The sequence below is a fragment of the Protomyctophum bolini genome, assembly GCF_963924005.1.
Source record: "Protomyctophum bolini genome assembly, chromosome: 20".
Classification (NCBI taxonomy): domain Eukaryota; kingdom Metazoa; phylum Chordata; class Actinopteri; order Myctophiformes; family Myctophidae; genus Protomyctophum; species Protomyctophum bolini.
Window position 1 is genome coordinate 21307278 of NC_137881.1, and position 60948 is coordinate 21368225.

Sequence of the window (60948 nt, forward strand, 5' to 3'; positions counted from 1 at the left end):
GGTCTAAGGAGTTTTCATCATTTTTTATACGGTGAGCGAGTCTTTTTCTGTCAAGTTTTCCTCTATGTTTTTGAGACCACCGCTCCTGTAGTCAAGTTTGAAAAAAAGGACGAAGAAAGGCGCAACGGTTTTCTCAGTGCTTCAATACTCATACCAGGAAAGGAAATGCAGTTCTCCACACATTTACCGGTATGAGGAAGTGTCACAACTCACAACCAAACACATCACTGCTCCGTTATCTGCAATGCATTATTCATGGTGTTCTGGTTTGAAATGGCTACTGAAAAACATTAACCACTTTAACGCTGGTATGTCATAAGTTGGCATGAAAAATATCCAAACAAATATAAACAAAATGTCAAAACATTTCAAGTATAGTGAAAATATCAGATCTACAGGCTCGTACTGCGGATCATATTATGAAAATAGTGGCTAACCATCACATTGTAGACTGGACAGAGTTTGACTGCCACTTTCTTTAGCTGAAAGTAAAACGTTGATACTTTTTTCCCTTCAGGACCACAGATTTGGGGCTCACTTCAGCCTCCTTTCGCAGTGCCAGCGCTTACGCAACCACCTTAAACTGCTTTGTGTGTGTGTTGCATAGATTGACTGACTGGGCGAGTGATTGATTTGTTGATTCATAGCCGGGGTCCAATATCTCAATCACCTTTCCCCGTCTCTCGCACCCTGAGTCATCAGACAAAGTGCACTTACGCAGAGTATAAAATCCCTTCCAGCGATGAAAAGTGTGGCGGGAGGGCAACGTTTGTGTGTGTGTGCGTGTGTGCGTGTGTGTGTGTGTGTGTGTGTGTGCGTCCGTGCGTGTGGCTGAAACTGGAATTTGCAGTGTATGAGTGTATGGATGGAGAGTATGTGATGGAAGTGACAGGAGGTTATCGTAACACAGGAGAGCTGACTGGTTGTGTGTGTGTGTGTGTGTGTGTGTGTGTGTGTGTATGTGTGTGTGTGTGTGTGTGTGTGTGTGTGTGTGTATGCGTGTGTGTGTGTGTGTGTGTGTGTGTGTGTGTGTGTGTGCGTGCGTGCGTGCGTGTGTGTGTGTGTGTGTGTGTGCGCGTGCATGTGTGCAATCCGTGCATGCGCCTGCTTGCATCTCTACGTGTGTGCACACACACAACAGAGTTTTTTTGCAAGATTCGCTACATCACTAAGATGCCCATCTTACCAAAATACTTCCTTAATGTCAACAAAGTCCACGATAACAACACCAGAGGGAGTTCAACAAACCACCTTCAACCCAGATTCGGCTCAAACAAGGGGTTAAATAAATGTTGCTCCTATGCCACTAAAATGTGGAACACACTACCAACAGCCGTAGAAACGTGAATCCCCTCACTGTTCATGACAGAGACTTTTTCGACAGTTAGTATTGCGTGCACTCTCTCTGTCTCTCTTTTTTTTGATTGATTGATTGAAATATTTATTAACAGTTTGCAGAATTACAGTACATTTCAAGCACAAACTCAATACAAAGACTGTTAACTGTGAGTGGACGACCCAATTAAGCATTACACTTGAGGGTCCACCATGTTCAATTCATCAAAACATTTAGAGACGTACAAATAGACACTTCTATATAGACAAAGAACAGAACAGGAATTCATCATACAGGAGGTAAAAAGGGAAAAGAAACCTATACAGTGAGGGGAGATATATACAGAGAGCGGTTTTGAAGGAGTCAAGGGATTCGCATGTCTTAATGACTGTTGGTAGGGCGTTCCACATTTTGGTGACATAGGAGCGAAAATAATTTAGTCCCTTGTTTGTGCCAAATCTGGGCTCTCTACTGCCAAATGTCTCTCTCTACTGATTGATGCCAACACACCAACACTTTCCCTTCTGATTATGCCCCTTTCAACTCGTTATTCCATCTGCGCTGCCGAGTCCAAACGAGAAGCCAATAGATTAGAGACGGTCAGCTTGCCCCCAGGGACTCAGCCACATGCTCTCATGTGATTTCTGATTGGATGCTGCTGGGTGTTTTATTTTGGTTTCCTTCTTCCCGTGACCCCCCTGCTGTGAGCAACGCACGCGAACAAGGGGTCCAACGTGGATCATCTCTGAAGTGTCATCGCCCTGGGCGAGGCAGCAGCATGGTGTTCCTCGCTTGGCGGGGTCTTACAGTCATCTGGCATGTGATGTCCCCTCCCCCTAGTCAAGGGAAAGCTGCAAAAGTGTGCGTGTGTGTGTGTGTGTGTGTGTGTGGGGGAAGAGTTACTATGTGTGACGAACGGATCAGCTGGCCTTCTTTCGTCGGCACATTTTCCAAGCGATGCTCTGCCCTCATTTCTCTCCCTTCGCACGCACGCACGCACACACGCACACACACACACACACACACACACACACACAAACGTGCCTGATTGTGCACATTGTGGAAGCGCGCTGGTAATTGGCCCTGATGAGTTGCGGCGCTGATGAATTGGCCGTCACTCGCAGGCACAGATGTGTGCCGGAGCGGCGGGGGGGAAAGGAAGCGAGGTTTTTCCGCCCGCGAGGCCATATTATACACAATATGTAGCTGGAGATAATGGACGGATGAAAAGGCTTCCGGTCCAATTGTGCGCCGTGCCTATAATTACCAGGCCGACGGGATGAGTGTGCATGCGCTCACTGCTGACTAAGATTATTGGAGGAGATTACAGATGGTTATCGGGGCTTTGATCAGCTTGATAGTGATTGCAGATTGTGACGCTGATGACTAAGCGCCGCGTTATGTGCCAGTTCGACGGAATGGTGTGAGCTTGTAGGTCGGCTTGCATATCCAATATTAAATTAGGCTTAAAAGGGCCATGGGACAAGAAACACTTTCCTGGGGTTCTTACGTGGGCAATGTGTGTTTTTAGATATTTCAGTATTTCAAAGTGTCCATGCGGGCTCCATGATGTCATGGACACTGAGCTCACTTACTTCCTGGACTACATGTTGTCTCAGTAAAACAGCCCTCCCTCTATCCACAAGGAGGATCATTGAACCAAAGCATTATGGGAATTGTAGTCCAGGAAGGACAACTATGCAATGTATTTTTTTGTTACAGTGTGGCCCTCTGGAGTGAGTGTGGAAATATAGTGGCCCTCTCCATCGTCAAAGTTGCCCACCCCTGCGTTATATGATCAGCCATTTGAAAATAGCCACACACACACACACACACACGGTCGTGGGCTTTCATGTCTTCACCGTTTGTCTCTCTACCATATTGCCAAATTGTTTGTAAACCGCTCTGGCTTAACCAACGTTAAGCCAGAGCAGCTATTTTGGCAGAAGAATCCGGGCAAAGACAATAGGCCCTTCGGGCTTGGTCCCTTAATAATCAATAGGTGTAGCCCTACCTATCAAGTTTCTTCTAAGGATAAGGTGAATAGACTTCTTTTCTGCCCTTTCTCTTGTGTTCCCCCCCCCCCCCCTAAACCCCCACACGCACCCTTTAGGGTCTGGTGGGAGAGAAGTACGGCAGCATCCGCGTGCCAGGGGAGGTGGAGTCGGCAGAGTTCGAGATGATCCTGGACGCAGCGGTGGAGGCGGGTCTGGACACGCACATCCTGGAGGAGTGGTACTGCAGGGATGAGAACTCTGTGCCGCCTGCATACTATCTCAAACCCAAAGAACAGATGCTCAAGAACTACCAGAACTCCAACAACCAGGTCAGGGCTTATAAGATTCTACTAAATGAAAAGTTCAAAAATAGCAAATGTACAAGCTTGCAGTCGCAGCACGGCACAAAGTGAGAAAAAGACGAACGTAGCGAATCAGGCTAGATTCCAGGCTAGGGTACGGTATGCAAAGGACAACTTTCACATTTTGTGCAAATATACAGTGACAAAAACAAATACCCTAAAGTATGGGGAAAGAATATAGTATTATTATTTATTAAATAGGCCAACTTGGACAAGTATACTCATTGGGTTGTGTTCTGGATCTGATCTGTACAAACACATACAGGTACATATAGGCTACATACACAAGGCAAACCAAAACATGCTTTGCTTGTAGTTTGTGTGGAGCTTTATCCCGTCAGCGACAGCTACAGTATTGCACCTACATTGCTGTCTTCACGCCAAGAACATGTTTAATGCACTTGTAAACTATCTAGTAAATGTCACACTTGGTCTGTCTGCACAGTACTTTTTTTGGTATCTAAGTGCTGTGTATGTCTAGAAGCACTTTCTTTTCCTGTCAGGGTTTATGGAGCAGATAAAAAGCATGCAACCCCCTGCTTTGTCCTGTGAAAGCTACATGGCAATCCCGCTGTGCAGTTCCACTTGAGTTGCATGGGCAGCGTGTCATTATAGCTGTCAGCGAAGTCTCCACACAGCTAGCCCTTCAACCAGTGGTGGAAAGTAACTAAGTACATTTAACTTAAGTACTGTACTTAATTCTTTCTATGCCTTGTATACATGTATACACGTCTTTAGATTAAAAAAAAGAAAGAAAATTGGTTAGCCTCTCCTTCTGCAGTGTACTCCTTGCGGTTTCGCGCATGCTTACTGCCGTTCACTTCATCCAAAAGAATGGCTCGCAAATCCTAATCTAGGGAACTCTCTATGGTTTTGACCAAAAGGACAATGTTCCATCTTCATTTCTGACTTCAGCATGCATCTCGTTTGGAATATTAACGCTTCTATAGAGACTTTAGCGTGACCAGCGTGAGGTAAGAATGAAAGAAAGATTATGCCTCCCGGTTTTGGGGGAGAACGGAAGGGAGGGGCTTTTCAGAGTAAAAACTACCATATGGCCTGGGCCGTGGCTCAGCGGTCCATACTCATCATAATACAGCGTCACACAATAGCATTATGCGGCACGTTTCGAGCTTGTACTTTTCTATTTTTGAATTTAAATCCTGAAAAGTAAGTGCACCCCCCAGAGACGATTTTAATATAATAACATAACATACAATATCATATTTGAGAAAACCACAACAATTCACTCCGGTACAGTACAGTTCCATTTGTACAGCATTATTATCGTGTACAGTCTAGCTGGTGGTGACACAGTGCAGTTATAAAAGCCAGGCTGTGCCGTCGTCTGTACTCCACAGATGGAGTCAAGCAGTGCAGCCAAGACCAAGAGCGACAAGGCCTGGAGGAACGTGTCGGAGGAGATCAAGAGGATTTTGCGTACGGCCGTGCTGCAGCTCCAAGAGAAAGGCACCATGCAGAGCCCTCAGGCCAAGAAGTTCCTTTGCTCTGGTTTGTTCCAAGGCTATGGCCCAGCTACACAGTACACACCACCTTTCAGTTCATTCCTTTGCTCTGGTTTGTTCCAAGGCTATGGCCGAGCTACACACCACCTCTCAGTTCATTCCTTTGCTGCTGCTTGCCTCCTTCCACCATGTTCCTCTTGTATTTCAAAGTTTTATTACGTTTTTGCAATTTCTGTTCAGTTGGTGTTCATTTTAAAAAATGTGTTCACTAGCTCAGTTAGGCTTAGCCTACATCAGAGTTTTGGTTTGGTTTTGTGTTCGTATTAGATGTGTTAATTGTAATCGATTAGTTGTGGTGAGATTCAGCAAGGTCAGAAAATAGCAAAAATAGCAGATCTACAAGCTCACCATGCGTGGTACATTATGAGCTTGTAGATCTGCTATTTTTTAAAGATGTTTGACAGATTAAAACCAATGTCATTTTTACAGTTTGTTATTTATTTTTCATAAAGCCTCGTTTTCAGTCAGCTAAAATGTTTTTCCAATTCCAGTTGTAGTCATTTTATTTTCGCTTTGGTTAACTATAATAACAGTGGTAGCTTTGTCATAGACACACTAATCATGCTTTGTTCTATTGGGTGGACAATGCTTGACTTTTCAATATCTTCAATTATTCCACTGTGATTTCACACGATGTATTGCTACATGAATCATTTACACGCCTATTTATCATTCGGATTATTCAGAAATACTGCAGTACATGTGCACGAATGGTATCACAATTACATTAATTATGCAATTATATAGCTTCATTTGAACGCCTGTTTTCCCCCTCTATTCATCATCATCACTCTTTAATATCACACTCATCATTATGCAGTAGAGCTATTGACAGATGGAAGCAGTTTAATGAGCCACACCAGGGTTATAAAGAACACTAGAAAAATGCTAATTAGCTTTCCTCAAAGTTGTGCATTTGAGTCGTGAAAAATGTGTTGAAAAGTACTTCAAAGTGTTAATTCTAATTCTTCATTTTTCTTCATTTTTTCCCCAAACGTTTTGAGAAACAAAATAAATAAAGCATAATTATACCTTGCTTAAAGATGGGTGCTTGGGGCACAAGCAGGCATGATTAAGACCCAAGGCACAGACATTCAAAAACAAATTATCTAAAAAGAAACACGCCAGCTTATGAATTATGCAACAATTCTAAGGATATTTAGAACATTTAAATGTAATTGTTATTTTTCTTCAAAGAACACTGTAAGACAATATGGGGTCCCCCTGGCTATACTCAATCCCATCCCACCCCCACCCCCCCCCCCCCCCCCTAAATATCCAATCTATGACCCAGGGTTCATGTGGATAACTTGATTGATTGATTATTTTATTAGACAAAAGAAAAATGCAAACAGCACAAGGTACAGTCAGGCATTTTGGTCCAAAAGGATTTCCGAAGGAAGGCCTTGCGCTCTTGTTTCCATTCGGGTCCCATGCACTCTCACATAATAGTCATGAACAAGAATCTAACTGAGTCTTGAACTTGATGAAAGCCCGGCAATGCCGGCATATGTGATTTTATCAAACGTGTTTGTGCTTAAACAAGTCTCAAGAGGATCTAATCTATCTAATTACGGGCTAAAGACGTACAGTACAGACACAGTTTAATCTACACTCTACAGTATATGTGAGAGATGGCTTTGGAAGCAGTGCATCATCACCACCCCATCAAGCTGCTTACAGCAGTAGTTCTCAAAGTTTTCCATGTCAAGGAACCCCAAATGATATGTATTTGGCCGCGAAGCCATAAGATTATTATAAAATAAATTGTGTGTGCGTGTGTGTCAGGTCTCCTGACCCCACGACAAGGTGGTTTTTGTGTGAAACTTTACGCAGTTTTAATTTCGTGTTTTCAGCCCTGGAGGACGAACTCGACTTCGCCCTGGGCAAACAGACCCCTGCCTTCCTCAAGAAGTGCGTGTGCTACATCCGAAAGATCTCCAACTTCGACCGCTTCGCCAAGCTCCCCGAGATGGCCCGCTACATGGACATTGTGGTCAGCGATGTTGCGATCCTGCGCAACCAGGAGGCCTACGAGCGCCTCCTGAAGGTGCGCGACGAGTTCATCCCCACCGTCGTGGCCGCGTCCAACCTGCGCGTCTACTCCTCGGTCACGCACTGCGACATGAAGCTGGGCTACTCCCAGGTAAGGGATGGAGAATCACTTTGAGAACCACCCACGTACAGTATACAGTACAGTACAGTACGTGCATGTATATTCCCGTTAACGCCCTCCGTCCCCTGCATGCTCCATCCCACGCAGGAGGTGGAGAGCCACTACGTGGAGGGCCTGTGCAAGCAGTTCTACGAGGACATGGTGGACATCATCCAGGCCACCGTGCAGCAGAACTTCGACACGGAGACGGACCCGCTGTATGACGAGGTGGTGCAGCACCTGTCGCTGTGCAAGACCTTCGCCGCGTCCTACACCTACGCCAGCGACACGCTCGACCACGTCCGCGACTACCTGCTGCTGCCCTCCGCCAAGGGGAGCCCCCGCATGAGCCCCCTGGTGGTGTTCGGCGGGCCCTGCACCGGGAAGACGCTGCTGCTGGCCGAGGTGGCCAAACAGGTGATGATTGCTTTTTTAATGTAGATCGCTCCATTTACGCAGCTGTGTGTCTGTCCCTTTGTATGCATACAGTACGTGTCCCTATGTCTGTCTGTCTGTCTGTCTGTCCGAGCACAGAAAGTGCTGTTCTCGTCTCTTGGCCATTCAAGAGACGAACGTCTTTCGTTTTTCTTACTGCTTACTGTAAATCGCTCTGGATTAAGAGCGTCTGCTAAATGCCTAAATTTTAATAAACAAATATTGCTCACTTTAGTAAGTGCTTTCCAATATAAATCTTATAGCATTCTTCACTCTACTATGCATAATATAATAATGTAATATCATTATGATGACTCTAGCCTCAGGGAAGACCAACAGAAGGGGAGAGCTGCTGTGTGACAACTGTTAGCACTCCATGCACAAACATGTGTAATTGGTTTAGTGCACAGTTAGGCTATTCATGATGGCTGCCATCCTCATCAGCTGTTAAGCACTCGAACCCCAGCAGCTATATTCTGGGGAGAACATTAGCTAAAACAAATGAGCAGATCCACAAGCTCACAACGTGTTGCGACACGTGAGCTTGTAGATTGGATATACTTAGCAAAGAGATTTGGTGTAGTACAGACTAGAGAAGTCTTGAGGGTTTTAGTGGTTAATTAGAGATAAATATTGAGGATAGGGCATAGGGCTTTTGCACTTAACTTAACACTTAACTTAATGGTTTGGACGATAATGCATTAGAATCACATTTATAATGCATTCATATAATGTTTATGAGCATAATATGACAACTTATAAGTGTCTTTGTTATACGTTGGTATGCATAACAACTTAAGTTGATATAATGCCTTTATAAGTGCATTATCAATGTGGTTTATTACAAGGCATTATAGACCCAACCTTAATATAAAGTCTCACCGGCCTGTGCCTGATTTCTTAATTTCTCTGTGACCTCATGAGTTTCCCAGATTCAGAGCTTGTAGCGATTGTTGACCTTTTCAGGAGCCAAAAACATATTTTTTAAATAAAGTGGACTGAGAATATTGGCAACCACTCTGCTGGGTACTAGTATATTGGATTTGTAAATGGGTTAGTAGTAGATGTCTCTATGGATAAGATCATGGCCAGACCCCGAGTCTCATGGCCCCACGAACGATAAACACATTCCGGCACAACAGCCAGAGCCAACGCACATCCAATGTGTACACAATCTATACACAACCGTAGGAGATAGCGGCTCTTAAAAAACACTGATCATTTTGAAAATGTTCATCATTTTGTTTTGCCTTCCAGTTTCCCTTCGAAGCAGAGCATTATTTCAATGGCAAGTTGAAAGGGTCTGTGTTTGTTTGTGATACGGGCAAGGAATAGACTGTGGTTGACCTTGCTTTCTCACTGCAGCTCATGAGAGTGCACGATGAGTTCTGAGAGCTGGTGTTTCACGAGGAACGCACGTCAGTGCACAATCAGTGCAAAATGCAACTTGTCGCTGTACGGTGGAAACCAAAACTGTTACAGAAATTTTAAAATATGTTCAAATGGAAAAATAGTTATTATTCAGTCACAACTCACAAGCTCTTGCTAATATTTCTCATTAGTTCTATAAAACCTAGCGGAGAAACGTATTTTCTTCCACCCGGAAAAGAAAATTTGGAAACACGATCATTGGTTCGTTTAATATAGATTTTGACCAAAAACGCAATCTGGGAAAATAATCTGAGATAGATTTATTTTTCAAGATGGAGGCGGACTCAGTAAAGCATTTTCACTTCCGGTTAATTTCCAGTTGTAGCCTATCTGTCTCCTAGCAACTTGGCATCATTAATACGTTGGTGAAGAGCGACATTTATCGTAAAGCACTGAAAAGACCATATCGTTGCAGTGTGTAACCACCTAAAGGTGGTTACACACTGGACAGGACCTTAACTCATAAATCGGTGCTATTGAACACCCTTTACGTCAGTGTGTTGGTTAAAGAAATATTGAACTAATGAAAAGTAGTAAAAAGCTCTTCAGACAAAACCTCTTAACCACTTTCATTTAAAAACATGGCAAAAAAAATTGCCCGTCTAGTACGTCTACAATCTCACAAGTCCTTTCTCTGTGAATTTGTAGATCTGCTATATTTGCTACCGTTTTGGTGACCGAGATTAGCCACACAGACAGACAGACCCACAAGCACATACAGCTTCAAATGCAACAAGACCCCCAGTCCCGGCTTTCAGCCTAGCAGAGAAAATGAAATAATATGTGTTCTAACATCATCTGTCACTCTTGCTCAATCTCTGACTCTCTCTCTCTCTCTCTGAGCAAGATTCATCAAGGCTGCCCTAAAAATGTCAAATAGCGTTTAACACCTCCCAAACTCTCAGCAGGGGCCATCATGAATTCATGAATGAAATTACAAATGTAATGACGCCAGAAGAAATATGAATTTAGACTCATTCATGAATTATTTTACATGATACGAAAAGATATTAATATATACAATGACATATAAATATTAATGCTATTGAGAATGTTATTTTACCGATTACAAAGTTGTATTAATTAGTCATTGGTATATCTTAAGAGTTGACTTTGGCCATCTTGTTTGATTGAAGTAGTCTAGATTGAAGTAGTCTACGGCATTTTAAACTCTCCTCAGTGTTTTTTTTCCCTCTGGAAAAATGTTGTGTTGTGTTGTGTTCTACTGACTTAACCAAACCATCTCTCTGTGTTTTGCTTTCCAGGCCTACTCATGGCTCCAGAAAGAGATGGGCCCAGAGACGGATCCAGTGGTCATTGTCCGTTTCATCGGCTCCACCCAGCACTCCAGTGACCTTCGCACTCTCTTGCAGAGCATCTGCGAACAGATTGCCATCAACTACCGCTGCCTAATCCACTTTCTGCCTACCAAGATCGAGGAGATGAGGGAGCTCCTGATCAACTTGCTCGGGGAGTCGTCCTTCCACAGGCCCCTTGTCATCGTCCTCGATTCCCTAGAGCAACTCTCAGAGGCGGACGAAGCTCGCAAGCTGTGGTGGCTCCCTGGCCACCTGCCTCGGACAGTACGCATTGTGGTGTCAACCCTGCCCAATAAACATGGAATCCTCCAGAAACTAAGAAACCTCATCCACGATGAGGGACGCTACGTGGAACTAATACAGAGGGACCGCAAGATCTGCAGTCAGACTCTCAAGCAACAGCTGTTGAGCGTGAAGAGGAAAGTCACCTCTGGACAGCAGATCTATGTCAACGAGGCACTAGCCAAATGTACGCTGCCCATGTTCATCAACCTCATCTACAGAGAGGTGGTGCACTGGAGGTCCCACAAGGACGTGGACGACAGGTCCCTCTGCTCCACGGTGCACGAAAGCATCGAGCAGCTCTTCTACTCAGTGGAAAACAAACTGGGCCAAAGATTTGTCGTCAGGGCGCTGGGCTACGTCACCATGGCCAAGGCCGGCTTAACGGAAGTGGAGCTGGAGGACATTCTGTCCCTGGACAACATTGTCCTCGGTGACGTCATCGTGGCCTCGTACCTTAAAAACCCGTTGAGGATCTCTTACGACTTGGTCGCCAGGCTTAAAGAGGAGCTGGAGGGTTATCTGGTGGAGCGGCAGGTCCATAACATCACCTTGATGGTCTGGGCCAACAGGCACCTGCACCTCATTGCCCAGAAGTTGTATCTCAGCAACGAGGAGGACGTCCACCAGATGCACAGCCTCCTGGCCGAGTACTTTCTTGGTGCCTGGTCGGGAGGCAGGAAGAAGATCTTCACCTACGACAACAACCACTTCACTTCCCTCAACATATCGCACCATAAAAACCCCCACCAGCAGCAGTCCCACGAAAAAACATCCTCTGACAAGTACTCCTATGACAGGCAAACTCCCGAGCAGCCATGGGTGTTCCAGTGCAACCTTCTGGAGCCTGACATTTTCTTTGTCAACCACAGGAAGATGACAGAGCTGGTGTACCACCTGACGAGGAGTGGCCGCACCGATGACCTCATGTTCGGGGTCATCATGAACTTTAGCTGGCTCTATACTATGATCAAGATTGGGCAGTTTGATAAGGCCCTGACGGACATTGACCTCGCCTACAGCTATTCCCAAGAAAAGGAGCTGAAGTTTCTGGCCACTACTCTTCGCAGCATCAAGATGAAGGTGATGAAGAACCCAGCGTCGTTGTCAGCAGAACTGCAGCAGAGGCTGCTGCCGGTTGTCATCTCCCTCCCCAAGCTCAGGCACCTCCTCCTGGAGTGTGACAAGGACGGCCCAAAGTACTGCTCCATCGTGCCTCTCCACTCCTCCATGGACGTCACCTACAGTCCAGAAAGGCTTCCTCTCTGCTCAAGCTATATGCAGATTGTGGAGATCCTGCCGACACTCGCACCAAACATCGTCATAGTAGCCCTAGAAGATGGATCCGTCAGCACCTGGGATGTAGAGGGCAGACAACTCCTAAGACAGATTGACACAGCCAGGTCTGTTGTGCTGGGCATTAGGCTAACTTCTGATGAGAAGTATCTGGTAGTGGCCACGACCAAAAACACACTGCTCATCTATGATAACCACAAGTCCTGCTTGCTGTCCGAGGTTGAAATCAAGGGGTCCAAGCATGGTAGCATTGCCGGAGGAGTGGCATTCATCAATGGTTTTACCTTGTCCAGTCACCATGCTTTGGCTTGGCTTGAGGCCAGTAAAGACGTCAATGTCATCGATCTCCTCTACGGTTGGCCTCTCTACCAGTTCCACTGCTGGTACGAGGTGACTTGTGTGCAATGCTCTCCTGATGGAATGTACGCATTCTGTGGCCAGTACCTTAACACTGCAACCATCTTTCATCTAGGAAACGGGGATAAGTTGGCCACAGTAACATCTGAGTTTTCTGGGGGCTTTGTCAAGTCCATCCTTGTCCTTGACACCATTAACCAAATGGTGATGGTTGATAATGAAGGCAGTTTGTCAGTGTGGAACACCAAAGAAATCACCAACCCAAAGCTGATGGAGGATTACGATTGTCGAGGTGATGACAGCGAAGTGGTTGGTATTGAGTTATCCGAAGACCAGCGCTCCATCCTCATTTGCAAAGCCACGAGTATTGAGGTCCTGGACACCAAAGTGTGGAAGATGGTGGAGAAATTTAAAGCCAAACGCGCCGAGCGATTTGTGGCTGCTGTCCTCTCCAAGAATGGGCAAAGCATCGTGGCGTCCATGGAGAACACCTCCTCCATTTTTGTCTGGAGGAGGGACAGCGGACAATGCATGGCCAGCCTGATTGAGATCTCAGGCGCTATTGTGAAACTCATCAAGTCCACCCACCACAATCTGCTCCTGTCCGTGGCCAGTAGTGGAGTGCTGTCTGTGTGGGACATTGACATCATCACTGCCATGTCCAACATCGATAAAACAGGCAAGAAGATCCAGACCTTACTGTTGTCTGGACGAGAGGACTATCTTTTCACAATGGACGGTTCAGAGTCTATCCACAAGTGGAACTTCAGCACTGGCTTTATTGAGACCATCTTCAAACACGAGGGCTTGGTAGAGAACTGTGTTCTTACCTCCTCTGGTGATATCATGGTAACGTCAGATGACAAGTGTAGTCAGTACATATGGCAGACTAGCACTGGGGAAAATATCTTCCGCATCAACGGCCAGAAAATATCACAGCTCCTGATCACACACAACGATCAGTTTGTAGTGTCCCTCTGTGAGCAGAATGCCTCGAGAGTCTGGAGGCTTAACACTGGGCACAAAGTGTGCAACATTCTGGTCACCCTGCAGAATGCCCTGATCACAACCGCAAACACCTTCCTTGTTGGCGTCTCCAAAAACAAACTCCTCGCCGTTAGCCTATGGTCAGGCAGCGTGTCCAAGAAGTTTGTTTGCGATGAGGGCATTAGCATTGTCAACTTTAAACTCATTCCTGACTGCCCAGACTGTGCCGCGTTTATCACATCCACGGAGACGGTTTTCATCTGGAGTGTGGCAGATGAGTCCGTCTGTAGGCGAGTGCAGCTGCCAGACAACTTCCTCAAAAACATGGATGACTTCCAGATCTCGCCCAATGGGAAGCTAGGAATTGTCTCTAAGGGCGATGAAAACATTAATGTCCTGGACCTCCACAGTGGGAAGCTAAGGCTCGTCCATGCCGCCGGTATCATTTGGCGGCAGAAATTGTCAAGGGATGGCCGTTACCTGGTGTACATCTGCTTCGGGAACTGTGATGAAGATGATGAGGCTGGCGTCGTGTCCAATCTGATTGTGATGCGCCTGGCAGACGGAAAGAGCATCGGCACATGCTCACTCTACAAGACACCCACTTTCCTCTGCCTTTGTCAGCGAGCACTGAACATCATCATCGGCTTTGAAGACGGCAGCATTGGCACCTACACTGTGGTGGACCGCGTGGATGCTGCCCTCAAGATTAAGATTGCCACCTCGAATAGTCGACAGATTGTCAACAACGCCTCGCAGAAGGTACGGCCTAAGTGCGGAAACCATTCCTTTAAGTCCATCGCCGACTGCGTGTGGAGGGAGTCGACCGAAGTCTTCTCCAGGGATAGCCCAATCAACGTCTCTGATTCTGGAGAAGCTGAGACCACCACCCCGACAAAAAAGAGCGAACTGCTGCAATGAAACTGCATGGGTGACGTGGATGGAATGGCGGGGATAAGCAGGGGCAGTTGATTCGTGTTTACAGCCACCTGATTCAGCTGCGGACATCGGCCCACCGGAGTCGTTTATGGGCCGACCACTACAACGCTGCACTCAAGTCATGTGTTACTTACTTCCAACCTATTGTTTCTGTATTACACAGGGAGACTGTTATACAACAGGCTAGTTTTTTATCCTCGAAGACAAAAATAAAGTGGGAGATACATTGTATTAGAGGTAATAGTTTGCCATTATGTGTCCTTCTGCATTTGAAGAACGGTTATTATTCAAGTGTCTATGTTGAACTTTTCCAAAGCCATTCCAGTGAGCTTAACCACTCTTACTTGTAGATTATATTTATTTACATTGTGCACATCAAGCCATATTGTTATTATTATTTTTTTAAACATATATATATATATATATATATATATATATATATATATATATATATATATATATATATATATGTATATATTTGTTTGTATTTCATCAATTGGTACTGTACAGAAAGGAAGAACTATGAATATGTGTACATATCTTTTTGGCTGCTGCAATTTGTGCAACTCCTTAAAAATGTTTCCGTTGTGCTTAATGCAATCAAAATGAGTGCCTGGAATTTAAGATGTTCTTTAATGTGCAGATTACAAGATTTATGAAGATGCAGGGAATTTGTAAAAACACAATAATACGTACAGTATAGTTACACAATACTTGCATTCATGTCAAAATCTTAATGATCAATGAAGGCCAGTCAAAAACACGAGTGACAAATGACATTGTTCATTGTTACTTTACAATAAGTTGAAAAATAGTTTATATCATTGAACTGTTTGAATACACTTGATGTTAATTTACCTGCAGTTCCATGAATCTCTGTCATGTTTTGTGGGGGTTTGGGGAAGTGCCACTATGGAGCATACAGTGTAGCATATTATCATTATACGCATTCACGCCTTAAACTGTGTTGTTGCTTTAGGTTGAGTGGAGTTGAATTTGTTCTGTTTAGACGTTACAATAGAAAAGGACAGGGTGATTAGTCCGTTTTTCCATTGAAACAACTTGGCCGTGTGGGTAGATAGCAGTTTAAACTGTAAGTGGAAGCACTTTATGAGTGATTTGTGAGGAGGATTCCTTCATACAGTAAAGCATATAAACAAATTGCCATACTTGTTTTAATTGTTATAGTGTATACGCTTAACATGGGTGTTGTTTTAGCCTATGGATACACACAGGATTTCCAGGTGCATGCTGGGTACTGCTCATTCACTGGCAAATTGGCAATGCAAGCAGACAGTCTCGTTTGTCTATTAGCATTACAAAGTTACTGTCTATTGGCAGCTGAAGTACAGTATGGTTGACATGGCAGCCTTGGCAGGCCAGCATCATCGACAGGCCAACAAAAACACAAAATTAATTTGACGCTTAGCTGTGGTTCACTGACAATCTAAAAAAAATTGTGATTGACAATAGTGTATTCTTTCTATTATATTTTTTGGTTTATTTGCGCTTAGCCCCTGCCTCTCTGTGTGTATCTATGTTTTTTTTATTAATATATATTTTTTATCCCACGATTTTTGTAACCCATTTTTCACCCCTGTGTCAATCATCTAATGTGATCCTGGGCTCTACACACCCTCCACCAACCTAGTCCCCATATATGGGGGACAAGGGGAGAGCAACGGACTTGAACTCATGCTTCCTTCATGCCCGAGTGTCCAAGTTGCTCCTTTACACCTGACAGGGGGGGGGGGTGTTTCCCTGGTTGGACGTAGCGCGTGGAAGGAACACGTTATTCCAACCAGTTCCTAACCAGTGTGTATCTATGGTTAACCTCAACTCCCAGTTGAATTGTAGATTTTTAAGTTGTGATGGACAAATCATTTGTGAGGATTGATACCCACACACTTACAGTACACACATTCTCTTTGACGTATACTTTTTAAGGGCTATACTCTTGTCTACTTGTATGTTTACTTTGTTTTTAGCTGTTTGAGATGATGGCCCTCAGATAATTTCAGACCAGTAGCTGCATTAAGCTTTAAATTGTTTAATTTCCCCCCAACTTAAAGCGTTTCTGCATATTGAGAAATATCCCCACCATGTAATTGCCAAAGTTCCAATCTTAGTTTGGTGTTATGTTAAACATTGATTTGTTTTTTTAGGCTTGTATTGTAATGACATTGTTACCAAATTTCTTCAGTGTTATACCGTGATTATGTTTTAACATGATAGAGAAGATGTACTATCTTTACCAAGACATTTAAATGAGTCCACTTATGATATATTGGAATGCCAGTTCAAGAGTATATTTGAATGTGTCATTATGGAAAGCCAGTACATGGTATTATTATATGTTATGTAACTTGAATGACTTTTAATAACTTACACGTTTGCAACTTATAGTTGACATACTGGTAATGAATGTTTCTATGGTAGTCTTTGTATGGTCAGGACTTACTTACCTGTTTAGAGATTTATATTTTCATAAATGTTGTACTTACATTTTGTTACAGAGTTGTTTAACTGGAATTCTAACAGAAAAAAAAATGTCTGAAGCAATATGAAGTAGTGTGTATGCATTGTTTGTATGAAACATTTTAATGTAATAAAATGGTTCGCTTTTTGCCTCCACGGTATGCCTCGGGTACGTCATTCGTGTCTGCAAGTCACAACTCTGACAACGAGACACTGCTATTTTGTTTTTCCGCTTTTAGACGTGGTATTTACTGTACTGTTTTTGGCTTCTACCTGAGTGAGTGACTCATGAGAGCATGTATACCAGAGGTAGGGAGGAATGTAAGTAAGCATCTCTTATGCAGTTCAGTGGTGAGAAAAGTTAAAAATCAACTGCAGTGTAGATATAGAGAGGGTATGCGAGTGACATCATCGTCAAACCAGGAAGTTATGCAGGAATGCCTACTGAGTGGCTAAAAACTACTTTCTGGCCTTGACAGCCCATTATATACAAACAGAAAAGTCATCTAATTGCATTAAACGACATTAAACAATGTTAAACTCACTTTGCCACTCGATTTGCCATTCACTTTATGCATGTGCATACCCTCTATACTATTTTACAAGTAAAAGTCAGGTAATCAAAATTTATTTGAATAAAAGTGCAAGAGTATTGGCATGCAAATGTAGTTAAAGTAATAACAGTATTCATTATTATGCAGAAGGTCCCATTTCACAAGTAGGCTACAGTATACATGTACTGTATGTGCGTACGTGCGTCAGTTGAATGGTGTTACTTCCCTTACAGGTGTTATGATAACCCTCAAATGACTTAAATGTATTGCTCAAATTAGTGTCATTACAGTCATTCCAGTGAGTTAACCCGGCTATTTTCAAGGAATAAAATAAAAAGAAGAAAGTAAGAAACGCAAATGTTCTACCATGACGTGAGCCATTATCCACCTGGGATGCAAACTGGATGTTTGACAGCTCATGAACAAACATTATTATTTTAAAGATTGATCGCAACCTTTGCCAGAGGAAATATCAGTTGAGGAAAATAAAAGAAGACATTATACTTGTTTTCTGAACTAGTGTTTTTCGGTGTGCAGTGTGCACACTATATAATTTGATCGAGGTATCCACGCAGCACAGAGAAAGTTTCTGACTGGAGTATCGGCTATCATCGTGGGAATTGGTTGACAGGCTGTCAATAATTGACAATGACAGTGTATACTTAGTGCACAGTCAGAAATGTATGCTATGCTTTTAAGATACCCCATTAAAATTATATAGGGTGTAAAACAAGACAATAGGAATTTATGGTATGTTTTCTTTTGTTTTCCTGCACCAATATTTTACACAGGTCCCAATCATTAAAAAAGTGTTTATTAATGAATTGAATTGCATTTTTATAGCGCTTTTCCGAGTGCTCAAAGCGCTTTACAATGGTTCATTCATTCATACAGTCGACGCCTCACTTCGCACATTCACACACCAATGGTGGCGAGCTCACACCGACCGACTCATTGGAGGCAATGTAGGGTTCAGTGTCTTGCCCAAGGACACTTTCGACATGTGGACATGAGGAGCCGGGATTTGAACCGCCGACCCACGGATCATTGGACGACCTGCTCTACCTCCTGAGCCTCAGCCGCCCTTATGCGTTTCATTTTGTCTGCCAGTTGGAATAGGCTCTATGCACAGCATCCATATTGGAAATTGGCCTCTTCCTTACTTCCTTCAAAGGCGTTACCGATGATACTAATGCAGACTGCATTTAAAGCGTTTTAATTTCAAGGACAAATGGAACCAAATTGACATGTTCCATTTTAAACTCTCAGGGCAGATTCACACTGAGTCCGATTGATTCAAACTGTTCCCGAATACGATTGCCTGCATGGTCCCCTCTGGCCATGATTAGCCTTTTAGTACGGATGGCTTTCACATTGCACCGATCCATATCCTAGTACACTTCAATCAGTGCCGAGATTACCTCCCCATGTGGTCCCTGTGAACGGTACGCAGCATTCACACGATCACAACATACATCTGCCGTGTGATTCTGCCCTCAGAGTTACACCTCAGAGTGGAACCCCCTCAAGGAACCATGATGGTCCATAGCTGGACTGCAATTTGAGACCCATTGGTGTAGCAGAGTCTTTCTAGTGAGCCAGCATGCACAATATCAGCACACTGACTCGGCTGTTTGACCAGAATGGAACAGCACCTTCATTAGTATCATTGTGTGTTTCAAATAGATGTAGATAACCTCTGTTGACCTCGGGTACATACATACATACACACACACACACACACACACCTCTCCATTTAACCGAAAACACAGATGTAAAAATGATTGGACGGGCCGGTAATTGCTCTTTCTGTGCCTGACACTGAACCAGACAAGCGTGCCAAATATTTTCCCTACACCGGCTGACTTTGTCATTATAATTAGGCAAGGCGTGCACAGAACACCTGGATTGTCAAACTGTCACTTGCACTGCACACATACACGTTCACACACACACACACACACACACACTAGGGCGCATCATGCCAGGTATAATACCCATCTGGGAAGGGAGGCAGCAGTGATTGGCCAATCAAGCCCTGTTGCTTCGGGAAACCCTTTTTAATTTCCCTATGGATTCTGTCCAAGCTCTTGCGTGCAGTGTGCGTGCGTGTGCATGTGTGTGTGTGTGTGTGTGTGTGTGTGTGTGTGTGTGTGTGTGTGTGTGTGTGTTGTCTCCAAGGCAACCGCAGCAGTTCCAGAGTGGTTAGCAGGCATAGCCACGCCCTTCATTGTAACGATGGTGAGCTCATGTCTGTTGGCTGGTAACGCTGCCTCGGTCCTTGTGACAACAAAGGCCATGCAGCCCAGCACACATTCCTCCTGCAGCCCCAGCCAGCACGCAGCAGCCATGGCCATTACTGCACCACATGAATATACTGTCCCTATAAACCGGGGGGCAAAACATGGGGGCAAACCCTATATAACACGCAGGGTTCGTGTATCGTTTTATTTGTATTATAATAATCCCCATAGGGGGATCTTAGATCGTAGACGTAGATCATAATAGAGGAACTGTGTTTGAGAAATAAACTAATCATCCTGGCGGTTTCTCTCATAATCATAGTCATAATACTTAGAATTATGGATATATGAAGAATCAAGAAAACGCTAATGTTACTGCTGACAAATAGTTACACTTTCTCTAGAAACATACTGTATCAAATATGAGTGACGAAGCGTGACCATATAGAGACATGTCACAAGGCGTGACCATATATGGAGGCGTGGGTGACTAACTAACAGACGGACGGGAGATCCAGGTTTTCATAGTAAATGCGACCTACAGACGCAATTAATCACAGCCTATTGTTACTATACTGGCACCGGTTGTGGAAAAAGTATAGGTTACTCAAACGTTTTACTTAAGTAAAAGTATCAATACTGCAATGTAGAAATACTCTGTTACAAGTAAAAGTCCGGAATTCAAAATGTACTTGAGTAAAAGTACTACATGTATTGGCGTCAAAATAGCCGATCTAGACGATCTACAAGCTCACAATGCGTTGCATTGCGATGCAGTGTGAACTTGTATCTCGGCTATTTTCAAATGGTCAAACAAGTGGTTAATGTATGTTTTGTAATAATAGTCACTACAAAGTAACTAAAGTTTTCAAATAAATATAGTGGAGTAAAAGTACAATATGTTCCTCTGAGATGTAGTGGAGTAGAAGTAAAAGTATTGGAAATTGGAAACACTCAAGTACCAATACCAAAATTGTACTTAAGTACAGTACTTGTATGAAAATGTGCTTAGTTACTTTCCATAACAGCTGGGGGCGGACGTTGTGAGCCATTTTCCATGAAGAAGTAGTAGTTTTTTTTTTTACTACTTTGAAAAATATTTTTGAATAGTAATAGCCTACTAGCTGATCTACATCGACACATTGTGAGCTTGTAGACTAGCAAAGTAGTTTAGGGATAAGGGGTTTAGCAATGGACGAAAATAGAGCCATAATTATGTGTACAGTGAAAATAGGAGGGGGCCTATAGTATGGTAGTACAGTATGGCCTACATTAAAGTGGTAAACAGTAGGACTCGTTTGACTAATGTGTGTGTAGCCTGCCCTGCACACACACATTGTACAGTATAATGACATCTTCTTTCTTTGCCTCTTATTTGCTCATAACTTAAAATAACCACTTACCTCATTGTTATCTCTATGCATTTTACAACCTGTATTATCAGCAGCAGGATAGGCTTTGAGTCTGTCTGTCTGTCTGTCTGTCTGTCTGTCTGTCTGTCCGTCCCCTCTCCTCCGTCCCCCCCCTCTCTCTCTCTGGCCAGATTAAGGCAAACACATTAATCTTGCAGGCAGGTGAAGTTTTAATGGAAGCACTGCCCTATACCTATCTCTCCACCTGAGAAAGTAATGCAATCCCCCCCCCCACACATCGTTGTTGATACCAGCAGTTGATACCAACTGTCTCACAAACACCTGCATTTTTTACAATGTGCACGCACACACACACGCACACACACACGCACACACACACACCCCTTGCCTTTGTTTGATTATGTAAAAGCCCTGACGGAACGTGGAATGTTTACAAAGGGCATTGACACCAATTCTGAGCTCCACCAAGACAAAGCTAACATTCTTACAAGCTGATCTACTCCCAGGCATGTGACGACTGCCTGCCTGTGAAGAATTGGGGAGACATCAAGTTGCCAGTTAGTACAAGCGTACAAATCTATAGCGCTGTGTCGAGGCTGTGCTGTGCATGCAGTCTGTAAAACGCAAACATTTGGGATAATTAGCACAGGCCATTTGGACGGCATGCAGTGTCGTTCCTCTCCACAGGTCGCCAGCTGCCCCATGCAGAACATAGGCCCAGTTGGGAGACATATACTGTAGCTTGCTTCAGGCCTCGCCTCGGCCTAATTCACCCCAAAGGCGTGCGGCGTGTGTGTGTGCGTGCGTGCGTGTGCGTATATGTCTAGCCTAAGCCATCTGTGGATCTATTGCTCTATCTATGTTGATGTGGAGTGAGCTGTATGGAAATGTAGAAGCGTGTGTTCAAAGAGATTACAGCCACCACTGTGCTCTGCTGCCTTGACACGTCTGGGGCTCTGGCACTCGCGGCACTCCAGCCAAATGGGCAGCGCGAATGGGGCCAAGAACACGATGGGGGGATTAGAATCTACAGTATATATATAGTGACAGAAACGTGTTACAGGAGAATGGAAGATGTTTCTTCCAAGGTGCCATATCTGCTGTCATTATGGGTGAAGAATGAAGATTTTCAGACTTTGCAAAAACAAATGCAGCCTATCACTGCTGGCTATTTTGTTCAAGTTGAATACAAGAGCTAATGAATTTCATCACTTTTTTGGGGTGCTATGATATCAAAACATTATAATTATAGAACATTCACACTCCAATATAGCCCATCATGAATGAAAAAAAGAAAGAGGGATTGTTGTTTTCCAATACTATACCACACTATACTAACAGTAGATTTACTGTATAATGTTTTGGAAGAGTAATTCATTATATAATTCCCAAACCCATCTACCGGGTAGCTACGTGTACAGTAAGATCTGGGGCGTTAAGTTAACACTTAACAGCCAGACAAAGTGAATATAAAGCATTTGCTTCTCAAAGACTCTACATTTGTGGAACCTTTATTGCTTTCACGGAACTGACGGCCTTTTAAAAAATATATATTATTCCCGTTCCGAACCATTTTTTAGGGTTCTGAACCAATTCATTTCCAGTGGAAATTGCACACTCTGAACTGGTTCAATATAAACCCATTTAGACTTGAGGACGATTCTACAAATGTCTTCTAAATCCTGATAGTTTTCTGAAAAACCTATATTTCCATGTCAGTGGTTCTGAAAGTTGTCAAGGACCCCAAAAATTATATGTAATTGGCCGGGGCCCCCCATCTGAAAATATATTGTTCCAGGGACCTCCCAGAAGCAAAGATTTATATTCTGAAAGAATATATTAAAAGATTTGCGCCATATTTTCACGATTTAAAAAATAATAGCAGATCTACAAGCTTGTAGCGCGAGATCTCTTCCACTCTCCTGCCACCGTCTCAGAGTTTTACCCCTTGAGCCCTATTTCACACTTTGTGGTACAATGGTGTCACAACTTATAGCCAATCTACACGCTTACAATGGCACCGTGGAGTGTTGTGAGCTTTTTTCTTTTTTTTGCTATTAAAAAAATGAAATATTTTGCTATTATTTATTATTATATTATTTATTATGTATTATAAGAGCCTTTTACAGGAGGAGGAGGCAGCTGAGGTGCCAACGGTGGCAGACTCTTTGAAGGCGCCTGGAAGGAAGGGGCCTGTTTAGCATCTCACGTGTCTCATTGTTGATGCCTTGTGTCTGCATGTGCCAAGTGGATGACCGCCATCCCTGTACGAACCGCAGCTGAGTGGAAAAAACATCTCGGGTGTCATGAGAAGAAAATCTGATATTCTTGTTTCTGTCGTTCCACACACACACACACACACACACACACACACACTGTCTGAACACACACGACTATATCAGCGCACAGTATTATACCAACAGTAACACATGGGCACAGTTCCAGACACAAAAACACCCCCTTCTTATGAATATGAGAATAATGCGCACGCAAGCACGCACGCACGCACGTTACAATAATAAGTAATACAGTCCAGGGCAGTCCAAGACCGCAGATGAACCAAAAGAAATGTGGTGATGTCATCAAAAGGCATAACTGTAATACATTTTGAATCGTCTGTCTGAGTGACAGTCTGAGCACAGTCTTCTAATCTGTTGACAAACAGATTAGTAAATATTTATTCTATATTAGGCCCGTAGCATTTTCGGTTTATTCCTATATTCCTATTCCTTATAGTTGTTCTCTCTGCTCTCATAAATATGTATCTGCCCTGTCTCAGTCTGTGTTGTTGTTGTTGATAGTTTTCATGCCTATTGTGTTAGCTATGCTATGACACCTGAATTTCCCATGCAGATCAAAAACATGTATTATTGATTCAAATGTATTCTGTGTGAATTCATGTCAACTGAGCAACTTTCCTTCATTCTTGCCCTGATGAAGACCCGTTAGGTCGAAACATGTTGGCAGTTGCCTTTTAATTCAATAAAGGCGTTCCTCATTTTTTTACTTTGTGTGCCCGGATCCTTTTTATCCTTTTTTATCATGTATTGATCCCGTTTTTGATCCGTGTGAGCACCTTTTTATCATTATCATATCCTGCTACCTCCATTGAGCACCTGGTTAGTTCCTCTTTTTTCTCTTGAGCCACTTTCCTTGTTTATTTTCCTTGTTCATATCCTGCTGACGTCACAGTCTCAGGTCAGGTGTCAGATCATTGGTTCTGCCTTCAGAAGAGAACATGGCGACATTTCGGCATGCTGTGACTATTATTGACTAATGGGTGTACCTTTAAACTGAACACTGATACCGAGTCTAATACTGTCCTACAGTAAGTTTACAGAGTAGTAATTGAATAAAACAAGCTTGAAGTGCATCCTCCATTCATTTCAGTCCTAAGCACAGTACTAGATCGAAACAAATTTGATATACTGTAGGTGAATAACAGTTTAAGGATACAAAACAAACTGGTTGGTTGTGTAAACAGTAGCCTACAACAACTTGCCACAGACTGTCATCTCTTCCGTAGTCATTTGTCTATCTGATCGTGCCTGACTGCAACCATACAAAAAAGTTCCCTTTACATCTCGCCTATGTAAATATAGGAACCGTGTCATTTTATTTTTTATTTGTGTGTGTGTGTGTGTGTGTGTGTGTGTGTGTGTGTGTGTGTGTGTGTGTGTGTGTGTGTGTGTGTGTGTGTGTGTGTGTGTGTGTGTGTGTGTGTGTGTGTGTGTGTGTGTGTGTGTGTGTGTGTACAGTATACACACACACACACACACACCCAAAGTCTGACGTCACTTTCAGTAGAGGGTGCCAGTACACAGGTTTTTTATTTGCATTGAAATCCCTATTTTAGGTCGCTTTGCATAATAAGAACTGTGTTTGAAAAATAAACCGATCATCCCTGCCTTTCTGTCAGGGGGGTGGCTGTGCGTCGTTAATGATGTCCATTCTGATACAGACAGTTTGAACAGCTATACATATGAAAGCAATGTCGCTGCTAATAATACGTCACACCAGGCTGTCAACCCATTGCATTCCTGAGATTCCTCGTTGACGTAAGCTCAGCTGGCGGTGACTCGACTGGTACTAACCACGAAACATTAAATATCAATACAAAATAAATAAATAATTAACATGTTATGTTGTGCGACGGGCAGCTTCAGCCACCCTGCCTACCCGGAAATGTAGTCTCTGGGTTGTTTGACTCGTTTCTAGCGCTTATTGTGTTACTCTTTAGATATATTTGTACATTTCCACCTTCAGTCGATGCTTCATATCCATATGAGTGAAAAGGCCAGGATGATCGGTTTATTTTTCAAACTCAATTCTTATATGAAGAGATCTAAAATCAAAAAAAAAGTACACGAACTTGTGGACTGGCGCCTCTACTGATAGTGACGTCAGGACTTCGGAGCTCTATTTAGCATTTACATTTTAGCTATAGATCTATTTTTAGCTATAGCTATAGAGAGAGAGAGGAGCGATGGGGGGGCGGGGGAGTTGCACCACTCAGTTCACACAGGGGTGATTTTTTACATATACCTTTGGTTTTTAAAGCCAAGGTCAAGGTCAAAGTAAACGTTATTGTCCTCAGCCCCTGCTGCAGCCACAAGCCACTAAAAAAACACAATAGAAATACACAACAGAGGGGAGAGACAACATTACACAAGTACACACAATAGTATGGTTGATCTAACCTCTCAGCCCTCAGAGCCTAGTTCAACCTTCTAGTTGATGCCGGTAGGCCTATACAAACTATTTTTTTAAACCTGATGTACTTCCACTTTGGTTGTAGGCCTATACCAGAGGGCAGAATACAAACTCATCATGTAAAACATGGGTAACACTGTACTAACTATTTATTTTAGCCTGTCTTAGTGTAGGCTGCTCATAAATAAACTGCAGAGAGGGGAGTTGTCTTATACTGCACCAATCTAAACAATTTGGACCTCAGTTGAGTCAGTTGGCACTTTCCAAGACCGCTCGGTAGAACACTAAATCCAAAACTTGCACTTAACCAAGGCGCTTTACATTGTGCGTTACATTCACCCATTCATACACCGATGGGCGGAGGAAACCATGCATTCAGTCTATCTTGCTCAAGGACACTTTGACACTAAAACTCTGTCTCTGAGGGAGCCAGGGATCAAACTGTGAACCTCACAGTTTTCCCATCCGGCCACTCTACCCCCTGAGACTCTGCGGATCAGGGGGAATTCATTGATGATAATAATAATGATCATAGGCCTACATCACACAAAAACATTAAAAAAACAGATCCTGCTTTCAATTTATCGATCTGCTACTTTTGCCATATTGGATTTGAAGACTCAAGATAACAGTTTTGGACATATTGAGGTTATTACTTATTATGAGGTTGTAGAGATGTTGGGACAAAAAAATAAAAAAAATAAAAAATAAATAAAAATGCAAAGCAAGTGTAAGCAATCAATATAACAATAGATCAATTGTAAACAATAAAAAAACCAATGCAAAGCAAGAGTAAACAATCAATAGATCAATAGTAAACAATCAACTCACTCTGTATCACTGTCGGCAGGCCAACTAAAACTATGTTTACAAAGGTTGTCTTAATCCCATAGTCTGGCGTGACAGTCACACATCATTGGCTGATCTGCACACAGTCCACTCCTAATCTAATTTGTTCACTTTAATAATTCAGGGAGGGGCTATTTGCGCCCACAGATCGCTTTAATTCTGGGAGGGGCCATTTACTATGGAATCTTGCATTTCCTGTCAGTGTGTCACACCCTAACGTTACTCTAAGCAGGTCACACCAGGCAAGCCCCCAGGTCATCGTGACATCAGACACCATATATGGCGCTCAGGTCATCATGACATCACGTACATCAGCCCCCATATATGGTGCCCGCCCAGATAATCGTGACATCACGTGACATCACGTGACATCATCATGGATGGATATCTCTGATGTCATAGTAAATGTGCCCTGCTGTCGCAGTTAAGCTCATATATGGAGAACCCTGATGTCATCAATATTGGCCGGCAACTCTACATCTGACCTCAGACCTCCATATATGGATATATGTCAGAACCTGTTCTGACAGTATATGTACTGTATGTATATACATATATATATATATATATATATATATATATATATATATATATATATATATATATATATATATATATATATATATATATATATATAAATTGCAATTAAAATACAGAGAGAGAGGGTGTGTGTGTGTGTGTGTGTGTGTGTGTGTGTGTGTGTGTGTGTGTGTGTGTGTGTGTGTGTGAGAGAGAGACAGTGCGTGGGTGCGTACGTGCGTGCAACCAGAGTTGACTTTCAGCGCGACACCGGCCCGTCTCTCCGGGCTATGGGATGTTGTTGTGGAGGTAGCCCGTGCATCATCCATCAGACGGTCGGCTCTTGGGACTCAGTCCGCAGTGAGTGAGTCACGGGGGGGGGGAACTATAGTGGAACTACTAGTCTACTACTACGGCTCAGCCAACTACACACACAGCAACATGACGGCTGCTTCGCTGTGCAGGAGCACAGACTCTGGTTTCTGTTAACTATAACTTCAAACGGGACTATTCACGAAAACAACTTTATAAATGACAACTGACGTTATCCGTGAATTTCTGATACCTCGGGCAAAGTGCCACACCTTTGCTTAGAAGCGCAACAGGTAAGTTGAAACAACAAAACATCCCCCTATTGTGTCTGCTGCTGCTGCTGTTCCTCTCTCTCCACTTTCTCTCGTTGAGCCAGCTAATTCATTCTGAGAGTGCTGTGCTATATAGTTAGTGTTGTGTGTTATACAGTCGTTGATAATAGACTAATAATTCTTATAATTGTGTGATTAACACAGCAACTGTAGAAAGTTTAGGCTACGTACGTGTGCAGTCTTATGTCGGGGGTGCACTAGGCTCTGCATGGGGACACCTGTTCCACATGGAAGCATAGTTGTTATGATGATGACTATCACTGAAGTAGACAGAAACATGGTGTAGGCTATTATTGCTATTATAATTATATATTATAATTATTATATTATAATTATTAGTCTCTCTCTCTCTCTCTCTCTCTCTCTCTCTCTCTCTCTCTCTCTCTCTCTCTCTCTCTCTCTCTGTATTCATGCTTAATGGAAAACTACAGCAAAAACAACAAACAAAATAAATGAACATACAGAATATACAGGATAACTTGTTGGCCAACACAGTGCAGTATGTTTTCCTCTGTGTGATATCCAAGCTACCAGAGAGAGAGAGAGAGAGAGAGAGAGAGAGCGTTTTCTTCTATATGGCATATGGCAGCCATGTGCAGAATGTTTGTCTATCACCATATGCCTCCAACAGATTGCAAATAGGTAGGTAGGTGCAGTTAATAGGAGAATGGATTGACTGGTCAGTCAGTTCAGTGTGTGTGTGTGTGTGTGTGTGTGTGTGTGTGTGTGTGTGTGTGTGTGTGTGTGTGTGTGTGTGTGTGTGTGTGTACCTGTGTACATGGCCTTGGGCTGTGTTTGTATTTCCAACCAGAGAACCTGGGTCGATGCTGTTCTGTTGCCGTTTGACTGCAGCATGCGCACATGCACCGGTGCTCCTCAAACCTTTTCAGGTCAAGGGCCCCCAAACAAACCGATATGTATTTGTGATGCTATGCTATGCCAATTACTTTTGCTGAGGACCCCCTGGGGGTCTGGACCGTCTGGACCCCACTTTGAGAATCACTGACTGGCAAAACTTGACAACCAATCATTTAATAAAAAGAATGGTCAATCCGTGCTTTAAAAAAATCCTTAAAAAGTTCAGGAGCTACAAGTTATACAGGCTTAGGCCGATTTTATAACTATTTTGCATGGAGTGCCCCCTTATTCTAAAAGTACAAACTTTTGTGTATGTTCACATGACCTGATCAAATAGATCGAAACGTTGTCAGATGTCTCAATAAAGAAAGTATTTTTGTACCTGTGGTGCTCCATCCATCATCTATCTATAGCCTTATATATTACAGTTCTCACCTAGCTTCATAGAAGGTGTTTTAATAACTTATAAAAATAATTCAAGGACTACTAGACTAGTAGTATCGATCCTAGTATCACTCCTCCTTGTGTTTACTGTAGCAGCTTAATACTAATATTCAACTAAATCTTCCCTGCGGATTCAGTGGTATAACTAAGGGCATTTACTCAAATACTGTATACTTAAGTGCAGTTTTGAGGGGTTTTTTCTTTTACTTTACTGCAGTGTTTCCAGTACTTTTCCTTCTACTCCACTACATCTCAGAAGAAAATATACTTTTACTTGACTACAATTATTTGAAAACTTTAGTTGTTAGTAATTTTCTATATTTGTATTATTATTACTACATTATTATAATTATTACAAATTCACAATTCAACGCATTTTGAGCTTGTATTTGCACTTTATATTTCTTTGAAAACTTGTGAGATGAGACATTCTGCATAAAGAGTACTTTTACTTTTGGTACATTTTAATGCCAATACTTACTTTACTACATTTACTGTGCACTTTAGTAGTATTTCTAGTATTGATACTTTTAGTAAAATACATTTGAGTACTTTATCCTACTGTACCACTGTTCAGATTTGAACATACAGATCTGTACAGACTACAAAAAGCCTATATTATATATATATATATATATATATATATATATATATATAGCCTATATTTAATTTACCATAATAGTTTTCAATTCAATGACGATGTCACTGGCTAAAGTAGACTTTTGAGTTCTGGGGTCCACTCCAAACACAGCGGCTGATCGAAAACGTGTGTGTGTGTGTGTGTGTGTGTGTGTGTGTGTGTGTGTGTGTGTGTGTGTGTGTGTGAGTGAGAGAGAGACTGTGTTGGGTAGTATCGACTAGGGTAGTGGTTGTTTTGATCCAAATACATATTATTGCCCTCTCTCTCTCCCTCCCTCTCTCTCTCTGTCTCTGTCTGTCTCTGGACAGCATTCCTGATAAGAACGATAGATCATTATAGCCTATATAACTTGTCCAATGTAAGACTGGCTTCATAATATAACCCATTCAGACCGGGAACCCCTACCTACTATCCCTTTCAATCCGGGAACCCCTTTTAGGCTTGTTGTTGTTGTTGCACTTGCCCTAGCCTAGCCCTTTAGATAGCACTTTATGTAAACTCAGATAGTAGACTTAGGTTAGCGTTAGACTTATAGCTCCTTACATAGACACTTTAGACAGCACTAGAATAGCATTTTATGTAGTCATAGCACTTTATAGTACACATGTATATTGTATAATATATAATATAGTATAGTATGTATAGTTGACATAGATACTCCACTGTTACGTTCTTAGTTTATACATGATTCATGATAACTACTTTTGATATATGTGATGTATGTCATGCTTTTTGTTATTGCTTAAATGTATGCCATGCTTTTGTTTTTGCTTAAATGTAAATCGCTCTGGATCAAGAGCGTCTGCTAAATGCCTGAATTGAAATTGAAATTGTTGTTGATGTAGGCTACAGTAGGTAATAGGTATATAGCGATATTTTCAGAAAACTTAGGTCATGATTTATAAGGCGTTTTTAGAATTCGGCCTCGAGCCTAAATGGGATAATCACTGCGATAAATCATACTGTATATTTTGCAAAACTGAAAAATGAAGGTCTTCTTCTGCCATGGTCAGCTTTGTAGTGTACTTTCCCTGCACAACTTCATGTAGCTCCCCCCCCCCCCCGTCCCTCTGTCCAACTGTAGTCATCATTTGTTTGAATTATGGCATAATTATATGTATGGCATGATTTGTCATTTCAAAGATTTTAAAAAGAGACTCCGCTGATACATGGGGTTCAAATTATAGTTATTTACCTCGCTGGTAACACTTGTAATGCTAGTATGCACCCCATGTCTATGATGTATTATAAACATGCACAATAAGCTAGCTAATTATTAAATTGCATTCTAATGGCCTCTAATTGCATTACAATTGCAGTATCCATCTCTATTCTTTTCCAAAGATAGACAGGAATATGCAGCGAATATTAGAGCCTGTATAACCAACCCCCCAATGTCACAGCACAATAGACAAGGTGCAAGCTGCACAGTGCTCTGTAATTGCATTAAAATGACAAAATGGCAATAGAGGAGCTACGCAAAGTAGTGTAGAGATGAGTCGTTCGCGGTCAAGTTAGACTACTACTATATTATCCTCCTTTTGTGAGTATATGTGATTTCTCCAGAGACAGCCCCCCTTGATGAAAATGGATTTGTATGCCACATGGTCACCATGACAGCCCGTGGTCTCCGTGGATACGGTCACCCATGCAGGCAAAGCCCCACCTGGCTGCACCTGGTTTATTCAAATGATTGATCCTGTTAAGGCTCCAGAGCTCTGAGTAGCTCAAGGAGCACGGCGGTCAATTACAAACTGGATTCCAAACCAAGACAGATGAGAGGTCTTCCATACTGACTCACCTCATATAACTCCATATAGGCCCAGGCCAGAAATGTTCACTAATCGGGGACACTCGATTAGTGTATATTTATATATCCCCAATACCCTTCCCAAGTGGTACAGTAGCTTAGTTGCAGTTATCAGCCTTCAATGACACCAACCATAGTTCCACAGAGTGAAAAAAACGTAAAAATGAAGAATTATCTCTCTTTCACTCACTTTAATCAATGAACATAATCATCACCATCATATCAATATCCATTCTTCAGTATTCATTATCGTCCTCATAATCACTTTACCTATTTAAATCAAATCAACCCTAGCATGCCTATTATAGCATTCAGCAAAGAACATGTCAGACAGACAGACAGACAGACAGACAGACAGACAGACAGACAGACAGACAGACAGACAGACAGACAGACAGACAGACAGACAGACAGACAGACAGACAGACAGACAGACAGACAGACAGACAGACAGACAGACAGACAGACAGACAGACAGACAGACAGACAGACAGACAGACAGACAGACAGACAGACAGACAGACAGACAGACAGACAGACAGACAGACAGACAGACAGACAGACAGACAGACAGACAGACAGACAGACAGACAGACAGACAGACAGACAGACAGACAGACAGACAGACAGACAGACAGACAGACAGACAGACAGACAGACAGACAGACAGACAGACAGACAGACAGACAGACAGACAGACAGACAGACAGACAGACAGACAGACAGACAGACAGACAGACAGACAGACAGACAGACAGACAGACAGACAGACAGACAGACAGACAGACAGACAGACAGACAGACAGACAGACAGACAGACAGACAGACAGACAGACAGACAGACAGACAGACAGACAGACAGACAGACAGACAGACAGACAGACAGACAGACAGACAGACAGACAGACAGACAGACAGACAGACAGACAGACAGACAGACAGACAGACAGACAGACAGACAGACAGACAGACAGACAGACAGACAGACAGACAGACAGACAGACAGACAGACAGACAGACAGACAGACAGACAGACAGACAGACAGACAGACAGACAGACAGACAGACAGACAGACAGACAGACAGACAGACAGACAGACAGACAGACAGACAGACAGACAGACACACACACACACAGACTTACACTGTTAAGATCCTTCTCAAACCATATGTATGAATTAATAGCAATTCATGGGTTTCTACCTAATTACATTTAATAATGTATGCAAATAGGATAACACAAAAAGGGTACTTGTTTCCATTGTGGTCAATTCATCAACATAGCATAAAAAAGAAAGTTAAACAACACAATAATACATGATCATGTGTTATTGTTTTTGACATGTCATCAACATGTCAAAAACAATGCATCGCAAGTTCGCAACGCAACATGTTGTGAGCTTGTAAATTGGCTTTCGCTGCTGAATGTTTTCACCCCAAATAAGGATGCTAGGGTTCATGTGGGTTAACCTTTACTTATAGTAGCTTAGTAGTAGCTATAGTGTCAAGCCATAGGCTAGGATTACATACAAAGGCTGGCTTATCAAAGCTTTGATACATTTACAGTGTTGGTTTCAATTCATAGTTGTTGATCTTAATAGTACAGTAAAGTGGTATCTGGCTGGTTAGATTGCCATCTCTATGGAGGTTGTAATTAAGAGCTGGACAAGAAAACGCGTGGGAAAAAAATATTATTTTGCCACTTTGCCATGAGTGATATTGTAACAATGTATTGACCTTTCAGATACATTCATAAAAGCTGCAAAGTTGATAAGGCGTCTAAATTGAACGCCTTATCAGATGTGGCTGTTTCTTTTTCAACAGGGGAATGCCTGATGGGGTTATATAGTAAAGAGCTAACAACTTCCTTGAGTTCCTTGAATAATGGCTTTGTTTCCACTCGTTATTGAACCGAAAACCCAAACCTCAATCCCCCAAATAATCCCCCAAATAAAGTATGTAAGTAGGAGTATTTAACATGATGGAATGGGCTGCTCATGAGACTTGGCCTGCTGCATTATTGTGTGGTTTTTTACTTCTTTTACAGTGTAAAACGGGACCCATCCAAACGGAAACAAGACTATAGTGTTACGTAACTTGTAGGTGATATATATTAATGGATAAAGTACAATGTGCACATGAGCTGCTCGTTAATTGGAAATAAAACCCTGATAGGGGGTCCTGCTTATAGTGAAGTAGATTCATTTTCCAATAATGACCTGTACTGTACATTATGCTGCTTGCTACTGTAAAATCAATGAGTTGACAGGAAATAGTGATATTAAAAGGCTTTCATTAGCATCCAGGCTTCCGCCTCCCATGGTTAAACAGAAAAACATAAAATAAATGGTTGGTTGCTATCGGAAAATAACAGAACGATTGTATATTGACCAATTGGAATTCAGTATTTAACCAAAGCCATGTAATAAGCACATACTGCAAAGCACTGAAAGCAGTATGTAGTTCAGGTACTAGTCCAAGGCTATCAGGGTTTATTTTAACTCCCCATGAAAGAGTAAAAAGTAAACTAATAACTAATAATTATTGCCAGTCACATACTGTAGGCTGAATGGAAAGTAAAACAATCACATCAGTGAAGTGAGCGGTGCCTTTGGAGTAGAGCACAGTTGTTGACTTACTAGAATGTTCGACCTCTGGGTCTAACGCAAAAATAATAAATATAATAATAATAATAATGGAAAATAAAGAAAGAATACAAAAATGACATTGGTGTTACACTAAAAACTCAACTTCCCATCATGCATCTGTAACCCCAGACCAATACTTTCAAAGGCCACAAAAACAGCGCTACTTGAGGGTAGGTCACCCAGAGGTATTGCAGCTGTCCGTACATAGACATAGAAATACATAGAGAGTAGAGACACACGGCCAGTCATTGGAGCGGTTATAGGCACTGCTCAATTATTGAGCAGTTAAAATATATGCAGTGGCTGGGAATTATCCTATAATCTTCGTTGACCGGTGTACCCCAGGGGTCTATCCGTATCCCACTCCTTTTTCTCCCTTTGCACCAAATCTCTTTCCCGAAAATAGCTGATCTCAGCCCGTCCTCACTTAAACGGGTACAGGCATAAGTTCGACACCCTACCCCAAACCCTATACCTAACCCTAACTGCAAGCACGACGCAATTCATGTCGGACCAACGCATGTCGAGAACAACGGGTGATTTACACATGTCGGACTTCTGGTGTGTCGGATAAACGCCCAGGGTCTATATCCGTGTCCCACTCCTTTTTTCCCCTTTACGCCAAATCTCTGTCCAAAAAATTGCCGATCTCAGCCCAATCTCACCCAAACAATATGCACGGATTAGCAATTCTGTACACATTACACTGAAATCCTCCCCTGCATAGACCGTGACGGAGGGGCGCCGTTTCTACCAAACTTGAGCCACGAGAGACACCACAAGCTCGCTTCCAATGTTGCAAAGTTGGGTAGAGCCGAGTCGGACCCCCGTCAGAGGGACAGGCATACAGTAAGGACGGTCCACACAGTTCTATACCAAGACAGAGAAATTAAGTGACTGACAAATAAATAATGGCCCGATGGCCCAAACAGGCCATGAAAAATGAATCAATAAAACACAATGAGAATAACAGATTTCCCCGCTATGAAAATGAATGAAAAATAAATTGCGATCAGGCGATTATGTAACCATTGTGACAGGCCTATGTGGAGCGTAGATGTAGATGCGTGTGTGCAGATGTCTGTCTGTGTGTGTGCGTGTGCGTGTGTGTGTGTGCATGCATGCATGCGTGTGTTTATTTGTTAGGATCACCATTAACTGTCCTGGGTTCCAGTCTGGCTGATGAGACGAGTGTGTGGCTAGTTAGCGGTTACAGTAGATGTACAGTAGGCTGTTCGCTGATAGAAAGGGGGATTGTTTCATTCATTTTCACTCTTCAGCATAAGAGGGAGGGAGAAGTCACCGCACACTGACTTGAGTAGTTTTATAGAATACAGAACAACGTTTCGGTCCAACTGAACGTACCTTCATCAGGTGAAGGCTGAGCAGACTGAGGTCAGCTTTGAATGGCGCATCAGGCAGGGCTCTCTAGTGTGCATGCAAGGGGGAAATCAGAAGCACAGCGAGAGAAAGGGTTAAAAGTATATATATATATATTTTTTTTTCCATTTCAGCTGTTCTTAAAATAACATAGTTGTGGATGACGGATTGGAGAAATATTCAGGGAATGTCTTCCTTGGCCTAATGCCGTGCACGCACACATGCACACGCAAAGACAGACTGCCCTTTCTCATATGTTCAGTCTCACAGGGCGCATACGGACCAAAGACCCATCTCTCATGGTCAGCATCATATAATAATATGTTAGCTACGTGTGCATCCGGGCAGTTTCTTTTCACATCCTGACCAAGTTTACATTTCATTTCATATACATTTCAATGACTTCAGATTACAAATAACACACAGACAATATAGCTGGGTTGAAACATACGGGTACACATCTCATGATTGCCAAAGCTAAACAAACACTTACTTCCCTGTTACTGGTCTGATCCTCCCAAAAGAGTAAAACATGACTCCAGGGCTCCTTTTCTGGGAGGGGAATGTAATTGGAACGTACCACTTGAGAGGGGAGTTTGCATTTTACTTGACACTGCATATTGTCCATACAAAGTGGTATTGCTAAAAACATGTAGAATACTTTGTGTATGGTGATAATTTACTTAATAATTATACTTTATACTTATGCTTGAATTAGGCATGTAAGTTTATTGTTTTCCTTTTGTTAAATTATACCTTTTTTGTGAAACACTGTTTTTGAACAGTATAGCCTACCTTCCTTGCAAGAAGGAAAAATAAATCACACACACACACACACACACACACACACACACACACACACACACACACACAAATAGCTTAACAACTTGAACGCTACATAATCCTGAAAGTACTGAACCTACCCATGCACAGACACTGTCTAATAGAAACTGCCCAAAGCTGTGTGTGTGTTCAACCCATGCATGCACCAATTTGAATTTCAACCAATACTATCATAAGTAACGTCATCCACCCATCAAGTTACCAACCTTAAACTTTTGATTGTATAGGCTAATTCCACGCGCTTGGTTATGGTGTCCCACTATATTCACTTCATCTCTGGACTTTAAAAGCCCCAAACAACACATCCACCAATCATCCATGGTGATTAATAATACCCCGGGGAATTCCTACCAACATTGGCACCATTGTTTTCCAGGCAGGGCATTTCAAAGGTCGGTGGGCACACGCGCACACACACACGCACGCACACACACACACGCACGCACACACACACAATCTACAAAGTAGTTTAAATAATTGTAGTGGAGTAAAAGTACATTTGGATCCGAGATGTAGTGGAGTAGAAGTAAACATAACGGAAATTGGATGTAAAGTACAAATGCCTAAAAAATGTAGGCTATAAGTATACGGTATACGTAAATGTACTTAGTTACTTTCCACGCTGGAGAAGCGTATGATAGGGATGTCAGACCAGTTAGTCCACTTTACCATCACCACACCCTCGCAAGTCAGCTACACGAATATGATCTCCCTTCTCACTGTCCCCACACACACACACACCCACACACACACACACGCACACGCACACACACGTGTCAGAGAAAAAGAAATGATGACTATAACGTAATGGTACACCTTGCATATAGGCTGGCCTTTCTGAAAGACCCAGCAGAGAAACCTGCTGTGACAGAGCAACAGTAGAGCGTTCTTGTCTGTTACGGTTCGGGTGTCTTTGTTCCACATGTCCGCCGCAGGAAGCACGCAAATTCATATCTGCACCTCGACCGTCATCACTCTCCAACAACGCCAGCCTTGTCTCTTTGTGTTCAATTACCGTGGACAGAAAGGACAGGGAGAAGGGAGAGATTCAGTGAATTATCAGCAAAGCCCCATGTTTCTCTTTGCGATTATCCTTAAGCTGATGTTCTAACAACATGCCGTATATGTCGTAATGCCTCTATTTTGTTTTACTCAGTCGGTATGTGCAATGTTTAGACCAGCAACTCAAGTCACCAGTTGCACGGATATGGTTTTCCTTTAGACAACAACAAGCCATCAGATATGGTAGATGCATGTTCAAACAATATTGCCAGTAACTTAGTTTTTGAGCTGACATTTATATGCGGCGGTGGACTAAATTGTTTCAGTCATAGAATAGTCTTTTGAATAGTTTTCATTTAGTTTTAGTCACATTTTAGTCACCTGGAATGTTTCGTTAGTCTAGTTTTAGTGAACTGATTCTGATTATAAGCTTATTGAGTACCCGTTATCAATAAGCTTTGAGCTTATCAAGCCTGTTATCGAGCATAGCAGCCCATGACGTCATGATCAATCAAGACAAGAGAAGATCAAGAAATAAATGTAATCATCCATGCTGGTATACAAACATGTTGGTCTTGGTCTAAAAGTGTATTGATCTGTCAACCAGCACTGTCTGGGTAAATTAAGCGTATTGAATTCGGAGTGGCAGTGACTATAGAGCAGCCGTCTTGGAATCAGCAGGTTCCCGGCTCCACCTGGCTGCATGTCAAAGTGTCCTTGAGCAAGACACCGAACTGCGATGAGCAGGTTGGTGCCTAGCATGGTTTCCTCTGCCATCGGTGTGTGGATGTGATTAGTCCTGTCTACATTGTAAAGAGCTTTGCAGAAAAGTGCTATAAAATACAGTACAGTACAGTAATTATTTAGTTTTGAAATCATTACAAACTTAATATTGAGTTTGTAATGATCATCTTTTTCTTTCTCTAATAACAACCTAAAACATGACAAAAAAACTAAAAGTTGTCCTTTTATTTAAGGTATAACCGCAAAGAAGACTTTCCCCGCCCACAGCAATTATTCAAAATGGCCTTGACTGCCATGGCTGCAGGCTTTCCCAGACTTCAATCCAATTCACATTTGGGGAAACAATCTACAGCAATCTCGCTTTTATTGCACCTCTTTTTCCAAGATGGAACGTTTCAATACCCTCCGAAGAAAGCCATGTGTGAGAGAGAGAGAGAGAGAGAGTGAGAGAGGGCAGAATACAGAGAGCCACGGTGCTACCGCTGACATTCCTCTCTGTCAGTAATCCACCACCTATCTCCCCTGCCATAAATACAGGGGCAATATAATCGGCTGGCATAAGTAAGGGGCAGATAAAAGGGCTATTATGTCCTATGAACAATGGCCAATATATCCGAATGAATGATCATCATTTGACACAGATTGAATTCTCAGCCTCATTACGACATTTGGAAACTCTCCAAAGGCCACTGCATGATTGGTCATTTGGATTGTTCCTGCAAATATGAGTCAGCTATTATTGGTTACCGTAAGGACTGTGGCTGGCCTTGGAAGCCCTTTATTGACTGGATTTGCTTTGAATCTCTGACTAATCCTGTAAGGTGTAGGCCTTTTATTCTCCTTATCTAGATTAATAGTTACATTACGTATACACACCATGAGTGTTAAGTTGCTCCATGGCACCCAGTCAAGTGTTTAATCATCAGAGCACTTACTGTTCTGTTCTGTTCTGTACTGTATGTATTGGTAAGTGCATGCATAAAACGCCCCCCCAAAAAACCGCCTGTGTCTGGTTTCAGTCTAAATAAGTCTAAATAAATCCAGTCTAAATACATACACAATTGCAGTTCCACACTAGCCTGGCGCAGCCAGACTCCAGCTGCCTTATAATGCATATGCATATTGCCCGAGGCAGTGCAGTGCGGCGGTATATTAGTATTGCAAGGCTAGTTCCACACATGTACACTTCAGCTATCTGTACTCTACAGCTTGTGTGATATAAACTCTGCGAGCTGGCCTGTAATAACACAGAAACACTACTCTGGGGGGAGGAAGTCTATTGGTTATAGTTTGTTTCCCAAGTGAAGGGTGTTGTCATGGTACTGTAGTGCTGGGGGATATAAAACTAATAATATAGAAATTGCTGGTGACTTCCCTGCTGTCATGCGGTGTAATTCACAGCCGTAGCCTGCAGGCCGAGAAAACTGCACAACGTCAACACAGTGGCAGACTGTGTCTCATTCACAGGCCCAATATTGTTGTGTGGAGAAATTACTCTTGCTTGTGTCTGTAACTACCAGTTGATGTACAGTACCCACCTGAAGATACAGACAGTACAGTACACTGTTCAGTGGTATTTTTCATAATAATAATAATAATAATATCTGGGACTTATTTGGTGCTTTTCATGACACTCAAAGACGCTTTACATGTGTCGGGGCCAGGGGGGGAACAAGAAAAGTTTATTAGAAAAAACAATTCAAAGAGTAGAACCTACCTCCACATGCGTTACGCCCCCCTAGTGAGACCTGTCACTGTGGGGTGGAAAGAAGATGTTGGCTTGACGGCCCGGGTATCGGAGGAGAACCGAGGCTTTCTTCACCCTCCCAATGACTGATTGTAGGGGTTAGCAGAGATGGAGTACTTAATGTAGAGAGGCTGGGGAATTGGGAATTGGCTTTACTAAATTGGGACTTGAAGGGGGGAAAAATGTTTTTCTTTTGTCTTGAAGGGGCATGTTTTGCACAATAACAGTCTTTTCATTATGTCTGCCCATGATCTCTGTGATTTATACGTTTGTTTACCTCAGTCACTGATACTAAAATCTGATGTTTCATTTTTTTTTCTATGAACCTGTGACTTGACACCCATACTGTTATAAAACCAAAATAAAAAGATTTTGAAAAAAAAAAACTAAAACAGTGCATATAACAAGTTTAAAAACACATCAGCTTGGAAATGCGATTCTGAACAGGCGGGTTTTCAGTGCAGATTTGAAGGTAGGAAGTGAGGGGGCATCTCGGATATGTTTGGGGAGAGGGTATCGGGTGGGTGGTGAGTTTTGAACATATTGGAGTTTATTGAGGGTTTTTGTGGCGATGCCCTAGACGTAGAGGATGCTATTGCAGTAGTCCAGTCGGGACTTCATGTCAATAAGGACCCCCCAAATTTATATATATTTGGCCACGGACACTGACAATATGATGTACCCCTATATGATTATATATATTAAAAAAAAAAACGTATCCAATATATTCCAAACATTTTCCAAAAGTGCCACTTGTAGAGCTGATCGTTTATAACTCTATGATCACAGTGGCTGCAGGATGAATGGAAGGAAGTTAATGGTCAAACTAGGTTCAATAGGTTGCCGAGGTTCGATATATTGATTAAGAGTAGATTGTTTGCGCGCACAGCCGCGCACGCGTGTGCGTGCATGCGCTCGCGTGTGCGTGCATGCACTCGTGTGTGTGGAGAGAGAGGTTGACACATAATCTATATTCATATTAGCGTAGGTAGTATGTCCTGGTCACTTTCCTGTTTCTCACTGTGTATCTAATAAGTATTTTCTCTATAAACACACTGAGACAATGATGTCACCTGTCCTGCATGTAGACGCACTGGAGCCAAACTAACAGTATTAACTCAGTTTAAACACAGGGAACATTTGTCTTGTTTCGTCCTCGCACGGAGATCTTGGGAGTGGTCCTTGACGTTTGTTTGGTTATCAGGGCAGTCCTAGTATCTGGAGTTAAGCTTCTTTAGCCTGGCTAAGATTGTGTGTGCGTGTGCGTGTGCGTGTGCGTGTGCGTGCGCGTGTGCGTGCGCGCGCGCCTGTGTGTGTGCATGTTGTCTTCTCGCAGCCCTTATGACTTTGTGACTTTCAGCTGACCAGCAGCAGAATGGCCTCCCCGAGGCAGGTATAACACTCTACAAACACATTGTCAGCACCCGGCCAACCCAGGGAAAACCTTTTGCCTTGCAAATTTGCAACCCAACACTTTTTTCCGACCAACACACATGCAGACAGACAGCTATTAGCAGACCTGCCTGCTGGTTGTAGTGCACCAGGACAAACGGCAAAAGTATACACACAGTCGTGATGAAGTTCTACAGTGGCACAGATCTGGCATACAGTGCTAAACCACAGGTTTTCAAAGTGTGGACATTTGGAAAGGATTTCGTTTTACTATATTTCAACCCATTAAAACCATGCAGGATAGCATCCGTGTCATTTTAGAATTTAGTGTTGGCTATTCAAAAATAGCGGATATATAGTACATCTCCTGTTCTTTTTTTTTATTTACAGAATTGGCTGCAGACAGAGGCTGGCTATTTGGGGTTCCTTGGCATGGAGGTGTTTAGGAACCCCGCCTGGACTAAACTAAAAGTCTAAAATGATCTCTAGCAATGTCTGAAGTCCATACTACATAGTGTATGTGTCTATAAATCAACTCCATTATTTTATTAATAATATAGTTTTATACTATTGAATACAATAGGCCTCATAATGTAGGCTTTTTCTGATTCCATGCTATAATGGATATTGTGAAGTGATCTGGTGAATTATATTAGCTTACGTGTATAGAGACCTTACTTGAATGCAACTTTAGTTTTATCTTTTGTGAAATAGTAAGCGAGGTACAACGAGTTTAAGTGGATTTGCCTTCCAATATGAGACTGCTGACATGCAGAAATTCTTCATTTCCCCGTGCAGTTTCAAGACACTACAATCTTTAGTTCCAGGTCCTTCTGCAGGTCTGACTGTCAGGCAGAAACCTTATATCTCCATTTTCATCTTTCATCTCATGTTTTTCCATAAATGAAAGACCTATTGTACACTTTGTCATGTGACAGTGGAAATTGCCAATTTGCAAGCTCACATTGCGTCAAAAGCTTGAAGATCTGCCATTTTTGCCATTTTGTGATGATTTTTGAAACATTTTGCCTATAATGACATGACCAAAATGTGGTCGTTATAGGTTGAAAGTGGTTACGCTTGTCTGTGGTTATTATAAATAATATATTTAGTCAATGAAAAGTATTAACAAGAGCTGGTTGTGACTGAATAATAACTACATTGAATCCCTTTGAACACGATATACAATTGGGATATACAATGTTTCTGCCCGACAGCAACGCCTTGAGTTGGGACATGAGGGAACATCATGGGAATATATATATTAGCGTGACTTTACCAAGTTTACCCCATGTCGCACAATGCAAACTAAAGAAAACAACATATACGTCACAATGCGTCGCAGATCACAATGTGAGCTTGTAGATCGGCTATTTTCAAATGGACAAAATGTAAATATAGAGCTGAAATGGTTAATGTATTTTTGTAATAATCAAAATCTACAAACCAACTGATAATTCAAGTTTTCAAATAAATGTAGTGGAGTAAAAGTACAATATTTGTATCCAAGATTAGTAGTGAAGTAAAAGTATTGGAAATTGAAAATAATTTGCATACACATTTGGATTACAACAGCGCCCCCACTTCAGGACATTGTGGTACTGAAGGTAAAACTGCTTCAAAGGGCAAAAATAAATGCCATGGACTTAAATATCAGATGGCGATTGAGGCTCAAACCATTGGAAATACGTTTGAGGTACATAGACAGATTAGACAATATATTGAATATTAGAAAATGCATGTTATTTCTGCTTTAAAACTGCCATAGCCTTCCGGCAGCACACAGCACTATTGTCGGCCAAGAGATTTGAAGTTGAGGGAAAACAGGAGCAGACAGACCTAGTTTAGATAGATCCCTGGGAGACCCCGGACAACTAAGTAGGGTTTAATAAGTGTTAAGTGATTAAAAGACTAAAAGAGTAATTTCACTGGGGGTTCTGTGGAAAGAGGCAGGAAAAAGAGAAATAGTGGCATTCAGCAAAATGGTCCGGCTGGCTGGGAATCAAACCAGAGACAGGCATTAGATCGGTACACATACTCGGCTATCGGTTAACCTTTTTTTGCCATATCACAATATTACGATATGTAATTCAAAATACCAGACTAGTCTCATATCCACAATATTGATGTACAAATACAAATATACAACAGTTCATTCATCCTACAGTACTTATACTGTCAGGAATGTATGAAGATGTGAAAAAATAAAAATAGATAGATACTATCATACTGGCCAATTCTTCCCATAGCACGCATTGTAGCCCTATAGGGCAGGGGCCTATATATCTCCTCTTTCTGTTGCCTGAGGCTGGCTTGATGTACAAGTGCACCCCTTGGACATGATACTAGTATAATGCAGGGACTTGCAAACCAACCCTTGATGCTGAGTGCCAAGCAGGGAGGCATCGTCTCCCATTTTTATAGTCCTCCGTGTGACCCGGAGGAGGAATTGAAGCCCGACCTCCAAATCTCAGGGCGGACATGCAGTGGACACTGTAACCACAAGGCTGGTGACTGCCCAAACCTATAGTAGTTTACATACAGTGGACACTGTAACCACAAGGCTGGTGACTGCCCAAACCTATAGTAGTTTACATACAGTGGACACTGTAACCACAAGGCTGGTGACTGCCCAAACCTATAGTAGTTTACATACAGTGGACACTGTAACCACAAGGCTGGTGACTGCCCAAACCTATAGTAGTTTATGAATGTTTTTCCAGATCCCCGTTGATAATAACTGTGCAAATCACACAATGACTTATGGCATGCAAACACCAAATACAAAAAGTGTTGCTTTTTTGTACATACTGTCAGTGCTGACCAAAACCAACCACAGAATCCCTTGAATTAGCAAATAAACATTTTTTGTTGGTGGGGGGAACTTAACAAAGGCAGGTATCAATAGTTCTTCTCGGACTGGGGTTTTTCCCAACAAAGTGATTCAGAGTCCATGCAAAGCCCTATATAATGCCTATGGAAGAAACAAAGTTACAATTAGTAACATAACATGCAATCTTCACCGGCCATCTCATTCTAAATTACAATGTTGGCGTGTGTGTGTGTGTGTGTGTGTGTGTGTGTGTGTGTGTGTGTGTGTGTGTGTGTGTGTGTGTGTGTGTGTGTGTGTGTGTGTGTGTGTGCAGCGCTTACCGCCCGATCCTGCATCCTTCCACCAAGATGTGAGCTTCACCTGAGGAGAGGTTCAGCAAACATTAAGCACTGGGCTGACGCCACCCCAGGTGCATCACATCAGCTTGAATTACCCTAGGCACATAACCTCCCTTCCACCACAGTTTGCCCCCAGTGCTCTGTACTGTCTTTGATGCTAGAACCTCTCCTCTGCCCTCCGCTTACCTCGTGGAATTGGGGACCTAAGCAGTAAGCAACACTCCATAATACAAATAAAATGTATGCAAAAAAAAACAACCCAATGTGACATTGTACACAGGATTGGACTGATAGCAGCTCACAAAAGGCATGCCGTAAATAGCTCACAGCGTGTCACACTCTGTGAGCAGCATGTACATCTGATTATTCACTGAGCACAACGCCAAGTACAAATCAGGCATAACTCAGCAGATCCTTGCTGATTTAGTTTTGCTTATGTTTGATGAATTGAGTACAAAGGACCCCGATGGAAACAGGCCATAGTTCTTTCCTTGGGTGTTTAATCCTATAAGCAGACCTTGTATTGAACTGTACTTTCCTGTGCTCGTGTTTGCAAGCTGTTAATGAAGTATTCAATAAATCAATACATCAAAAGCCATAGCCATTCCCTGAAGAAGACCTTACAGGTCGAAACGTTGGTTTCTGTTCATAAACTTCCAGCATCGTGGCTATGAGTGTGCCGCCCTTTTCTTCTGTTTTCATACAAAAGCCATATACTGGTGTAGGCCATTATTCACACAGCACAATTTAAACTATACAGGTTTCATGACATTCATTTTCATTTTTCTTTTAGGTTTTATGACCTCAATTACACCCCGCACAAAACCTAAACTTTGAACACTCAGTGTATTTTTCTGTGGCCTGGGGTTTTCTCTGTGTGTTCTGAAGCCTTTTGAGCTGCTATTTATTGCAAAACAAACTAGCAGATCTACAACTCATAATGTGCTGCGTCGCGGCACGTTGTGAGCTTGTAGATCAGCTATGTTGCTCCTTTTTTGCGTGACACTGTAGTACGGTGATGAAGGAGGGTGTAATAGTGGGAGAAAAAAAACATGTTGAAATATGGCGATAGAGGGTTTGTGCCGTGACGGTGACGATGATGAGCCTCACAGAGGAGGATTAATGACAGAGGGAGATTCATGGTTGTAAGAGCTTCAGCCTGATCCATCACCGTGTTTTTGTATGAACTTCACCGGTCTTGATGGGTACGGTATGCACGTGTCATTTCTGTTTTACTGTCCACAACAGGCTGCTGGCCCGGAAGTTATATATACTTTTGAATAATTCTGATAGTTTTAAACATAAATCTTCTCTTCTGGGGGTCCCCGCCCCCCGTCAATTTGAGGGTTCTTGACACGAAAATGTTTGAGAACCACTCGTCTACACAGTATATAGCTGAGAACCACTCGTCTACAGTATATAGCTGAGAACCACTCGTCTACAGTATATAGCTGCGTGCCATCTTGGAGCCGCCACAACCGGCACGCAACCAAGTACATACAAATCAGCCTTTTAGTGTCACTGACTGCACCAATGACTCCCGGCCGAGTCCTCGAGAGACACATTCCTGTATATTTTCTTTGGCACGGCTGTGATTCGGTGCGCTGCGGGTTACACAAGAGGTAACTGATGTGTCCACTGACCCACAGGGTCAGGGTGTTGGCTGGTAATTACCTCATTGAAACCTTACAAGCATCTGTGTGCCATTTTAGCTATATATATATATCATATAGGATTTAGAACAGTGGTTTGGAACAGTGGTTCTCAAAAGTAGCAGATATACAAGCACACATCACGTCACTTCGTGCCGCACTGCGAGCTTGTACATATGCTATTTTTGAACATTTTTGCGTTTGCTTCTATAGAGGTCTCCTGGCACAACATTTTCAGCTTGGGCCTCTGTGTGGCCATAATACATATCATTTTGGGGAGTCCTGCTTGGCACGAAAAAACTGATTTAGAAGACATTCATAGAATGTATCCTCAGGTCTTACTGGGTTACGATTGGAAAGCGTTCCGTCTTGTGGGAACACACATCGTCCCCTGCGCTCTACAAGGAGAGGCTGTGTCCTCTCTCTCCTCACTTTCTTAATGCTCCCTCTCTGACTCTCTCCCTGGCAGACAACCTATTTGAGACTTTGGCGATTAATTATTTACCCAGACAATGAAATGCCAAAGCCTCCTGACACACCGGCGGCATGAGAGAAAAGGTCACTGCACCATCCTCGCACACAAGCACGCACGCACAGTCGCGCACAGTCGCACACACACACACACGCACACACACACACACATGATAGAGGATAGTGATGGATGACAATAACATCTTTATCTGAGATTCAGGGAGACACGGTTTTCATCCCGACGTACCAATGCCGTAGAGACCAAGGACAAAGCAAAACCTGATGGATGGACCCAAATCTTCAGGATATCTCTCGAGAGTTCTCTTGAAAAAGGGAAAACGGTTGCATGTAATGGATTCAAAAGGAATATGAGAGATTGTAGATTGTATTAAAATAATTGAGTTCGAAATCGAAAAAGCTTTTTTCACTAGTTTTGCATGACACCAAGTATATAAACCAGGGTTTTATACTGGCGGTTAATCAGGTTTCACTTGATTTGTTTAAAATAAAACATTATGTTTTAAAGAATGTGCACTTCCCGATTATTTGACTAATTGAAAAAATAATCAACAGTATAATGATATTATATAAAGAATATCATCTATAGTTGGAGCCCTAGACTGCATGTCAGGTGAGGTGAACATCTCAGTCAATTGCAGTCCAAGTGTGTGCTGCCTGTGATGTTGATAGGGCAGGCCAGAGACTCAAGGGCCAATCATGAAAGGGCTTTTGCAGTAACCTTCTCCTGGATGAGGGGAGGGACCCGGGCATCATTTCAAAAATGTCACCTACCTCGCGGCTGAATGAGTCTTGGCCTGTTATGAAAACTAACAAAGGTGATAGTACGTACGCGCACATCCACTCTAGCCCAGGCGCTGGACAAAGATTTCTTCCTCCCGTTTTGAAAATTCCCATCGCTGTGAATTTGAGGACATTTGTGCCTTGTGTTGTTGCATCTTTCAGCTTTCGGCTATGTTTGTGAGATAAAATGTTTAAATGAATAATGCTTTTTATTTTTGTGTCCCCTCACAGCTCCTTTCCACGGCTGGCCAAATGGGGTGCCGATGCTGCCGGATGATAAAAAGGTGAGAAGTGTGTGTGTGTGTGGTGTGTGGTGTGTGTGTGTGTGTGTGTGTGTGTGTGTGTGTGTGTGTGAGTGTGAGTGTGTGTGAGTGTGTGTGAGTGTGAGTGTGTGTGAGTGTGTGAGAGAGAGAGAGAATACAATTGTTTGCACAGACCAGTGGTTTTCAACCAGTGGTCGGTGGACCACAAGTGGTCCTTGAGAGCCTTCCAGGTGGTCCCCAGCTAAATGATGGAGAATTGGTAACCAAATGGAGCCTTGTAGATGCGCTCAATGCGCCACGTCGGGGTTGTAGAATCTACAATGTAGATCACCTACATTCCTACAATATTATTTTTGCGTTGAACCTTTAGATATCAAATAGCTATTTTCGGCAAAGAGATTCGGTGTAGAGGGAGAAGAAATGGAGGGGGGTGCTAGTATAGAACCCTGGGGGACTCCAGTCAACAACGTAATGGTTTAAAATCACAAAACCCACGACCTTCAATCGCCACTACAATTCCCCATGCTCCCCGATGTATCTGTTCGTAGCCAACTAGACAGCGTTTTCCCTTGGCACGCCGGGCCAAATATCTACTCCCCCGCATAACGATTTTTTTTTGGTCCTGTTTCATGCAGATAGTGAGAGGTCCATTTATAATGTGTCTGGACTCGGAGCGACCTCACTGGGGCTCTTTGTATAAACGGTGGGTCAATATGCCAATATCCATCAGCCGCAGGCTACCGTAGCGCTCCACAGGACTGTGGCCCTTTGTTAGAAGCCAACAAAGCAGTGTCACCGTTAATGTTCTTGTTGAGGTATGGCGGGAGATCGAGTGAGTTTTATTTAAGTTAACATAGCGGAGAGTCTCCTCCTCAAGTGTCTCTCTCTCTCTCTCTCTCTCTCTCTCTCTCTCTCTCTCTCTCTCTCTCTCTCTCTCCTCCCTCATCACATCTCTTCTAGCAACAAGGTCTCTTTTTGGAACAGGTCTCACATAGTTAATTTGTAGTTTGTGTCCTGGGCTGACACTGAATTGATCGTTTGGGTCGGACACACACACACACACACACACACACACACACCACCCTCTTAGCACATTTTCTTCCTCTTTCCCTAGTTCGTACTGTCACACACACACACACACACACACACACACACACATCACATGCCTCCCTCCCTAATTGCCTGGTGTGGGGTGTCACATTTCTGGGCTTAGTGGCGTGTGGCGATTGGCAGGGAGGGTCGGAGTGGGTTACTAGGTCAACTCCCACTTACACCAGCCTACACATACTGTATGGGTCTCCCAAAGCCTCCACCAGGGATCCATACATTCGTAAATAAACAAATTAAAAAACAGATGCGGGAGACATATTCTTAACCACTAAAGCCAATTCTTTGTACCGGAATGACAGCCACTCTACAAGCTCTCAATGCATCACATGAACAGGTGTAGTGAGTGAGCTTGTAGATCTTAGGTTTAGAATAGTTTGTCAAAACTTGCCCAAAATGGGGACAACTTGCAGGCTTATGTGGTTAGTTACCATGTGTTACATTGTGACATTATTGTACTTTTACTCGTGACAGAGTACTTCTACATGGTACTTTTACTTACAGGAGCCAATTCCGTGTGTGTGTGTGTGTGTGTGTGTGTGTGTGTGTGTGTGTGTGTGTGTGTGTGTGTGTGATCATGTGCTACTCAAAACAAACACACCAGACATTATATAACTTTGTTCGGAAACAAGACTGCGATTAACAACATTCCAGCTCTTGGTACGGAGGGGGGAAAAGCAGAGTGCTGTCGGGTGGCGAGCTCAGGAGGTAGAGCGGTCCGTTTGGGGACCAGAAGGTACACGGTTCAATCCCCTGGCTCCTCCCTGCTTAGCGTCCATTTAAATTGTTCTGCAACTCAACTGCCAGATCACAGTTTTAAAACGTTTTTCCCCTTTGTGCCTTAACCCATTTTGGCCTGACCTCGAAAACAGACCTACAAAGATCTGCTATTTTTCAATAGCTAAATCATAACATAATGCTAACACCAAAAGGGGTTCCCGCCCAAAATGGATTAAATTGATTTTGTGCAAGCGTCCCCATTCACTTATAGCAAAACATAAATAAAACATTAAAAAATCCACTCCACACTGTTCATCACAACTTAAGCGGTGTAATGGTACTGTTGGCATAAAATCCATATAGGCATGGCTATACCTGCTGCATTCTACATGAGGCCTGGGTCTCTGTAGTAGGAGGATGCAGGGCTTGGTATTGTGATCGCATCCTGGGGGCGTGGACGTGAGGCATCCCTAATCGTTGCCTCTGTCACCATGACTGTTTACACATAACACGGGACGTGCCAATGGCTTCAACGACAACAAATGGAATTGTTGCACACAAAAACCGGACAAATTGACAATGCCATGATGTTGTGTTGTTGTGTTAATTAATAGGGCTGGGGTAATCGATGTTCTATTGATATTGTGACATCGAGACTTGATAAGTCTGCGATTTAGGATATCGTAAAAGGCATTGCAGAAGATGTGTCTATTGGTCTGAAAGCAGCAGTCATTATACACTATACCCCCACCCTTCTCTTGCCATACAGGTTTATAATAGTGTTTCTGTCTGTCTCAGGCTTTTTTTCTTGTCTGTTTTTCGTTGTTGTAAACAAGCACTTAAGCGAGAAAGTGACTGATGTACTGACTTGTTCGTCATTTTTGTATCTGGCTTCATGAAAGCAACGCTCATCACGACACCGAGCACAGGCGGGAGTGAGGGGAGGAGGAGGAGAGAGCATTAAAAACTCAACTACTGTGAGTGCTGTGAAAGTGGAGAGGGGAGGTGGCGACGATGGGAGAGACAGTAAGGTGGTAAAAGCAGAAAGCACTTGAAAGGAACACTGAAAGGAGCAATTCAGGTCACTGTGGACTTTCTCTGTGACATTATAATGCTTCAATTATGCTCCGTCGCATGACGTTGTCTCTTGCCAAAAAAAATTGCTGATCTACAAGCTCACAACATGTGACAGACACCATTGTAAGTAGGACAACAAAAATTGGGTCTGAACAAGGCTTAAGAGTAAAACGGGGAGTATCAATAACTCCGTCAATGTAGCAAAAATGTTGCCCATAGGTGACTTATAGTACTTGTGAGCAGGCCAGGAATACAGTCCATCCATGCACACAGGACTTTCACATTCAGTTGCGTATGAGCGATGAGGATTTGGAGATAAGTAATATAGGACCCAAAATGCTGAACAGACAGGCAGGAGCAGAGAACGTCAAATTAAAGTATTTATTATACTGAAAACACAACAACATAATGGGAACAGAACACCATAACAACATCTATACTCAAGCAGGGAACATAAGGAACTGAGCACAAACTACATTAGAAAGAAAGATGGTGTATGTGCTTGTGCTTGAGAGAGAGTGAGATACCAGAGAAGAGAGGGGGAGAGGTGTGATATTGAGAGGGGCACTGGAAGGTTATGATTCTTGGAGGGGGGTCCCGTACGCAGCACACAACATCAAGAGCGAAGTGCGTATGGCACACACGCCATGCGGCTCTCAGTGGGAGGTGTCTGACAGCCTGCTACACAAAATAGACAAAGGTGCTTGGGAGTGTGTGTGTGTGTGGGGGGGGGGGGATGTTCACGTCACGAAGGGTATGGAGCTAAGATAAGAGGTGAATTGGTGAAGTTTACGTTTATACTCAATTCAATTGTATTTCAGACTCAAGGTCCATATCACATACAAAATGACATAATACACAAATAAGATGTAAAAAAAAAAAGACAAATGAAAATCGTGAATTGAAAATGATGCTCGCAGTCTGTAGAGGCTGTTCTGTTGCGCCATATGTCTCCAAATCATGGAAGAGCACCGCATGTTGTACTAGCAGACATTCTCTTCTATTTTTGCTGTGCTACATGATGATGATGATGATGAATGTATGAAGTATACATAATATTATATCAGAGAACCTTCAGGCTTACGTGGTGGTCATGGTTGGAATCACCAAATCCCTAAAAAATAATGTGTGTCTGTCTAGTGTATGTGTGCACAATAATGTAATGCATGTAATGTGCATAGTCACGTCACAGTTCCATTCCTCCTGTCTACCCAGTTGTCTGTCTTCTACTCAGCTGTGAAGATTAGAAGACACTAAATCTGACCGTATTTTACAGACGGCATGAATGAGTGTTCTCCATGCTGCACTCCAGTGTTGTTTTTGCCAGCAAATTTTGATTTTAGTTTTAGTCATAGTCTCTTAAATAGTTTTAATTTAGTCACCTGGAATGTTTTAGTGTTAGTCTAGTTTTAGTTGGGCCTTGATGCCGTCGTAATGGCTGTTTTTACACTTGCTGAAACTAGCCGATCTACAAGCTCACGACGCGTTGTGAGCTTGTAGATCAGCTATTTTCAGCATGCAACAAAGTAAGTGTAAAATGACTTATACTGCATCTTTGTCCACGAGTCCCATTTTAGTCTAGTTATTATTTGTTGACGAAATTGTCAGTATATTTAGTCTTAGTTTTAGTCATCATAGCTTAGTTTTCATTTAGTTTTCGGAAATAAAATCAACACTGCTGCACTCCCATGACATGCAAGTCTGCTGATAACATCCCTCCACCACAGAAGACATCCTGGAATGGATTTTTGTCTTGTTTTGTTTGTTTTTTTCGACGAAACGACTGTGTCGTGCGTTCTGAAGTGTAACAATGGCATCTGGTGAGTGACTGCACGGCGGGGTGGCCTTGTTTTGTCACAGCGCATGCCATGGATTCATGCGGTGTCAAAGTCTGACACCCGGAGCCCCCATGCCTACAGTCCTGTGTGTCGGGCCGTTTTTAGTCTGCTGTCCAAGTAGTGAACAGCAGGACTGCCCTTCTTTCTTTTTTATACAAAAGACAAGCATGCAATTTGGGTTTTATGGGGGGGGGGGGGGTGCTTGCTTTTATGAGAGCCAATGCGGCATGATCTCTAGGAATATAATTTTTAAACCACCGTTCATAGTGCGGGAAATGGATGAAGTGATGGTATGTTGCCGCAGTGCGATACAATGGTATTGTCTGGAAATGGGAAAGTTTTCGATTCCCTGTCGCAAGGCCTTGACCATTGCCACCAGTGTGTGTGTGTGTGTGTGTGTGTGTGTGTGTGTGACTGTGTGTGTAAATGTGTGTGAACGGGTCAACCCAATGCATACATTGTAAAGTGCGTTGCGCCACATAAATGCAGACCACTTACATGTCTCTCTCTGTTCTGTCTCCCCGTCTTTCTCCCCCCCCCCCCCCCCCCCCCCACAGCTACATCTATGACCCGTCCGAAGCGGGGGATGGGAGGAAGAGTGACTCTGCGGGCAGCTCCCTCTACCAGCCACACCACCTCTCGGGGGACGCCCTGGGCGGCCCGGACGCGCCGAGCGGACACAACAAGCAGAAGCAGGGCCTCCACAACATGGGCTACAGCAAGTCCAGTGACGGCACGCTGAAGTTCGAGGCCGACAACAACCACTTCAACAGGCTGCACGGTGGCGGCGGCGGCGGCGTGCTCGAGCGGGAGCTCGCCAGACACGGGGGCTCGCCGCCCTGCCCCGACGGCCGCCTGTACATCATCCAGCCGGAGACCCCGGGGGGCCCGCGGTGGCCGACGCAGGACCGAGGCCCCAGCCAGGTGCCCGTCTACCCCAGCATGCAGGACTACTCGACGACGCCCTCCCTCCCGTACAGCCACGCCGACAGCAGGAAGAGCCACCACGGGGACGACAGAGGGCACAGCTGGGACTCGCCCGACATCGGGGGCGTGAGCCGCGGGACGCGCAGCGGGAGCCTGTCGGCCGACGAGGGCGTCGGGGGGACGCCGGACCCGTGCGACACGGGCGACGAGGGGAGCGTCCGCTCGGTGGACGTCCACACCAGCACCACCAGCGTGTCCTCCTTGAAGACCGCGGACGGCACCATGGAGAGCGGGATCTGCGACGTGATGAAGGGCGAGGAGGAGGAGGAGGATACGGAGGAGTGCAACATTGACGCGCAGAGCGTGACGGACTCCATGGTGGCGGAGGCCCTCGCCGCGCTGGAGGCGGCCACCGCCGGCGAGGAGTGTGACTAAAAGCTCAAAGCCCAAAACCGGAGGCGGGACGAGACGGTTTTAGCGGCGTGATTATGTCCTGTTGTTGCACGTCGACCCAAGTGATTCAACTGGTTCAATTCAAAGGCCCAAAACCACACCAATGGGTCGCCCATTGGTGTGGTTTGGGCTTGAGGGTCTTCCTCTCTGCCGCAGAGATCAGGAACATCCAGAGGGTCTCACCGCTCCTCGTTGAGCGTCGCAGAAACGTATAAACTCTATAAGTGGCTCGGAGCCGAGGAGATAATGCCACTGCAGCCTGCGATACAGGAGACACTGCCACAAAGAAAAAACGACATTTTTTTATACAAGAACGTGGCACGATAGATGAATGAAGATAAATCGAAATGAAGGAAAACCGGTTTACAAAATACATGCTTTTTTTTCACCTCCCAGAAAAACATTTTCCTAAATTTATTATGGATCGTTGTCGTTATATAACTGCAGTCACTCAGACATTACCATGTCCATTTCGCTAAGGAAAGGACGGAAGAGTCAACACCACAACATTTGTATAAAGGTACAAATGAAGAAAAGATCTGGTTTCATAGATTGTGAATACTGCCAGCACCCAGCCATACAAAGCCGATTTCTTTTTCCTTTATTTTTTTTAAAGCCCATTTGAATAAATCTAGCTTTCTACACACTCCTCAGACTCAGAAACTCCACAGTACTTTGCCGTCTGCCGTCCTTGCCATAATATGAACTACTGCTCCAGATCATAGATAGCAGAGAGCAAGTAGTAACACACCACAGAGGCAGCACAATTAGCAGGTTGCCCTTCGCCCGGCCCATTATTCAAGAGTCAATATTTTCACAGTGAAGACACGGTGCTTTGCCAATCATAGCCTTTTGTTTTGTTCAGGGAGCTCGCCCCGTGTTTCACCGAGATCAGAGGAAAGGTCATCACGGTATTCTTTTATTTTTTTATTTTTTTTTATTTTGTATGTACCAATGCTCTGTCTTTGTATTCTCTTTATTTATATGTTCGGTCAGGTTACTCAGGTATAGGACCTGGCTCAGTAAATACCACGGAGAGATCCCCTGAGCGTTGTGGAACTCATGAATTCATGCAAAGACTTGTGTGTGTGTGTGTGTGTGTGTGTGTGTGTGTGTGTGTGTGTGTGTGTCGGGTGGAGGGGCAGATTAAAGTGCATGAAAATACGGGCCTTATTTATAAAACATACTGTTTTTTACTGCATTGTTTCTGGTTTCAAAGAACACACAGTATGTGAACGCTAAATTTAATAACATACAGTATACACTGCTAGCAATCTGTTTTCTTCTATTGCAATGAGTATACGTTCAAATTGACTTGCTAATAATGACAAAGATTTATTTCTGTGATGAGCACGTTTCCTTGTCTGTATTTTCTTTTTTATAAATGAGGCCATTTAGCATGCAGTAGCATATAAGAGAGCATGGCCGGTTACTTCCCGCCCACTGAAGCAAAGACGGTATTTTCACGTGAAACCTAACTTTAAACCAAAATCTTAAGGTCACTGGAGAGACCTCAAATAACGATAAATAATGATTTTCCTATTCTTTTTTAATCATTACTGATTTTTAAGAATATAATTAATTTCTGACATCGTGCGTTGGCCAGAAAGGAAGTACTGGGCTTGCCGTTTGTCGTTTCTGGCCTGTGACGTTAGCTCAGTTGTTTCATATATCTGAAATTGAACTAACTGAGGCTAGACGGTACAACAGAAAATATATTTTTGCTAAAAGACAACACATTCGGTGGCCTTTTAAAGAGTTATAACTACCGGTATATGAAGAAGAAAAAAAACTAAGCTTTTGTTTAATGAATAATCTTCCGGAAAGATTTCTTTTTTTCATTGTTTCATTTCATTGTTTGCCTGCCAAAATCATTTCCTTCATCTCATGTGTTTATTAACGTACAATAAAGAAATGTATTTTAAAAATGTCGTGCCAAATATAGCCACTGCACTGCCAGCTAAAATCTTTAACCACTTAAACCCTATACTTTGTTGACTGGGGTTCCCCAGGGCTCTATATGCGATCCCTTCCTTTTCCCTCCCCTCTAAACCAAAACTCTTTGCCGGAAGCAGCTGATCTGCAAGCGCACCACTGCATTTTCTTTTTATTATGACACGTTGTTAAGTCACTGGCACTCCAAACCGTTTTCTTTTTGGTTCGTCACAAAGCTTTCATAATACAGATCATCTCCCCTAGAGAATAATGCATCTCCTCTTTCACTTTTACTTTTTACTCCATTGAAGAAATGTCCAAGTGGAACTTGGTATACAATGTCTTGTGTGGGTGTGTGTGTGTGTGTGTGTGTGTGTGTCTGTGTGCGTGCATGCGTGCATGCAAGGAAGAATATGAGTAATGATTGTTCATTTGTGTGCCTGCTAGCCTGGCTCCAGCCCCTGAATCGCTAGCCTTGCATTCAGTGTCTGGGCTGACGTTGTACAAAAGAAAGGCAGGGTTTTCTCGGTTGAACATTCAGGCAGAGGGTCTGGCGACCCGTTTCCAGTCTGTCACTATAACGCAGAGGGTCTGGCGACCCGTTTCCAGTCTGTCACTATAACGCAGAGGGTCTGGCGACCCGTTTCCAGTCTGTCACTATAACGCAGAGGGTCTAGCGACCCGTTTCCAGTCTGTCACTATAACGCAGAGGGTCTGGCGACCCGTTTCCAGTCTGTCACTATAACGCAGAGGGTCTGGCGACCCGTTTCCAGTCTGTCACTATAACGCAGAGGGTCTGGCGACCCGTTTCCAGTCTGTCACTATAACGCAGAGGGTCTGGCGACCCGTTTCCAGTCTGTCACTATAACGCAGAGGGTCTGGCGACCCGTTTCCAGTCTGTCACTATAACGCAGAGGGTCTGGCGACCCGTTTCCAGTCTGTCACTATAACGCAGAGGGTCTGGCGACCCGTTTCCAGTCTGTCACTATAACGCAGAGGGTCTAGCGACCCGTTTCCAGTCTGTCACTATAACTTTGTACCTTTATTGGATTTGTCCGACTGTAGGAAAAAAGCTTTCGCACACCTAGAAATCAGGCGTATGCACAGGTGCATCAATAAAGGTGCATCAATGAAAGGAATGAAAATATCTGCTCGGTACATGAGTATTTCGTTTTAATAATGCAACGTTTCGGTCCCTCCGGAACCTTCTTCAGGCATGCATGTTGTATTTGTCCGACCCATTTAAAATTCACCCGTTGTTATGTTGACATCGTCTATCCCGCCGTGCCTACAATCTTTTACACAACCCCGCCGGGGACATCAATAACGCACCGAAAAAAGATTAGCATCGGTGAGAGAAACTCCATACTTTGGCCCGGGTTCACTGTGACAGAGACAGAGACATATATACGAGGGGGGATTGTATTTGTGCAGGAGGACAATGTGCGTTGTTTATGGATTCCTGCCTTCATCTCTGTATAATGAGCGTGGCCGTCGCCGAGGGACAGCGTGTTTAAGCTGGACTGTCACAACAGTTAAGAGCCTTGGTAGGCAGCGGGGCGAAGCCCCCGGCGCTATACTGCTAATGAACACCTCGGGGCTTTGCCTGCGAGGCACGTGGAAGAGAGAAACACGCCGCCAGAGCCTTGGAAACGTGGCTCGTTTAAGCTGCCTCACGTCACATCAAAGGCTATTAGCACAACAGTGGCGGGAGATGAAGTACTCAAATGTTTTACTTAAGTAAAAGTATCAATACTGCAATATAATACTATTTTACAAGTTGCAAGTATAGGCCTATTGGAATCAAAATATAGGCTACTTAAGGTACCAAAGGTAGAAAGTAGGCTACTCATTGTTGTGCAGAACCATGTCAAGTTTTCAAATGTATAAAAATCTTTTGAAAATAGATTCAAATGATGCGACTGATTGATTGATGTATTTATTAACAGATTGGAGAATTACAGTACATTTGAAGCACAACTCAATACAAAACTGTTAACTATGGACGACACCATAGAGCATTACACGGGTTTACAATAGGGTCCACCATGTTCAATTCATCATTGTGAGCATTGTGAGCTTGTAGATCAGCTATTTTCAAATGGCCGAACGGCCGAAATGTATATTAGGGCTGAAGTGATTCGTAATAATAATCTAAATCTACAAAGTAACTATAGTAACTTAAGTTTTCAAATAAATGTGGTGGAGCAAAAGTACTATATTTGGATCCGAGAGGTAGTAGAAAGAAAGCCTATTAGCAGTGGCGGAAGGAGTACTCTGATTTTATGTATTAATGTATCGTTATTATTTTTAGTAGTAAATGCACCTCTAGTTACTTTCTGGCTATTAGTGCACATGTGTTGATGTCTCCGGTGCTGCACTAATAGGGGACAGAACCAGAATAGCATGGTTGGACATTATCTATTCATCTCATCCACCCCCTGCGTCTTAACTCCCTCCCTCCCTCCCTCTGCAGGCTCTTTAACTTTGTTCTTAATTGCACACCATGCTTCTCCCAATTAAACATAGCTCATTATAGTGCTTAGTTTAGCAACGTTCTTCCGGCATGACCGGTCAACGTTTTTTTGTTGTTTTTTGTTAAGTGAAAGCAGCAACACCAGAATGGCATACAAATACACTTAAAAGTACCAAAAGTAAAATAATGCCCTGACCTTATGGCCCACCAACATACATTTACATTACTAACCTTACCCCTAACCGGACTAACGGTGCATAGCCCCCCCGACCGACAACGTGTTGTGAGCTTGTCGATCTGTCATTTTCTGCGAAAGCATTCCCCAGATGGTTAACAACATGCACCTTGAGGCTCTGAATAATGTGTCTATCTATAGTGAGTCTGTCATCACGGCACTAAACCAGTTTGGAGCTGCTTTGTTCACCAGTGGTGTCAATTTTGCCACATGATATTTTCAGACAATATCAGGCAGAACATTACTTTCTAAATTGACAGTCAGACATGATTGGCTCCAGTTTCTCAGACTCATGTCGTTGACATTACCACCTAAACCCATTTTGGACGGGAACCCCTTTTGGTATTACCGTAAGCATTGTTATACTTTAGCTATATTTTGAAAAATCGTGAAAATGTGGCACACATATTTGAATATTATATTCTTTCAGAGCGAACGTTTTTAACTCATATCTTTGCTTCTGATGGTCCCTGGAACAACATATTTTCAGATGGGGGTCAGTGGCCAATTACACATCATTTTTGGGGACCTTGACATGAAATAGTTTAGAAGACATTTGTAGAATCTGGTCTCAGTCCTAAATGAGAATCATGTACAAAATGAATTTTGTCCCTACGTGATCTTTTTGAATAAGACATGCAAGCTTAGACTAGACTAAAGGCCGCTTTATATTACATGAAGTCACACAAAGGAATACGTCGCTGGCAGCCTTAAGGCCATCAGACCTCATTACCAGTCTGGGTATGAGTGTGCATGTGTGCTCTGGAGAGAATGGTGTGGGTGGGGCCGTATACAATAATGACCAGTACCTGCTCACTCCATATTCGCAACATTGAGGACACAGCAGTCGTGGAAAATCGTACTCACATTTCTTACTTAAGTAAAAGTATCAATAGTGAAACATACAGAGATACTCTGTTACAAGTACAAGTCAGGAATTCAAAACGTACTTGAGTAAAAGTACGTATTGGTATAAAAATGAACTTAAAGTACCAAAAGTAAAAGTACTCATTGGGCAGAATGTCAAATGGATAAAAATCTTTCTAAAATGGCAAATCTATCTACAAAGTAACTAGTATTTTCCAATAAATGTAATATTTGATCCGAGATGTAGTGGAATAGAAGTAAAAAGTACAAATACCTTGAAATTGTACTTAGGCAAATTAAATGTACTTAGTTACTTTACACCACTGTTTAACAATAATTTTACTCTCAAGAGTTACAGATCTAATAAAGGGTCCATTTGGTTACCAACTCTCCATTTAGCTGGGGACCACATTGAACCCCCTCAAGGACCACTGGTTGAAAACCACTGGTCTACCAGATTAATGGTAAATATATACATATACTATTACTACTTTTACTTTTACTTAATGATGTGGCTACATTACTGTAGTATGCAACAACAACAACAGTGCGTTGTTCACAAAGTGTGTTCACTCTGAAGAATGAGCCATTAATCCATTATTTTGGTTTTGCGGCAGGCTGGCAGAGCAAGGAGTTCATCTCGTTTAATCATCGTGTGTTTGTTTTAGGCGGAGCTTTGCTTATCCACGCATCCTACGCAGTTCCCCATGTCTGTTTAAATACCTTCAGTGGCACTGCGTCTCACACCTTTATTAGCCTGCGTCTGTGTGGAGACATAACTTAATGCAGCCCGCAGAATACTGCTTTATTATTGTTTTCAGCGGTTTCAAATCCAAAGATGCAGACACGCTTTAATTACTTTGGTCTATATAATTATGTAGCTTAATGACTATAGTATTACAAAGTTCAAGATAACATAACTAACTAAATGCATTTGATATTAAATAAAAGGTTACTTTTCAGGATTCCAATTAAAAAACAGCACCAAATAATTCAATATTTCAAGTCAAACGTAGCAAAAGAAAAAGCTGTAGATGGGCTATTTTTGTTATGTAATATGCAATGTGGCCCCTCTGGAGTGAGGTTGGAAATATAGTGGCCCTCTCCATCGTCAAAGTTGCCAACCCCTGGTCCACATGCACAAGTTGGCCCTCCTAGTGTACAGTATCTGACTGACTTGTTTGTGCACAGTGGAGAGGAGAATAAATGCTGAAGTCTACATGTGTACACGTGTATTTCATTTGGTCCATTAGGCAGTGCGTCATGCATAGGTGTACTGTTAATGTACTGTTAATGTTTGTTTTCATCAAAGTTAATGAAGTCGTGTCACCCTAATTGACACGTCTTTAAAAAGAGAAACATTTAAATAAATAACATGTTATTTAAATAAATAACACTGTTAAATGTGTTATGTGATGACTTTTGACCATAATTCCTCAATTAAATCTCCCTGTCAAAGCTATAGGAATCCGAGAGCCCAAACTAACCAATTATTAAAATGAGACTTCCGGTTACAGCGCCATTGACATTGGATTAGTCTTGGCTTAGACTTTGGGTACAGGGACAGTGGATAAATGGTGCATTTATATAGCGCCTTTATCCAAGGTGCTTTACATAGATTGTGCATTACATTCACCCATGTGCATTACATT

General features: G+C 42.9%; 2 protein-coding genes across 2 annotated transcripts in view; both read left to right on the forward strand.

Moving 5' to 3' along the window:
- The window catches only part of nwd2 (NACHT and WD repeat domain containing 2), a gene marked incomplete at its 5' end in the record, with an annotated part of 54895 nt that extends 40265 nt beyond the window's left edge, over positions 1–14630 (forward strand). The window contains 5 exons of the mRNA XM_080792720.1: positions 3450–3653; positions 5057–5207; positions 7078–7367; positions 7485–7793; positions 10508–14630. Coding sequence (XP_080648846.1) covers positions 3450–3653; positions 5057–5207; positions 7078–7367; positions 7485–7793; positions 10508–14404 — 4851 coding nt within the window. The 3' untranslated portion in view covers positions 14405–14630. The remainder of the gene's footprint in view (positions 1–3449; positions 3654–5056; positions 5208–7077; positions 7368–7484; positions 7794–10507) is intronic.
- A 12906-nt stretch (positions 14631–27536) lies between these two features.
- LOC308335038 (uncharacterized protein) lies at positions 27537–55743 on the forward strand. Its single transcript, XM_080791990.1, has 3 exons — positions 27537–27756; positions 47630–47682; positions 52961–55743. The coding sequence occupies exons 2-3, from the start codon at positions 47651–47653 to the stop codon at positions 53763–53765; spliced, it is 837 nt and encodes a 278-aa protein (XP_080648116.1). The 5' UTR covers positions 27537–27756; positions 47630–47650; the 3' UTR covers positions 53766–55743.
- The last annotated feature ends 5205 nt before the right edge of the window (positions 55744–60948 follow it).

Coding starts and splice junctions, on each gene's coding strand:
- LOC308335038 (XM_080791990.1), top strand. CDS start 47,651: ATGGGGTGCCGATGCTGCCGGATGATAAAAAG. Junction 47,683..52,960: donor TGCTGCCGGATGATAAAAAG/GTGAGAAGTGTG, acceptor CCCCCCCCACAG/CTACATCTATGACCCGTCCG.